We start from the raw sequence: 72,089 nt of genomic DNA, 5'->3' as shown, positions 1-72,089 counted from the left end.
AAATAAAATGCTTTATTGAACAAACTCAGGGCCCTTCCCACATGAAACCCAAAAACAGACAACACCCCCCAAAAAACAGTCACACACATGACTCACTCCCACAACCTGGGGAGGAATAACAAAACATTTAAACAAAAATGGCCTTCATCCTCGGCCTTAACAAAACAACCATCCCCAGAAACAAAACAACCATCCCAATATAAACAAACATTTGTCCACACCCTCTACTTTGTGGCCCGCGAGGGCAATTCCTTGTCCAGCCTTTGGCGGCCCCTGGCCGCCCTGCTGCTCCTCCTCAAACCGTGCCCAGTGGCTGCTGCAAGGCTGGGGGAAGGCTCCTGAGGGGCACATGTCATCACGGCAGATGCCCTTGGGGGTCGGCCTAGACGAGGTCTGGCCCTCGAGGGGCCGGCTGGTGAATGCTGCAGCTGTGGCTGGCCAGCATCAGTCGGACCAGCATCTCGTGGCAGCTCCACTGGGGGAGTGACAGTGGCAGCTGGAGGAATGGGGGCAAGCTGGCGTATGGCAGGCGGCCGCTGGTCAAGTGACACACTGGCACTCGCCCGGGCCCGCACTGCAGCATGCGCTGCAATGTGCCGAACAACAGACCGCTGTGCTGCTACAGCGCGGCGGGTGTCCTGGCGATGCCTGGCTGATGCAGCGAGTGTGGCAGCAGTGAGTGCCCGTGCTGCCCTGGTCTGTGACTGCATCAGACCAGCCAGTGACTGCACGGCACCACTGATCACCTGCCCACTCGCTGCGTGAGCTGTCCCGAATTCCACCCAACTCGCTGCCTGTGCTGCCACGAATTCGGCACGACTCGCGTCCTGTGCTGCCCCGAATAGCTCCAAACTCCTGGCCTGTGAGGCCCCGAACTCGGCCACACTATGAGCCAGGGACTCGATGGCCTCAGGCATCCGTGCCACAACCCCCATGAGTTCGGTGTGCCGGCGCTCTGAGTCCACGGACATTTGATCGAGGAGGTGCAGCTCCTCGGAGTTGACCGTCGCCGGACTGGAGGCCGGACTCTCCCTCTGGGGAGAAGGCCGCCGAGCTGGCCAACCCTTCCCGCGTTGCTGGATGCCACTGGGCCCAGCAACTACACCCCTCTGGGAAGAAGGCCGCTGAGCAACCGCACACCCCCTGCATTGCTGCACGCCACTGGTCCCAGGAGCGACACTCCCCTCTGACACTTCCCCCACGCTCTCCTCCAGGGAAGACGTGTCCCCTACATTGGCATCCCCTGGCGCAGGTGAGGGTTCCCCTGATGGGCCGCCTTCCTCTTCCTCTTCCTCCTCCTCCTCCTCCTCCTCTTCCGAGGGGCTATCACTGGCAGCTTCAGGGACCTCCTCCTCACCATCTGAAAGCAGGAAGGGACAAGAGTAGCTTTAGATTGAGGAGAGGGCGTCAGCGAGGGAGGCATGAGTGGTGGCATTCAGCGCATTGGTCGGACAGTGGCAAAGGATGTAGATCTGATGCGCAAGTGGGACGAGAGAGGTCCAAAAGGTGATGTCCTTACCATTGGTGCCCAGAACAGGGTCGGCATCTCCACTGGCAACGGGCCCAATCACCCGGGCTCCCATGAGGTGACCCACGCATTCTTCCAGGTCAGTGAGCTGCTGGATCTGGGGACCGCCTCCCCCGGTCTCAGTCCGGCTTTTCTGATTGTGGGCCAGCTTGGCCTGCAAGAGAAAGGACGGCCTCTAATAACAGTGTGTAGCCCTCATCTGGTGTGCACTGCCTCCCATGGTAGAATAGCTTGGCCAGTGTGGAGCCCTGATCTGGTGTGCACTGCCTCCCATGGTCGAATAGCTTGGCCAGCGTGGAAAGTGCAGAATGTGCAATTGATGTTCATGCCAGTCCCATAGCTGCTGGATGAGGGCTGGCCATTAGGGCTTTCAGGTCCCTTTGCCCATAATGTGAGGTGCACATGCAAGGATGAGGAGGACACTGGAAAGGGTACTCACCCTGACAATCCTGGTGAGGTCATTGAACTTTTTTCTGCATTGGACAGAGTTCCTGGGGACCTCGCTGTTGGCTGTCACCCTGATGGCGACCTTCCTCCAGGCTTTCCTGTAGACGCTGGTCGCAGTCTTCTTCCCACTGTCCGGGAACAGGTGTTTGCGTCTCCTCTCCAAAGCCCCAACCAGCAGCTTCAAATCATGGCCAGAGAAGTGCTGCGCTCGTTCATGGGCCTTCTGCATCTTTCCCGGCGCTATTTCTGTTCAGCAGCAGTGTTTAGGCCTAGCTGGAGGGCTGCAGTGTCCAGGGCGTGGCAGCAGACGAACTCGACCCTTCCCCCTTTAAGAGCTGGCCGGCACCAGGTTGTCTGCTGTCAATCAAGAAATGACCGCACCTGCGCTGCGCCCGGCCTCGGCGGCTTAGCTCAGCACCGCCGGCTTTGCGCCTAAAGATAGTTGTGGAACGCCAGTTTTAGCGCTCGAGCAAACTCTTAGGGCGAAGCTACTGAATATCGGCGACGTGGCCTCGACTTTGCACCGGGTGCAAACTTTAGCGGCCGCCCGACTTTTCCGCCCCAAAAGTGGCTATACTGAATTTCTAGGCCCCCATCCCATATTCACAGCCACCTCCTCGACTTTGTCATCTCACATGCTCTCGCTATACCTTATGGGTCAATCACTGATAAGGCCATCTCTGATCACTTCCTTGTATCCTCTTCACCCACGTCCCACTTCTCCCTTCCAACCCCACTTCCTTCTGTGTCCACCCCAGGAAAAAAATACTCTTTCCTTATTCACTTACAACTACACTTTCCAATTCCCAGCTGTCAAGCCTTCAGCCCTCCAATTAGAATGACATTCCTGCAGCAACTTATCTGCACAATCTCACACTCACCTCCACCTTTGATGCCCTCGTCCCTTTTAAAACTATCCCTCTCTCTGATCCTGCTAGTTCCCCCTGGTACTGCCATCATCTTGGCACCCTTAAGTCCAAGGGATGCAGACTTGAAAGTTTATGGTGGACAACTGTTTTAGCCTTTCATCGCTAGACCTGGTAGGACCAAATAAAGTATTATTGAGTCATGCTTTCCTCAACCAAAACTGGTCACTATCCCAGGATCATCCAGGAATGCAAAGATAACCTCTGACTTCTTTTCTCCGCTACAAATAATCTCTTAAACCCCTCTCCCTTGCCTCATCCATCATCAAGTACAACAAATGGAGGAGCTCATGGACTTGCTAGTCACTTAAATTGAGACCGTGTGCTAGAAATTGGCCTCCTTAGTGCTTCCTGTTATAGGCTCTGGTGGGAGCGATATGGGGTGCAAATGACTTAATGCCCGTGCACGGCAAGATGAACGACTCCAGCTAACTTGGGCGGGAGGTTTGTGGCAGCAGTAACGCTTTGCACCATGGACTCTTCCGCCCGGAGATCGTGATGTCATTGCCGTGCGCATCGCCCCGGTAGCAACCCGGATCTGAACTTCGGTTCTGCCTCATGCAGCATCGCTGAGCAAAAACACTGACTGCTGCAGGCGGCATTGTTCAGGAGGCCGGGCATTTCGGGGATGGAAGTTAAAGTAGAGGTTGCCGAGGTAAGTACAAAAATTTTTTAAAAATAAATTTTTCAATTTTTTCCATTTCTCCTGGGCTGCGATCGATCAGCCCAGCACACTGCTGGAGTGAGTGGGGCTGATTGGGCTGGATCACGGCTGCCATCGGGGGCCAACTAACTGGTCGCAATGCAGAGCGATGGCCCTTCCCAGCAAAAAAAATGTTTTTTGTCTGTTTTTTTGTTTTTCATACAGACCCCAGCATCTGCATGTTCTTTGATGTAATGTTTTCCTGACTGACCTTTTTGGACACCATTCACACCTTTGATTATCTCTCTGCCGAGGTGCGATAAATGGCAGTTGGAAAGATTACCTGTAAACATCTGACATTATTCTCTGACTATATAAGCTGTGTCTTTATGCATTTCTCCACTTCACCTGATGAAGGAGCAGCGCTCCGAAAGCTTGTGATTTCAAATAAAGCTGTTGGACTATAACCTGGTGTTGTGTGACTTCTTACATTTGTCGACCCCAGTCCCACTCTGGCATCTCCACACCATGGCTACTATCGACACCACAAACTGCCGGCTCAAAGTGGAGAGGATCTCCAAGAAGATCGCGCATATCGACACAGACATCAAGTTTCTACAGAGATGCAAGGAAGCAGACAAGATCCCGAAAGGACTACAGATCACGAACCCACTCAAGTCGACCTACAACACAGACGACGCTGAGAGACTCTGCCATCGTACCTCTTGCACACGCCTCAACCATCTCGTACACCAGCTCTACAGCAGACGCCGCAACCTCGAAACCGAGATGGAGTCCATGTTCTCAGCCTGTGCTCAGGACACAGCAGACCAGCTACGAGACACCGCCAAACAAACAAAGCAACGGAACTACGCTACCTACATGCACACCAAGAACAGGAAGCTTGAGAAACTCGGCATCACCAGCAGCAACAACCAAGCCTCCCCCGGTACCACGGTTGAAACCACAGGGAAATCCATCATCAACCTGTCCGACCACACCCTTCAACAAGACGAAATTGAAGTTCTCAGCCGAGGGCTCAATTTCTGCCCCACCACCAAAATGGACCCCATCGGTCTCGCGGCAGACACAGAGGAATTCATCAGGAGAATGAGGCTCCGGGAATTCTTCCACAAATCCCAAGATGTCAGCAGCGAACACAATGAGACAATCAATGATCTGGAACAGCAGACAGAGGGATCCGCAGTGCAGCAACCGAAGGAGAAAGAGTCAAATTGGACCCCTCCGGAGGGTCGCTGCCCTAAGCTTGACATGTATGCTCAAGCTGTCACGAGATGCATCAATGCCAGATTCATCAGCCGCACTCACAAGACAGTCCAGAATGTCACCCGAGCACAATGCAATGCAATCCACAATCTCAAGACCAACCGCAACATCGTCATCAAACCAGTAGACAAAGGAGGCGCCATCGTCATACAGAACAGAATGGACTACTGCAAAGAAGTATACCGACAACTGGACAACCAGGAACACTACAGACAGTTACCCGCAGATCCGACCAAAGAACACACCCGCCAACTCAACAGACTGATCAAGACCTTTGATCCAGACCTTCAAAGCATACTACATGCTTTCATCCCACGTACTCCCCGCGTGGGAGACTTCTACTGCCTCCCAAAGATACACAAAGCCAACACACCCGGACATCCTATCGTATCAGGCAACGGAACCCTGTGTGAGAACCTCTCTGGATATGTTGAGGGCATCCTGAAACCCATCGTACAGGGAACCCCCAGCTTCTGTTGCGACACTACAGACTTCTTACAGAAACTCAGCACCCACGGACCAGTTGAACCAGGAACACTCCTCGCCACGATGGACGTCTCGGCACTCTACACCAGTATCCCCCACGATGACGGCATCGCTGCGACAGCCTCAGTACTCAACACCAACAACAGCCAATCTCCAGACGCCATCCTACAACTCATCCGCTTCATCCTTGACCACAATGTCTTCATCTTCGACAACCAGTTCTTTACCCAAACACACGGAACAGCCATGGGGACAAAATTCGCACCCCAATACGCAAACATTTTCATGCACAAGTTCGAGCAAGACTTCTTCGCTGCACAGGATCTCCAACCAATGCTGTACACCAGATACATCGACGACATTTTCTTCCTATGGACCCACAGCGAGGAATCACTGAAAAGACTACACGATAACATCAACAAGTTCCATCCCACCATCAAACTCATCATGGACTACTCCTCAGAATCGGTTTCATTCTTGGACACACGAATCTCCATCAAAGACGGACGCCTCAGCACTTCACTCTACCGCAAGCCCACGGACAACCTCACGATGCTTCACTTCTCCAGCTTCCACCCTAACCATGTTAAAGAAGCCATCCCCTATGGACAAGCCCTGCGAATACACAGGATCTGCTCGGATGAGGAGGAATGCGATGAACACCTACAGACACTGAAAGACGCCCTTGTAAGAACGGGATATGACGCTCAACTCATCGATCGACAGTTCCGATGGGCCACAGCGAAAAATCGCATAGACCTCCTCAGAAGACAAACACGGGACACAACCAACAGAGTACCCTTCATCTTCCAGTACTTTCCCGGAGCAGAGAAACTACGCCATGTTCTTCACAGCCTTCAACATGTCATCGATGATGATGAACACCTCGCTAAGGCCATCCCCACACCTCCACTACTCGCTTTCAAACAGCTGCCTAACCTCAAACAGACCATCGTTCACAGCAAATTTCCCAGCTTTCTGGAGAACAGCGACCACGACACCACACAACCCTGCCACAGCAACCTCTACAAGACATGCCAGATCACCAACACAGATACCATCATCACACGTGAGGACACCACCCACCAGGTACATGGTACATACTCATGTGACTCGGCCAACGTTGTCTACCTCATACGTTGCAGGAAAGGATGCCCCGGAGCATGGTACATCGGCGAGACCATGCAGACACTGCGACAATGGATGAACAGACACCACACAACAATCACCAGGCAGGAGTGTTCCCTCCCAGTCGGGGAACACTTCAGCAGTCAAGCACATTCAGCCTCCGATCTTCGGGTAAGCATTCTCCAAGGCGGCCTTCGAGACACACGACAATGCAAAATCGTCGAGCAGAAACTGATAGCCAAGTTCCGCACCCATGAGGACGTCCTCAACCGAGATCTTGGGTTCATGTCACGCTACATGTAACCCCACCTGATGGAGGGTCATCCAGACTCGAGTCGACATTGGCTTGTTCTCTCTACACAGATGCGGCTGGACCTGCTGTGATTTCCAGCAAAAAAAATGTTTTTTGTCTGTTTTTTTTGTTTTTCATACAGACCCCAGCATCTGCATGTTCTTTGATGTAATGTTTTCCTGACTGACCTGTTTGGACACCATTCACACCTTTGATTGCTGTGATTATCTCTCTGCCGAGGTGCGATAAATGGCAGTTGGAAAGATTACCTGTAAACATCTGACATGATTCTCTGACTATATAAGCTGTGTCTTTATGCATTTCTCCACTTCACCTGATGAAGGAGCAGTGCTCCCAAGGCTTGTGATTTCAAATAAAGCTGTTGGACTATAACCTGGTGTTGTGTGACTTCTTACATTTGTCCTTCCCCTTAAGGGAGGGAAGGAGCCTTAAATCGCGGCAGCGCTGCACGAGACATTTTGCAGTGCTGCACATCTACCACCCCACCTGCCTCTCCTTTATTGCTCCAGGAATGTAGTGGAGCACTTGATTTAGTGCTCCAGTTACTTCCTGGAGCGAAAACACCGAATATACAAAAAGCTGGGAATCATTAGCACCTGGCTAATCATTTCCAGCTTTCAAACGTTCCCGCCCCCAAATGGGGCAATACCGAATTTATCCACCAATATGTTCAGCTACGTCTACCACTTCACTGCCTCCCCTTAGCCCACCAGGCCACACTTCCCCTAAGGTTCACCCATGCACTAGCCCTGAACTCGTATCTTTTTCCAGGTTCTCTCTGCTCTCGCCTCATGATGTCTCCGCGCTCATCTTCACCATGAGATTCACCTCCTGCTCCCTCGACACAATTCTCACCAAACTGCGGACCATCCAACTTTGCTTCCTGGCCCTCATGTTAACTGATATTGTTAAAGGTCCTCTGTCCTCAGGTACTGCACCCCTACCCTTACAATGTGTCTTCATCACCCGCTCCTTAAAAAAGCACCGTTCACCCCTCAGCCCTTTCAAACTACTGCCCCATCTCTAACCACCCTTTCCACTCCAACATCCTTGGACATGCTGTCGCTTCCCAAATCCTTGTCTATCTTTCCCCGAACTCCATATCTGATTCCATCCAATCAGGTTTCTGCCCCTGCCACTGTACTGAAACAGCCCTTATCAAAGTCACAAATGACTTGCTATGTGACTGTGATTTTGGGAAATATCTCTCCTCGTCCTTCTCGACATGGTGGACCACTTCATCCTGCTCCAACGCCTCTCCTTCGTCATCCAGGTTGTTGGGACTTCACTCACCTGGTTCCATTCTTATCTGTCCAGTCATTGCCAGATAATCAGCTGCAAAGTTGTCTCTTCCTGCTCCCGCATAATACATCTGGAGTCCCCCAAATATCTATCCTTGGCCCTCTTCTATTTAAGGGTTACGGGGAGCGGGCAGGCAATTGGACATGAGTCTAGGTTCGGAATGGTCGTGGCCCTGTGGGTAGTGGAGCGGGCCCAGGGGCCGTGTAGCCTGGTTCTGCTCCTACTTCTTGTGTTCTAATTCTGTTAGATTTCAGGAGATGGTTTTATTTCTGTTCCTGGCTGGGGTGGAGATTGCCTTTACAGAAGGTAAGTACTGTAGAAAATATAGGGACAGAGTGATCTCCTGGACGAGTTTCGATCGCCTAGATGGGTCGGAGAGGAATTTCCCAGATTTTTTTCTCCCAAATTGGCCATTGGGTTTTTTTTTAAGCTGGTTTTTCGCCTCTCCCGGGAGATCACATGGATTCGGGAGGGATGGAGAGTGATAGTATATTTGAGGCTAGGATCAGATGAGCCATGATCTTATTGAATGGTGGAGCAGGCTCGAGGGGCCGATTGGCCTACTCCTGCTCCTATTTCTTATGTTCTTATGTTATGTTCTCATCTACATGCTGCCCCTCAGCGACACCATCTGAAAACACATCAGGTTCCACACGTAAGCTGATGACACATCGCCCTACCTTACCACCACCTCGCACTGCACCTCCACAGTTTCAAAATTGTGAGACCGCTTGTCCAAAATCCACTATAGGATGAGCAGAAATTTCCTCCAACTAAGTATTGGGAACACCAAAGCCATTGTCTTCAGTCACAGCCATTAGCTCCATTGTCTAACTAATGACTCCATCACCTTCCACAGCAACTGTCTGAAGCTAAACCAGACTATTCGCAAAGTTGGTGTGGTACTTGACCCCGAGATGAGCTTCTGATCACATATCCATTCAATTACTAAGACCGCCTACATCGCCTGACTTTGCTCCTGCCTTAGCTCATCTGTTGCTGAGACGCTCATCCATGCCTTTGTTACCTCCAGACTTGACTATTCCAATGCACTCTGACCAGCCTCCCATCTTCCAACCTGCAGAAAGTTAAACACATCCAAAACTCTGCTTCCTGTATCCTAACTCGCACCAAGTCCCGTTCATCCATCAACCCTGTGCTCGCTAACATACATTGGCTCCTGGTAGCTCAATGCCTCAATTATCAAATTCTCATTCTTGTTTTCAAACCCCTCCATGGCCTTGTCCCTCCCTATCTTTGTAACATCCTCAAGCCATACAATCCTCCGATTTATCTGCACTTCATCAATTCTGGCACCTTGCTCATCCGCAAAATTGATTGCTCCATCATTGGTAGCCTTTGCCTTCAGCTAGCTAGACACTAAGCTCTGAAATTCAGTCTGTAAACTTCTTCACCTCTCTATCTCTCTTTCCTCCTTTAAGATGCTCCTTCAAACCTATCTCTTTGAGCAAGCTTTTGGCCATCTGAACTAGTATCTCCTTATGTGGCTTGCTGTCAAATTTGCTTTGACAACGCTCCTGTGTAGCGACTTGGGAAGTTTTACTGAATTAAAGGTGCTGAATAAATGCAAGTTGTTGTTTGTTGTTTGGTCAACGTATTCCCCATCATTTGAGATCCAGGGGTGGATGTGATTCGGCCCAGCAGCTCGATCAGGCTTGAGACCCTTTCTTCCTTCCTGGATTTTATCTGCATCCACTTGGATATACTCAACTTTACTCATGGAATTATACAGCACAAAAGGAGGCCATTTGGCCCATCGTGTAATTGAAACATAGCGGATGGTAGATGGTAGCGAACCGAAGAACAGATAGAATGTGAGGAACGTGAGCAATAGCAGTAGACCACTCCCACTCCACTGAAAAGGCCTGTATGCGGATATCGGAAATGGGCTGCATTGGACTAGCCTTTGTTGCTCCCCAAAGTTAGGAATGTAAGGAACAGGAGCAGGCCATTTAGACCCTTGAACATGTTCCAGCATTCAATTTGATCACGGCTGATCTGTACCTCAAATTCATTTATCCGCCTTTTTCTCCATAGCCCTTGATACCCTTACCTAACAAAAAACTATCGAACTTGGTGTTGAAAATTTCAATTGTCCTCTCATCCGCAGCCTTTTAGGGGACAGAATTACACATTTCCACTTCCCGGTATGCGCGTAATTCCTTCATGATTTCATTCGTGAATGGCCTAGATCTAGTTTAAAGATTGAGCCCTCTTGCTCAACATTGCCCCACAAAGAGTAATTAGTTTCTATGTATGGAACCGACTGAAACACTTTACCATATGAAGCATTTTGATTAGCCGTCGAAGCGCAAATGAATATAAACCAGGTTTATCTGTCTTCCTGACTTCATAATTTAACAATTTAAGCAGCGATATAATATTGGCCAATCTGCGCTCAACTCTTCCACTGGTATTAAATCCTTGCTGAAGAGCGGTGCCAAAAACTGAACACAGTTCTCCAGATGTGGTCTAACCAAGGCTCTGGACAAATGAAGCATAACTTCATTCACTTTTTGTATTTCAACCCCCTCGAGATAAAGGCCAACATTCCATTAGATTTTTTCATTGCTGTTTGCTTAGCTGTGCACAAGATTTTAGTGATTTGTGAGCCTCGACAACCAAATTAATTTTCTCCTCCAAAGTTTCTAGTCTCTCGCCATTAAGGAAACATTCTGATTTATCTTTCATGATATGAATAACTAGAACTGAAACGATTTAGAAAAGATTTGACAGATGTTTACAATGAAAAGAGGCAAATAGCGAAAGATAAAAGCATTGTCGATTGGTTGAAGTTTACTAGGGGACATAAAACTGCCATCAAAGAACAAGTGAGCGGCGACGATATTTTTTTTCATTTGAAAATTGTTGGACTTTTCTACCAAAAGCAGCAGTATACAAACAAACAATAGTAATTTTGAAAATTGAAGTGGATTAATAATTTAGAGACTAAAATAAACAAACAAACACAGAGAAGTGGAAGAGGAAAGAAACGATTAGATAGCTTCTCGAGGAAGCCAGGCAAAATAGGACAGGCCAGATAACCTCTTACTGTGCTGTAAAATCCTATGGTGCAGAAACGCAGTGTTCGTGCATGCTGGTATTTGGGTGGTTAGTGAAGAGTGCATTGCAGGAGTTAAATCTGGATTAGCGTGCAAAATTAAGGCACATGGGATTGGGGGCAAGGTGTTGACTTAGATAGAGAGCTGGTTGGCGGACAGAAAGCAAAGAGTTGGAATAAACGGGTCGTTTTTCGAGTGGCAGGCAGTGAGTAGTGGGGTACCGCAAGGATCGGTCCTAGGACTCCAGCTGTTCACAATATATATTAATGATCTGGACAAGGGAATTGGATGTAATATCTCCAAATTTGCAGACGGCACAAAGCTGGGTGGGAGGGTAAGCTGTGAGGAGGATGTCGTGAAACTCCAGTACGATTTGGACAGGTTGGGTGATTGGGCAGAAACATGGCAAATGCACTATAATGTGGATAAATGTGAGGTTATCCACTTTGGTGGCAAAAACAGGAAGGCAGATTATTATTTGAATGGCAATAGATTGGGAGAAGGGGAAGTGCAAAGAGGCCTGGGTGTTCTTGTGCACCAGTCGCTGAAGGTAAGCATGCAGGTGCAGCAGGCGGTTAAGAAGGCAAATGGTATGTTGGCCTTTGTAGCAAAAGGGTTCAAGTACAGGAACAAGGATGTCTTGCTACAGTTGTACAGGGCCTTGGTGAGACCGCACCTTGAGTATTGTGTGCAGTTTTGGTCGCCTTACCTGAGGAAGGACGTTCTTGCCATGGAAGGAGTGCAGCGAAGATTCACCAGGCAGATACCTGGGATGGCAGGAATGACGTATGAGGAGAGATTGTGTCGATTGGGCTTATACTCACAGGAGTTTAGAAGGTTGAGAGGGGATCTCATCGAAACCTATAAAATTCTGTCAGGCCTGGACAGACTAGGTGCAAGAAGGATGTTTATGATGGCTGGGGAGTCCAGAACCGGGGTCATAGTCTAAGGATAAGGGGTAAGCCATTTAGGACTGAAATGAGGAGGAATTTCTTCACCCAGAGAGTGGTGAACCTGTGGAATTCTCTGCCACTGAGGGCGGTGGAGGCCAGTTCATTAAATGTATTCAAGAAGGAGTTGGATATATTTCTTAAGGCTAAAGGGATCAAGGGATATGGGGAGAAGGCAAGGACAGGGTACTGAATTTGGATGATCAGCCATGATCTCATTGAATGGCGGATCAGGCTCAAAAGGCCAAATGGCCTACTCCTGCTCCTATCTTCTATGTTTCTATGTTTCTATGGAGATGGTGGGGGTATGGGTATGAGTTACAGCAGTGTTGGGAAGGGCAAGGATGGTTAAAGTGAAGCTGCCGAGATTGAATTCGCCGATCCTGATAGTGGACGCGACATGAGGTTTGAAGCTCCGCTCAGAGTCAAATAGGTGATCAAGTTTGTAAGATATTTGGTTCAGCCTGAATGAGCAGCCGGAGAGGAGGATGAGTTGGTGACTAAGGTGTCAAGTTTCCAGTGCAGGCCAAAATGAATGCTACGCTTGACCAAAAAAGGTGCAACTCATTCACAATCTGATTATGGACAGGCCGTCAATTACAACAGCAACAGTTGTAATTTTTGATGTGATGGACGATAATAAAGCCTGGTCCATACTTGGAGGGCTCTATGTTACAGCTCCCTGCTCTCATTTCCAATAGTTCAAGGGGATAATTTATATTTTCCTAAGTAGGTTAAACAAACATCGGTTTATTGATATATATCCGAAGTGCCGTACCTCTAATTAGGCAGCACTCGCTCCGTACTCCAATGACGTGTCAAGCCAGGATATGTGTCATGTCCTTAGTGGGGCTTAAACCCGAACTATTGAGATATAGAGGCCACAGAGCAGCTAGATAAGTAGAAGTAATTTTGTTTCAACATAGGCAGAAGGGTATTTGATTAATAACTTGTCAATGACAACTAGAAAGAAAGATAGACTTGCATTTCTAAAGCGTCTTTCACGACCTCCCGGCGTCTCAGTGCGTTACAGCTAATGAAGTATTTTTGAAGTGTAGTCACTGTTGTAATGTAGTAAACGCAGCAGCCAATTTGCGCACAGCAAGCTCCCGCCATCAGCAATGTGATACTGACCAGATAATCTGTTATAGTGATGTTGATTGCGGGAAAAATATTAGCCAGGTAACCTGGATAACACCCCTACTCTTCTTTGAAATAATGCCGTGGGATCTTTCACGTCTACCCGAGAGAGCAGATGGGGCCTTGATTTAACATTTCATCTGGAAGGTGCCCTTCTCTGACAGTGCAGCACTCCTCAGCACTGCACTGGAGTGTCAGCCTAGATTTGTATGCTCAAGAAAGTCTGTGGAGCAGGACTTTGAACCCACAACCATTCTGACTTAGAAGTGAAGGTGCAACCAACTGAGCCACAGCTGACACTATGAAGCTTGCCACCATATACTAACGAACTAAACTCTCCTTAATTTCCTTTACTTACATAAATGAATGAGGATCATGTTGTCTTTAAGCTTTCCCAAATTATAAACTAGCTGAGCAAGAGGAAAACAACTTTGTGTATTGAGCTAAACTGAGTTCAGTGCTAGCGGGAGAGGTGTATCACCAGGTTAGAGGTGCACCATTTGCACATTGGATACGTTATTCCTATACAGGCCACTATCGCATGTCACCTTCATCTGTGTACGTGATTTTGAGTGTCTACAAACGTGTTACACAATACAATAAAGAATCATACAAAATTGGACCCATTTACTTTCATCTCTTAGTTTTCAGATCGAATATAGTACAGCTAGATATACAAAGAATTTCAGAGTTACTCTAAAGGCCCTTTGCCCATCATATGTTTCTTCGTGTTAATCTGCGGTTTCAGTAAGATAATATAACATTTTGGAGCAAATATACAGACAAGCAAACCAAAGCTTGATGCCCAGATAGCAAACACTTCTACAGCCACAGTGTACTTTCTAGGAGAGCTTACATAAGCTGGAATAAAAGTTGTCCATACAGCACAGAAGATCAGTATACTGAAAGTTATATATTTCGCATCATTGAAATTATCTGGAAGTTTCCGAGCAAGGAAAGCAAGCAGAAAACAGACAGTGGATTGAAGACCAATATAGCTCGACACAAAATAAAAGGCTTTCAAAGGCCCCACGTCACATTCCAAAATAATGATGTCTCTATAATAGGTCGTGTTTTTCACTGGATAGGGGGGTGATACAGTTAGTGCATATTAAACCTTGAATAAATGTAAGGATGAACACGCCTGACCGTTGCTGCATTGGTTCAAACCAGTTCCATCACGCTGTTGTTGGGAAGAGTTGCTCTAAAGCCTGTCACAACAAGAATGGTTTTCCCCAAAATACAGGAAATAGAGAGTACAAAAACAACACCAAACACAGTGCGGCGCAACATGCAAGACCATCCGGATGGTTCCCCAATAAAGGTGAGTGAGCACAGGAAGCAAAGCATTAGTGCGAAGAGAAGCAGGAAGCTTTGCTCGGAATTGTTAGCTTTAACGATAGGAGTTTCTCGATAGCGGAAGAAAATAGCAGCTATACCCAGTGTAAAACATACTCCTACTAAAGCAAGTGTCACTAGCACAAATCCCAGAATTTCTCCAAAGGATAGAAATTCAACCTTCTTGGCAACACGTCCATTTTTCTGTTGATTAGACCAGTATTCCAAAGTATATGTCACACAATCTGTGGAATCTGAAAAGATATAAGTTTCCTGCTTTTAATACGAAAACCTTTTGACGACAGAATTGCAGAATACAGGATAAACTAGCAATAACATACTTGTAGTATTACTGATCTCCCCATCGGCACATTCTGCACAATCAGAACAACATACCGGCTGACCTTTGCTGCTTACTTTTCTTGTTCCAGGTGGACAAGGTTCTGTGCAAAGTGCACGTGGAATCTAAAGCAAAAGAAAATAAATATTTGTGCTTATATAGATTTATAGAAAGATAGTGCACCGAAGTGCCTGAGCCGCCTCATTGGGAGAACTATATAATTAGCCACACTCCACTATCTTTCCCCAAAGCTTCGTATCTTTTTCTTTTGAAGTATTTATCCAATTCTCTTTGAATGTTACTATTGAATTAGCTTCCACCACCCTTTCCGGCAGTACCGGAGAGATCATAACAACATGTTGTATAATTTATTTTCCTCATTTTGCATCTCATTTTTTGGCCAATCACATTAAACGTGTTTCCTCTGGCCTTTCTGCCACTGAAACCAGGTTCCACTTATTTACACTATCAAAACCATTCATAGAAACATAAAAACATAGAACATAGGAGCAGGAGTAGGCCATTCGGCCCCTCAAGCCTGTTCCACCATTTAACGTGATCATGGTTGATCATCCAAATTCAGTACCCTGTCCCTGCTTTCTCCCCATATCCCTTGATCCCTTTAGCCTTAGTAAATATATCTAACTCCTTCTTGATTATATTTAATGAATTGGCCTCAACTGCCTTCTGTGGTAAAGAATTCCATAGGTTCACCACACTCTGGGTGAAGAAATTCCTCATCATCTCAGTCCTAAATGGCTTACCCCTTATCTTTAGACTGTGACCCCTGGTCCTGGCCTCACCCACCATCGGGAACATCCTTCCTGCATCTAGTCTGTCTAGTCCTGTTAGAATTTTATAAGTTTCAATGAGATCCCCTCTCATTCTTCTAAACTCAACAAAAATAAGTCTAATCGACTCAATCTCTCTTCATACGTAATTCCTGCCATCCCAGGTATCAGTCTGGTGAATCTTCGCTGCACTCCCTCCATGGCAAGAACATCCTTCCTCTGATAAGGCGACCAAAACTGCACACAATACTCAAGGTGTGGCCTCACCAAGGCCCTGTACAACTGCAGCAAGACACCCTTGCTCCTGTACTCGAATCCTCACTATGAAGGCCAATATACCATTTGACCTATTAACTGCCTGCTGCACCTGCACGCTTACCTTCAGCGACTGGTGCATAAGGACACCCAGGTGTCATTGCACTTCCCCTTTTCCCAAACTATTGCCGTTCAGATAATAATCTGTCTTCCTGTTTTTGCCAGCAAAGTGGATAACCTCGCATTTATCCACATTATACTGCATCTGCCATGCAGCTGGCCAATCACCCAACCTGTCCAAATCATAGTGGAGTTTCCCTGCATCCAACTCACAGCACACACAGCTTTGTGTCATCTGCAAACTTGGAGATATTACATCTAGTTCCCTCGTCTAAATCATTAGTATATATTGTGAATTTCTGGGGTCCTAGCACCGATTCCTGCGGTACCCCACTAGTCACTGCCTGCCACTCGGAAAAAGACCCGTTTATTCCAACTCTTTGCTTCCTGTCTGCCAACCAGTTTTCTATCCAATCAGTACCTTACCCCCATCCCATGTGGTTTAACTTTGCATGGTAGTCTCTTATGCGGGGCCTTATCGAAAGCCTTCAGAAAGTTCAAATACACCACATCCACTGGTTCTCCCTTATCTATTCTACCAGTTACATCCTCAAAGAATTCCAGTAGATTAGTCAAGCCTGATTTACCTTTTGTAAATCCATGTTGACATTGTCCGATCCTGTCACTGTTTTCCAAGTGCTCTGCTATTACATCTTTTATAATAGACTCTAGCATTTTCCCCACTACCGATGTCAGGCTTACCGGCCTATAATTTCCCGTTTTCTCTCTACCACCTTTTTTGAATAGTGGGGTTATATTAGCTATCCTCCAATCCATGGGAACTGTTCCAGAGTCTATAGAATTTTGGAAGATGACCAGCAATGCCTCTACTATTTCTAGGGCCACTTCCTTAAGTACCCTAGGATGTAGATTATCAGGCCCTGGGGATTTATTGGCCTTCAATCCCATCAATTTCCCTAACTCCATTTCCCTACAAATACCGATTTCATTCAGTTCCGCCCTCTCATTAGACCCTATGATCCCCGACATCACTGGGAGTTTATTTGTGTCCTCCTTTGTGAAGATAGAACCAAAGTATGTATTTAATTGGTCTTCCATGTCTTTGTTTCCCGTTATAAATTTCCCTTATTCTAACTGCAAGGGACCTACGCTTGACTTTACCAATCTTTTTCTCTTCGCATACCTATAGAAGCTTTTACAGTCAGTTTTTATGCTTACTCTCATACTCCATTTTCCCCCTCTTAATTAATCTTTGTCCTCCTTTGCTGAATCCTAAACTGCTCTGAATCCTCAGGTTTGCTGCTTTTTCTGGCCAACTTATATGTCCTCTCCTTGGATCTTATGCTATCCCTAATTTCCCTTGTTAGCCAATGTTGAGTCACGTTTTTTGTTTTATTGTTATGCCAAACAAGGATGAACAAATTCTGTAGTTCAGCCATGTGATCTTTAAATGTTTGCCATTGCCTATTCACCGTCAACCCTTCAGGTAACATTCCCCAATCCATCCTAGCCAACTCGCACCTCATACCAGCATAGTTTCCTTTATTTAAATTCAATTCCCATGTCTCTGAATCAACTACTTCACTCTCCATCTTAATGAAGAATTCTATCATATTATGATCGCTCTTCCCCAAGGGGCCTCGCACATCAAGGGAAATACACATTAAATGGTAGGACACTGAGTAGTGTAGAGGAACAAAGGGACCTGGAGTGCATATCCACAGATCCCTGAAGGTAGCAGGTCAGCTATATAAGGCGGTTAAGAAGGCATATGGAATGCTTATCTTTATTAGCCATGGCTTAGAATACAAGAGCAAGGGGGTTATGCTTCATCTGTATAAAACACTAGTTAGGTGTCAGCTAGAGTACTGCGTGCAGTTCTTGTCACTGGATTACAGGAAAGATGTGATTGCACTAGAGAGGATACAGATGAGATTTACAAGGATGTTGCTGGGAGTAGAGTATCTTAGTTATGAGGAAAGGCTGGATAGGCTGGGTCTGTTTTCCTTGGAACAGAGGAGGCTGAAGGGAGCTCTTATTGAGGTGCATAAAATTATGAAGGGCCTAGATAAAGTGAATAGAAAGGACCTATTTCCCTTGGCAAAGCGGTCAAAAACCAGGGGGCGCAGATTTAAAGTAATTGCTGAAAGGTTTAGAGAGGATTTGAGGGGAAATTTCTTCACCCAGTGGGTTGTTGGGGTCTGGAACACACTGCATGAAAGGGTGGTAGAGGCAGGAACCCTAACCACATTTACAAAGTACTTGTATGTGCACTTGGGATGCTCTGACCTGCAGGGCTACTGACCAAAAGCTGGGAAGTGGGATAAGGCTGGATAGCTCTTTGTTGGCCGGTGTGGACACGATGGGCCAAAATCACCTCCTTCCATGCTGTAACTTTCTATGATTCTATGATTCTAGTTTTGACCTTTTTTATGTCTAACTGTAATAGCCCATTCTATTTTTATAAGAAAACAATACCTTTAGTGAAAAGATAAATGGAATAACATGCCAATACTGAAAGCAAGAATACCTGCTGCGTTTTAATGTCTCATCTGAAATATGTAACCTCCGACAGTGCAGGGCACTCTTAGTACTGCACTGAAGTGCCAGTTTAGATTTTGTCGTCGAGTGCCTGCTGGATTGTGCCTTGCAATCACAATCCTCTGACTCAGTGGCCAGAGTCGTGCCATTGACAATGTAATATTTATCTGTTGCCATGATCAAAAACACTTAAATTATAATGGCCCTGATTTTCTGGGACTAATGACGGCTTACTCACAGCATATGCAGTAATAAGTCTTGACAATAGCCCCGCAAGTTCTGGGTTTTCACGTGCACTGTGCGTACGCAAAAACCCGGGGATTGCACTCTGCCAAGTTTCTCACTTCACAGATAGTCTGCATGCGCCCCAAAAACACTTTTGCTGGTGCAGAGTTGGGCTATTTTTCCAACTACTGCCCAGCGAATGCCCAACAATCCGCTACGCCTGGGAAAAGCAGGCAGAGGCCTCTGAGTGCAAATTTCAGCCCAATGAATTGTCAGTCCCCAAATGTTATTTTTTCTTCTCCAGGTGCTGATTGGCTTGTCCTACATTTCCAGCATTTCACTTTTAAGTTATATAAATTAAGTTGAATGTATATATTGTCTATGTGCACCTAATCCATGTTTATAACTGAAGAGTTACATGCCTCGCATTATTCTTCTGTGGCTGCGCATTAGCTACACTCAGTAGATTTCGCAGCTGGGGCAGGCGAAACCTTGCATTTTGATGGAATTGGTGATCCAGTCCCAGCATCCGAATTAATAAATTTGCAAACGTATTTGAACAGCACAGTTCAACCTGTAAGCAGTGACTATTATGTTGGTCCAGCACCTTTAAGACAAGAACGTAACCCGAATTTCCGAGGCATCGTGTGGAGCAGCGTTGGAAGTACGGTATGTTCCTTACGATTTTTATTGGTAAAACATGGTCAATCTGTGAGCTTTCAAACTGCAAAATATAAAACAATTCGTGTGTGTTTGGACCGGAATTTGCAGTCGGAGATGTATCTCTGGAGTACTCCTCCGACCCGAAAAAAATATGATCCTACCTGCTGGCTCACGGGCTTCAAAGACTTTGGGTCCTGGGCCTGCAGGTGTATGCCTGCAATAAAGGCCCAGCGATCCCAGGGACGAAGGCGGTCTAGAAGCGTCCCTGGGATCACATGGTCCAGGTTCTCCTATCAGAAAGGAGGGTGCCTCAGATGCTTATGGGGTTCCATTATCGGAGCGAATCCTCATTAGCATATGAGGAACCAATTTTTTTATTCGTTCGGTGATGTGGGCACCATTCGCAAAGTCAGAATTTATTGCCCATCCATAATTGCCCTTCAGATTCCGGTGGTGGGCCGGCTTCTTGATTCGCTGCTGTCCTTGATTTTAAGATACTCCCACAGTGCTGTTAGTGAGGGAGTTCCCAGATTGTGACCCAGTGACGATGAAGGAACGGCGATATAGTTCCAAGTCAGGATGGTGCGTAACTGGGAGGGGAACCTGGAAGTGGTGTTGTTCCAATGCACCTGCTGCCCTTGTCTTTCTAGGTGGTAGATGTTATGGGTTTGGGAGGTGTTGCCAAAGAATCATTGGTGAGTTGCTGCAGTGCATCATGTATATGGCACAGAGTGCAGCCACACTGTGCTGGTGGTGGAGGGTGCAAATGTTTCAGGTGGTGGATGGGGTGTCAATCAAGCGGGTTTCTTTGTCTTGGATGATGTCGAGCTTCTTGAGTGTTATAGAAGCAGAGTTCTTCTGGATGCTTGCAAGTCTATGGCTGTTAAAGGAAGGCCTCTGTGAACAACACTTACTCACTCCTGGGGGCACCAGTTGCTGTCCCCCTTAGGCTGCAACAGCACATGGAGATGAAGCAGAGGCAAGAAAGCCGTCAATCTGCTCGCAAAGAGTAGAGAAAGAAGCAGAAGAGAAGAAAGCAGATGAGGAGGAAGCAGCAGAAGAGAAAACAGAATAGGACGAAGCAGAAGACGAATAAGTAGAAGAGGAAAAAGCAGAAGCAGAGGAAGCAGAAGGGAAGAGGCATCCCCTTTCTGGCTGGGATAGCCAGGAGTTAATAATCCGCCAGCAGTCCCAAGAACACAACCTCAAGTCCCTTTTCAACATTTGTCTCACACCTTACACTCCATTTGTCACTGACCATCACAGCGTCCTCTTAGCCACAATGCTAAAATATGAGCCACAACAAAGCAAACTTTCCAATCCAGCTTTATCCATATATGTATCGAACACTACATCAAAATCAACGAATCACACTTGTGCATTCCATTAGTGAGTGTATTGCTTCTGTGTTTGCCAATCCTAATGATGATATGCAGTGCTACCCCACTGGCTGCCCGTTGGCTTGTGGAAATCTGCTGACTTTCAGTGGAGCACACTGCAGATGGCTTTGCAGAAAGACGTTGAGGAGCTGGTGGCTGGGAGTGTGTAATCAACTGACAGTGCTTCTTCTTCATCATCTTCTCTTCTTCTCCGTCTTCTTATTTTCCTTCTTCTGCTTTCCTTCTCTGTCTTCTTCTTACACATCTTCATCACAAAGTGCCACGTAATAGGCTTGCCAACAAAGTTGAAGCCCATGGAATAAAAGGGACAGTGGCAGCATGGATATGGAATTGGCTAGGTGACAGGGAACAGAGAGTTGTGTTGAACGGTTGGGTTTTCCCGACAAGATGAAAATTTACAATGGTTTTCCACAGGGGTCTGTTCTAGGACCACTGCATTTGTTGAAATATATCAATGACTTGGATGTGGGTGTACAGGCTATCATCTCAAAATTTGTAGATGACACAAAACTTGGAAGTACAGTGAAAAGTGAGGAGGAGAGTGATAGCCTTCAGGAAGACATAGACAGGCTGGTGAAATTCTGTGAAGTGATACATTTTGGTAAAAAGAATGAGGAGAGGACATATAAACTAAGTGGTACAATCGCAAAGGGGTTGCACTAACAGAGGGATCTGCGGGTATGTGTGCACAAATCGTTGAAGGTGGCAGGGCAGCTTGAGAACACAGTTAAAATATCTTACGGGGTCCTGTGCTTCAGAAATAGAGGTATAGAGCACAGAAGTGTTGAAGTTAAGATGAATCTTTATGAAACATGATTCGGCCCAAACTGGAGAACTGTCTCCAATCCTGGGCACCGCACTTTAGGAATGATGTGAAGGACTTAGAGAGGGTTCAGAAAAGATTTACACTAATGATTCCAGGGATGAGGGACTTCGGTTACGTGAATAGACTGGAGAAGATGGGTTTGTGCTCCTTGAAGCAGAGAAGATTGAGAGGAGACTTGATAGAGGTGTTCAAAATCATCAGGGGTCTGGACAGAGTAAATAGAGGTAAACTGTTCCCATTGGCAGAAGGGTCAAGAACCAGAGGACACAGATTTAAGGTGATTTGCAAAAAAACCTAAGGTGATGTAAGAAACAACTGTTTTATGCAGCGATTGGTTAATTTCTGGAATGCACTGCCTAAAAGTGTGGTGGAGGCAGATTCAATCACGGCTTTGAAACGGGAGTTGGATAAATAGCTGAAGGAAAGCAATTTTTAGGGCTACGGGGAAAGGGCAGGGGAATGGGACTAGCTGAAGTGCTCTTGCAGATAGCTGGCATGGGCTCGACGGACCTAATGGATTTCTTCCGTGCTGTAATCATTCTATGATTCTATGATTCTACTTCTTCTTCTTCTTCACTCTCCTCTCCCTCTTCTTGGTCAACCAGTGTTTGGGCACGCTGGATTTCCTGTGTGTCTGAAATGGCAAAGGCACAAACGTTGAGTTGTGGTCAGGGGAGGGTGGGAAAGGAAGAGTTGCATGCTTACACCATGTGCAGCTTGTAAATAAGAAGAGATTGTGGGATGAGAGGGAACTGGGCTATGAGAAGAAGGATAATGTTTTAGGATACTGGCACGTAGCATTCTTTCAGCCCCGCCACTGGCTCAGCCATGCCCCTGCCAAGAATGGTACCATCTTCCCCAAGGGGGAGACGTCTAGCTAGGAATGTGAGGAGTGTCTCATGTTTAGTAAAGATTATTGTTGGTGAGTGATGATGAGGGTTGAACTTTGAGCAGTGTGTGAGGCTGGTGGTGCAGTTTGTAGGAGAGGGCTTTTGTAGGTGCATTCACTGATCCTGACTACTCATTTGAAGTCATTACACTTGTTTGGGCACTGGCGTCAGATCCTGTGGGTGACTCTGCTGGCAGTGAATGCCTTGGCAATCTGGTCCCACGTCCTGCTTTTTGCAGGCCCCTGACCCCTGTGCATAGAGGACCTCTCTTCCAGTGTTGACCCTTACACAAAGCTTGAGTTCATTGTCAAAGAACCTGGATGCCCGTTCCCTGGCCTGTCACAGAAGGCAGTTCAACTTTCAGTGCTGCAGACTGCCTAGTTCTGAATGATTTTTAAATTTTATTCAGAAGGCAGTTAAGCTTTCAGGGCTAGAGACTGCCTTGAAAACTAACAGCCTAGCTTTAAGGAAAGGCTGTCTCCAGTGACGTTAACTTGGGCATCCTGCTGAGCACATAGCCTGTTAGCAGTGCGATAGTCGCTAGGCTGTGAGCTCCTATCATAAAAAGAGCTGCCTGTGCTTTCCCAATGGGTATGAGCATATATTGCATCACGTTGTTCACGCCCATTTTCAGGCCATATCGAATTTCAAGCCCCAGTGAGGCTAAACCAGGAAGTGTAAGTTAGAGTATTGTAAAGAAAGTGGACCAAAGAGAGGCAAAGAAAGAGCGGATTAAAAGAAACAGATAAAAGAGAGAGAAAGAAAAAGTGAAGAAAACTCTTTTAATTGTATTCCTTTTATTTTCTTTTAATTACACATAATAATTAAAATCTGGTGGAATGAGAATACAAGCTTTTAGATATAAATTTTAGTGCCAGAGAGGGTGATTTACCGAAATTAAGAATTATCACATCATTCCACCATTTACAAGGCACAAGTAAGGAGAGTGAAGGAATACGCTGCACTTGCCTGCATGAGTGTAGCTCCAGCAACACTCCAGAAGTTAGACACCATCCAGGACAAAGCAACCCTCTTGATTAACACCACATCCAACACCTGAAACATTCATTCCCTCTGGCATCGGCGCACTGTGGCTGCAGTGTGTACCATCTACAAGATGTACTGCAGCAAGTCACCAAGGCTTCTTCGGCAGCACCTCCCAAACCCGTGACCTCGACAGCCTAGGGCAGCAGGCGCATGGGTGCACCATTACCTCCAAGTTCCCCTCCGAGTCACACACCATCCTGACTTGGAAGTATATCGCCGTTCCTTCAGCGTCACTGGGTCAACATCCTGGAACTCCCTCCCTAACAGCACTGTGGGAGCACCTTCACCACATGGACTGCAGCGGTTCAAGAAGGCGGGCTCACCACCACCTTCTCAAGGGCAACAAGGGATGGGCAACAAATGCCGGCCTTGTCAGTGACGCCCACATCCCATGATTGAATTTTTAAAAAAAATTCACTTACGTTTGAAAGGATAAGCATTAAAATTTTCTGGCGTGTTTATTGGGTATCACGTCCTTCATGTATTTGAATGCCGAGTGTCTCGGTGAGATACAGTTAGGGAGCAGCTTCTGGAGGAGATGGGCAATTCATAACAGCAACTTTCTGATTTCTGTGTTTTACTGCGCATGTGTGCATGCCAGAAGTTGCAATCCAATTTAATTCTTTATAACGGCAAGTGCTAACAGCTTTATCATAATTCTTACCGCAAAATCCGGACCAACGTTTATCACTTTCCAAATTAAACAAGAGGGAATAAGTAATGAGAGCTCAACACTTGTATCAAGTAGTTGCGTTCACCAGATTATAGGAGAGATTACCAACCCCATTTGCCTTGCACCGTCATCCCTTTTATCATTTAATCTGTCATGGTTTCCACCATATCAGAGACCATCCATTTCTTTCTTTCATCCCACCCCACCCCACCCCTCCTCCCCCACCCTGCCACTGAGCTTGCTTAAAAACCGTTACGTCTCTAACTTTTTGCAATTCTGACGAAAGATCATTGACCTGAAACGTTAACACTGTTTATCTCTCTCCACAGATTCTGCCTGGCCTGCTGCGTATTTCCAGCATTATCGGTGTTTATTTCAGATTTCCAGCATCCACAGTATTAACCTTTTTTATAAATAAGTTTAGAACTGATGCCTCTGGCGGGGGAAAACCAAAGAACCATATGCAATGGTCAAATGTTAATAGATTTAGAACTGCATTTTCATAATGTACCATTGCATTATACAGTATTTTCAGTTAAAACAAATTGTCTATGATAATTTAAAAATCCATTCAGTATTTATTCAAAGTGGATGGCAGTCTGTTTTGTATTAAAAAGTGGGTTTGGAGGGGTAGCAGCAGAGTATCATCACGTTGATACGGGGTTGAAAGGGTTAAATTATGAGAACAGGTTACATAGTGTAGTCTTGTATTATCTTCAGTATAGAAGATTAAGGAGAGATCTACTTGCAATGTTTAAAACTATCAAAGGTGTTGATAGAATACATTTCATACAAATTGTCCACGATTTATTTTTTAATCCATTCATCATTTATTCAAGGTGATTGAAATTCTGTTTTGAATTACAAAGTACTGGAATGAAATTTAAAGATTCTTAGAAGCCATTTTACCCATCATATGCTGCTTTGTATTTTGTTCTTTCTTCAGGAGGATAATATAACATTTAGGAGCAAAGATACAGATTAAAAGGCCAAAGCTAGAGGACAAAATTGCAAATATTTCTACAGCTACCGTATATTTGCCTGGGGAGCTTATATAAGCTGGAATGAAAGTTATCCAAACAGCACAAAAGATAAGCATGCTAAAAGTTATGTGCTTAGCTTCATTAAAATTATCTGGAAGTTGACGAACCAGGAAAGCAACCACAAAGCACACACAAGACAGAAATCCAATGTAGCCGAGTACACAGTAAAAGGCTATTGCAGACCCGACATTGCATTCAAAAACTATTCTCTCTTTAAAGTAATCACCATTTTTAAAAGGATACGGTGGTGAGGTAATTAGCCAGATTGCGCATGTTAAGCATTGTATCAGTGTGAGGATCAAAACTGTTAGGCGTTGTTGTGTAGGCCCAAACCACTTGGTCATGCTGTTATTGGGACGGGTTGCATTAAATGCCATCACCACAACAAATGTTTTACCCAGAACGCAAGATAAGCAAAGAACAAAAGTAATTCCAAATGATGTGTGTCGTAATATACAAGACCAGACGGAAGGTTCTCCAATAAATGTAATTGAACACAGAAAACAAAGTGCCAATGCACACAGGAGAAGGAAACTTAACTCTGAGTTGTTAGCTCTAACAATCGGCGTGTCTTTGTAAAAATAAAAGGTAGCAAACACACTCATCGTGGTGCACGCTCCGAGCAATGCCACAGTGACCAGAACAATCCCCATTATCTCTCCAAAGGAAAGGAATTCAATTTCTTTTAGTATGCATTCAATTCGTTCTTTATCAGACCGGTAAGCCATTGGACATTTCATGCAATTCATTGAATCTGAAAGCAGAAAATAAGAAAAAAATGACACCAAATAACGCATCAATAGAAATATACCCGAAACTCAATCATTGCTAATCTTAAAATGAAGTCACATAACTTCCTACCAGTGGTATTACTGATTTCGCCATCAGCGCATTGGATGCAATCAAAACAACAAATGGGTTGTCCCTTTCGTGATGCTTTCCTTGTTCCACGCTGACAGCTTTCAGAGCAAACTGCTCTTGGAACCTTTTTATAGATCAGAGAAATCAAATTTCATTTACAAATAGATTCAGCTGAATGAATATTTCTACTTTTGGAATACGCGGTGAGATCTTACCGTATTCTGACCACCACTCCATACAATATCACTCCCCCTTATCAAAAGCTCTCGCCCTGGAGGAGCAGATCCATCATAATGCCCAACAGCTACAATATCAGCACCACCAAACGGGTTTGGTTGCCAGTTTACAATGTCATATGTTGCAACGGGATCTCCGTTATCGTCAAAATACACGTTTTCATTGATCTTCGTCGTGAAATTTACTGCATTTACATAATGTAGAAGCTTCACAAGGAGAAATAAGAATTAAAAAAGGAACAATTATTACTTTGGTGAAGAAATATGAACATTTAGTCAAAGAGAATATTCAATCTCTGTAACGTCTTCCAGCCCTACAACCCTACGGAATCTGTGCTGGCCAATTCTGTCTTCTTTCGCAACCCGGTTTCCTTCTGCCATGCCTGCCGATGCCTAGCCACTAAACTCTGGAATTCCCTCCCTAAATATGTGCGCATCTACACCTCTCCCCTCCTTTAAGACGTTCCTTAAAATCTGTCACTTCGACCAAGCTTTTGGCCATCTGTCCAATATCACCTTATGTGCCTCGGTCTCAACTGTCATTTGATAACGCGCCTGTGAAGTTACTTGGAACCTTTTACTACATTAAATGCGCTATATAAATCCAAGCTGTTGCTGTTGAACACTATACCACAATTTCATTTTTAGAGCTAATGTTTTAATGCTTTATTAAATACAATGAAATGTGAAGCACACTTTACCTGCCAAGGTTGAAAATTGGAAAGATTTCCACAGCTGTTATTGACAAAAGGCCCTTTGCCACTTTGACAGGATAACATATTGTGAAGGGAATGAGCAAAGGCATATGTCGCTTTATATACATTGTAAGTGACTCTATACTGAGACACATCTGTAAATTCATTATGTATTGTCTCTAGCTGCTCTCTTCCCGTGCATTCTTTATGCTGCAAATTAAGATTAATATCATCAGTTTTGTTTCCTGTATTTTTTAATGTGCAGTCGAACGTCCTTTCCCAAAACTCCTTTACTAAAGGGCTGCCTGGGTAAGCAGAAGGGCGGATACGCATCAGGAATTCTTTTAATCCCGGTATGTCCACTTTTCGAATTGCAACTTCAATTGCGCCGGTAAGAAACCGGTGGCTGTCTTCTGGCGGGAGAAATGAGGTGGAAACCCAGGCTTCACTTCCTATCCATTGTATACCAGTGACGTTTTGTCGAACGATTTCCTGCATTAGAAACTTCATGTCTGAATGTGAGAGAAAGGCCACAACTACTTTGGTGGTGGACATCTTTACAGTGTTTATAGTTTTAAGTAACTTGTCTCTCGGGTATGTTTTACGTAAAGACTCCGAGAAAGCGACACAGACACCCAACTGTTCTACAGCTTCTGTGAAAGCTTGCATTCCAAAGTTACCATAGTGATTGTCACTTTTAATCGTTCCGATCCAGGTCCATCCAAAATGTTTGATAAGCTGGGCTAAAGCTCTGGCCTGAAAGTAATCACTCGGTATTGTTCTGAAAAATTACGGATATTCCTTTCTGTTACTCAGACACGCACATGTGGCAAAATAGCTGATCTGTGAAAGATAATATAGGAAGCTATTTTACATCACAAATCAAACCGTTATGGAATATTAAAAAAGAAAGAAGGACTTGCATTTCTATAGCGGTTGGGGGATAAATATTGGTCAGGACACCTGTGAGAACTCCCCTGCTCTGGTCCACCTGAGAAGGAGAGCATGAAGACGGTTTAACTTCTCATTAGGTCGACTTTTCAATAATGGCCATTCCTGTGAGGCACTTGAGTTGAAATGCTATCCCAGTAATGGTACCCCAGCAAGAACTCATTATTAATATTCAGGACCGGAAGGGAGAACATCAGAGAGCTACTGGTCATAGAAAAAAAATCGTTTCAAAGATATTTCTCATTTCACAAAGAAGTTTTAACGTTGATTCTTAAGTTACAAGACAACTTTGGCAACTGATAAGAATATTTCAACTTTAATTAGTACTCCTTTTATTACTTTTACAATTTCATGATGTGAAAGGTACTCTTGCATCATATTTTAGGGACGCACAAACATTATCCCCGTGAATGAAATATTGAATAAACCAACAAAGTAGAAAAAAGCTATTATAATACCGAGCAGAACGAATGAGTTATAAATGTTTCGCATATTCTCGATATTATGGAAATATTTTCGATATTAGATCTCATTCAAGTCATTTTATATAACGGTAGCGTGCCACAGTCTAAAGTGAGTAACGGATAAGGGGCAATACTGTCGTGGAGCTAAATAGAAATGAGGAATTCCATTGATTTAGACAGCACTTTTCTATTCCCCTGTTCTCGGTGCGCTAATGATCCGACGCATATCACACAGTCCTTTAGGAATCCATTTGGCCAACCCTGCCTGTGCCGCCTCGTTGGAAGAATTAGCTAATTAGTCCCATTCCCCCTGCTCTTTCCCCTTAACCCTGCAAAATGTTCCCTTCCAAGTATTTCCCCAATTCTATTTCGAAAGTTTCTGTTGAATCTGATTCCACCACCCTTCCAGGCAGTGCATTCCAGATCATAGCAACCTGCTGTGTAAAAACGTTAAGCCAGAATTTGCGATGGTTAGGAAGGTGTACTCTCAGAGTACAGTGTCACAGCACATTTGAAATGGACCGCAAGTTCATGATTTCTGTTTGCGCATGTGTATGCGCTAAGTCTCGAACTTGCGATCTGTCAAGTTATGACTTGATAGATCATCTGGTCTGCTTTGGAAATCACGATTGCTGTCAGAGTTGGGCTAATTGCCCACCAACTGCCCAGCAATTAAGCAAGAAAATGTTATGGCTGATACAAATGACGCAGGAACTGTTTGCATCAGCGGAAGGGGATAACTCAAAAAATACAGTGCATCCTGCGCCATGTTCATTTAGCTCACATAAAAGTGAAAATGGTATTTTAATTTGTCTGCACATTTTCTTGAAATCCTGATGTTGAAGCTTGCTTCTCTCATTATGACAGCTTTTTTTTCTGTGGGCAATCTGAATTTTGTCGATTCTAACTCCCAAATAAAGAGCGAACTTCTAAACCTAAATATGTATTTGTATCTTACTTAGTGATATTAAAGCATTAAAAGTCATAGTACGGGGCTGTTGTCATAGTCCATGCCCATTCTGTGAGTGGATTCATTGGGTCAGGTGCCAACTGCACCCTGCTATCTCCAATGTCCCCGTATTCTTCCTTGTATTAGTTATCATGTCCAACTTAACCTTATAACTTTATTCCCCTGTGTACCAGTTATCATATCCCATCGAACAATACATGTAAAAGCTTCATGCTGGTTCCCACATATCTGCCAAGAGGAAACTTGACACTTCTACTGATTGGAGCAACAGGCCCACATAATCCCTGGTACGCTTCCACACATGCTGCACCACTCGGATCCATGGGCCTTAGGGTGACCTCGAGGGTTCAACTTCAAAGAGCAAGTTCATGAAGGAGGGTCTCTATTAGGTAAGTTTGAATTTTATTCGGATGCCAGCTGTTGGTATGCCACCGACCGCAAAATCTGCCCCAATGTTCTGCATATCACCTCTCGATCTTTTGACAATCACCTTAATTTGTGTCCTATGGTTACAGATCCTTCTGTGACTGGATACGGTTTCTCCTTATTTACTCTATCAAAACTGTTCATGATTCTGAACACTTCTATTAAAACTGTTTTTAAGTTCCTGTACTCCAAGAAGAATTACCCCAGCTTCTCCAGTCTCTCCACATAACCGAAGTCCCGCAACCCTGATGCCATTCTAGTAATTTTTTCTGCACCCTCTCCAAGGCCTTCCTACTCTTCCTAAAGTGTGGCGCCAGAATTTAGTACATAACTTACCATGGGAATCCTGAATGGACCAATTAAGGTAGCAATAGCTATAGACTGTGAGGATGCAGAATCAGCAACAATAGCAGAAACTGCAGAAGGTCTTTTGCAGGTGTCACTTAAAGAGGACCCTTCAGGTCTGTTTAAAAATTCAAAGGTGGCTTTCATCGATAAACTAGCCGTGCCACAAGAATCATAAATCCGGTACCCCAGGGTGATATCGGGAAGCAGTTTGGGGTCCTTGTTTATTTCCTCTATTGCAAATATCATCGCCAGTACGAAGCGAAAAAGTCTGAAACTAAAACTGTGGAAACACATTTGTAGGTTGTGAAAGAAAATATTGACATTTTTTGATTATCTTTATCGCATATATGAAAGTTGTTAAAATATTTTGACCAAGACAAAAAAATACTGAAGGGTGCTTCAAATAATATACGTAATGGAAAAGCATGAAGACAGTTTTTTACACAGCGAGTTGTTGTGATCTGGAATGTACTGGCTGAAAAGTGGTGGAAGCAGATTCAATAGTAACGTTGGAAAGAGAATTGCATAAATACCTGAAGGAAAAAAATGCAGGGCTGTGGGGAAAGAACAGGGAAGTGGGATTTATTAGATATCCCTATCAAAGAGCTGGCACTGGCATGATGGGCCACATGGCCTCCTTCTCTGCTGTATCATTCTATGATTCTATGAATAGAGTCAGGCTGATGGGAAGAAACATATGTTTGTGAACACGATAGCATGCTACTTTGGAAATATTGTACCAACACATTATTTATTCACAACAACAACAGAAAATGCTGGAAAAACTCAGCAGGCCAGGCAACATCCGTGGAGAGAAAATAGAGTCAACCTTTCTGGTGAAAACCCTTTGTCAAGACTAGAAAACCCAGTCTTGACCAAGGGTTTTCATCCGAAACATTGACTATTTTCTCTCCACGGATGTTGCCTGGCCTGCTGAGTTTTTCCAGCATTTTCTGTTGTTATTTCGGATTTCCAGCATCAGCAGTATTTTGCTATCATATTATTAATTCACAATATGATTCAATCAAAAGATTAAAAATAATCATATTTCAGCAATGGACACCTTATTTACAATGAATTGCCTATTTATCAGACTTTCTGATTTCACATTACTTCTAATACAATTATATTTGAACCATCACAAAGCAACAACCTGTCCATATGTGTGGGCATTGAATCATAGAAAGTTACAGCATGGAAGGAGGCCATTTCGGCCCATCGTTTCCACGCCAGCCAACAAGGGCCTATCCAGCCTAATCCCACTTCACAGCTCTTGGTCCATACCCCTGCAGGTTAGAGCATCCCAAGTGCACATCTGAGTGGGTAAGGTTCCTGCCTCTACCACCCTTTCAGGCAGTGAGTTCCAGACCACCACAACCCTCTGGGTGAAGAAATTTCCCCTCAAATCCCCCTCTAAATCTTCCACCAATTACTTTAAATCTGTGCCCCTTGGATTTGGACCCCTCTGCTATGGGAAATAGGTCCTTTCTATGCACTTTATCTAGGCCCCTCATCATTTTATACACCTCAATAAGGTCTCCCCTCAGCCTCCTCTGTTCCAAGGAAAACAGACCCAGCCTATCCAGTCTTTCCTCATAGCTAAGATTCTCTACTCCTGGCAACATCCTTGTAAATCTTGTCTGTCCCCTCTCTAGTGCTATCACATCCTTCCTGTAATGTGGTGACCAGAATTGCACGCAGTACTCTAGCTGAGGACTAACTAGTGTTTTATAAAGTTGAAGCAGCACCCCCTGCACTTGTATTCTGTGCCATGGCTAATAATAAGGCATGCATTCTGTATGCCTTCCTAACCACCTTTTCTACATGGTCTGCTACCTTCTGGGATCTGTGAACATGCACTCCAATGTCCCTTTGTTCCTCTGCACTACTCAGTGTGCTACCATTCAATGTGTACCGTGAAAGGCCCCATAAAAGATTAGCATGGAAAATTGAGGCTCATGGGATAAAGGGGAAAGTTTTGGCGTGGATAGGGAACTGGCTGTCAGATAGAAAACAGAGAGTTGGAATAAACGGCTCATTTTCTGAATGGCAGGCAGTAACAAGTGGGGTACCACAGGGATCTGTCCTGGGCCCCCAGCTGTTCACAATTTACATTAATGACCTGGATCAGGGAGTCGGATGCAGCATTTCCAAATTTGCAGACGACACTAAACTAGGAGGGGGGGTGGGCTCAGAGGAAGAGACCAGGAAGCTCCAGAGCGATTTGGACAGACTGGGCGATTGGGCGGATAAATGGCAGATGCACTATAATGTGGACAAGTGCGAAGTTATCCACCTTGGGTGCAGGAACGGGAGGGCAAATTATTATTTAAATGGCAATAGATTGGGAGAGGGGGAAGTACAGAGAGACCTGGGTGTTCTTGTACACCAGTCACTGAAGGCGAGCATGCAGGTGCAACAGGCGGTCAAGAAGGCAAACGGTATGCTGGCCTTCATAGCAAAAGGGTTAGAATACAGGAACAGGGATACCTTGCTGCAGCTGTACAGGGCACTGGTGAGACCACACCTCGAGTACTGTGTACAGTTTTGGTCGCCTCATCTGAGGAAGGATGTTCTTGCCATGGAGGGGGTGCAGCGGCGATTCACCAGGCTGATACCAGGAATGGCGGGAATGACCTATGAGGAGAGACTATGTAGTTTAGGGATGTACACACTGGAGTTTAGAAGATTGAGAGGGGACCTCATAGAAGTGTATAAAATTCTGACAGGTCTAGACAGACTGGATGCAGAAGGAATGTTTCCCTTGGCGGGTGAGAACAGAACTAGAGGACATAATTTAAGGATAAGGGCTAAACCATTTAGGACAGAGATGAGGGGGAATTTCTTCACTCAGAGAGTGGTGAACCTGTGGAACTCATTGCCACAGAGGGCAGTGTACGCCAGCTCATTAAATATATTTAAGAGGGAATTAGATATATTTCTACGGGCAAAAGGGGTTAAGGGTTACGGAGAGAAGGCGGGGACGGGATACTGAATTAAAGGATCAGCCATGATCTCATCGAATGGCGGAGCAGGCACGAAGGGCCGAATGGCCTACTCCTGCTCCTATCTTCTATGTATCTATGTATCTATGTAAGCGATTGCTGTTTAGAAATTAAACTTCTAGTCCTGAATGGATAGTACACCTGAAGGATGATTTATGAAGGAAGGAAAAGTGCAAGAAGAGCAATTCTCCTTAAAGTAGCAGCATTGCAAATGAGGATTCCGAGCGGTGATGTCGGCAGTGGCATATTAAACGTTGTCCATGTAGAGGAGATCTTCATAACCTACCTTACAATGTCGCTACACATACCGGCCACAGCAATTCATTCAATGAGCTGTTGTACATTTATATTTCTTTTTTTTTGTAAATTGTTTAGTTTTTCGACTACTTTGGGAAATTAATGAAAGATTATCTATATATTTATTGCCTTCAGATCACAGAAATAATACTGTTTATAATATGTTTTAAAATCATTGCAGTATGATGAGTTTAACATGCTGAAAATCTGTTTTGGAGTTCATTCTCAGTAATACTTTGTCTGGAGAATTGACAATATATAATATATATGTGCATGTTTTAGATTCGGAAAGGCGATTTTCATCCATATCTTCAACATTTAATTTAAACAACTATAGTTTAAAATGTTGATATCCAAATTACCTTACGGTTGCCAAGCGAATTAGGCACATATTACACTGAGTACAAATATCAGCCTGGAACTTTCTCCCTAGAGGTAGCATGATAGTGCGGTAATTCCGATGAACTCGGACTATTTAAATCTGCTGCGGCCAATTGTGTAAGAGACATCTTTCAGCTCATTGAAGATCATTGCTGCATAACGTTTATAAATGCTGCTGAAATAACAATACAATCAGGTACCTTGTTGCAAGACCTCCGTAGATTTAAATGAATCACGTTTATAATACATCGTTTTACTACAGTATTGAAATATATTTACAATTAATGGAATAAAACATGACCCAGTAATATCATTTGCTAATCGGTATGCACTGAGCTCAGTTATCTTGCAGCAACAACAGTAAAACTCATTATAAGCTTAGAAACAATTCAGGCAGTTGCAAACTTCACTAACATTGTGCATTTTACCGCTCTTGGTTTGCTTCTGAAGAAAAGATCCTGATGCAGAACTTTGGGGTGGACGCTGAAAATTCCGCCAATAACGATGTCCCCGTCCTTAGTTGTGCCGAGTAAGTCATCCGTCCCCCAGCTGGTGCACTTGGGTTCGTCCGTTAAATTCACGGGAACAAGAACAGATATTAATGACACAAATAACAAATGGCCAAAAATTGTGAACATTGAAAGCAATTGACTTTAATCAAAGCTTTGCCAACCGTTTTTATAGGCGGTTTCATATGATTGGCAGCTGCGCAAATTTGCCATAAATAGAACCGATTGCCAAGGCACCTTCAACCAATTAGTGGCAACTCCCAAATCTCATTTAATCCGTCTTTCAATAAAAATTAATTAATCTGAATGGAACAACTTTATAATGACACAATCAACAGTACATATATTGTCAAATGAATATTACCTCATCCGTCTTCAGTGATAATGAGCCGTATTTTCCGATCGTAGGCTTCCTGTCTGCGGACGCCTCCAATCTGGAAATAATCTATGAACTTAGCTGAGGGCTACCGAGGTCCGGACACTTCATAGAAACATAGAAGATAGGTGCAGAAGTAGGCCATTCGGCCCCTCGAGTCTGTTCCACCATTTATTAAGATTATGGCTGATCATCCAAATTCAGTACCCTGTCCCTGCTTTCTCCCCATATCCCTTAATCCCTTTAGCCTTAAGAAATATATCTAACTCCTTCTTGAATATATTTAATAAGTTGTCCTCAACTGCCTTCTGTGGTAGAGAATTCCACAGGTTCACCACTTGCTGGGTGAAGAAATTCCTCCTCATCTCAGTCCTAAATGGCTTACCCCTTATCCTTGGACTGTGACACATAGTTCCAGACTCCCCGCCATCGGGAACATCCTTCCTGCATCTAGTCTGTCTAGTCCTGTTAGAATTTTATAAGTTTCAATGAGATCCCCTCTCATTCTTCTAAACTCTAGCGAATATAAGCCTAATCGACTCAATCTCTTTCCATATGTCATTCCTGCCATCCCAGGTGTCAGTCTGGTGAATCATCGCTGCACTCCCTCCATGGCAAGAACATCCTTCCTCAGATAAGGCGACCAAAACTGCACACAATACTCAAGGTGTGGTCTCACCAAGGCCCTGTACAACTGTAGCAAGACATCCTTGCTCCTGTACTCGAATACTCTTGCTATGAAGGCCAACATACCATTTGCCTTCTTAACCATCTGCTGCACATGCATGCTTACCTTCAGTGACTGATGCACAAGGACACCCAGGTCTCGTTGCACTTCCCCTTTTTCCAATCTATTGGCATTCAAATAATAATCTGTCTTCCTGTTTTTGCCACCAAAGTGGATAACCTCGCATTTATCCACATTATACTGCATCTGCCATGCATCTGCCCAATCACCCAACCTGTCCAAATCATATTGGACTTTCTCTGCATCCTCCTCACAGCACACACGCCCACCCAGCTTTGTGTCATCTGCAAACTTGGAGATATTACATCTAGTTTCCTCGTCTAGATCATTAATATATATTGTGAATAGCTGGATAGCTGGGGTCCTAGCACCAATCCCTGCGGTACCCCACTAGTCACTCCATGCCACTCAGAAAAACACCCGCTTATTCCAACTCTTTGCTTCCTGTCTGCCAACGAGTTCTCTACCCAAGTCAGTACCTTACCGCCAATTCCATGTGCTTTAACTTTGCACGCAAATCTTTTGTGCGGGACCTTATCGACAGCCTTCTGAAAGTCCAAATACACCACATCCACTGGTTCTCCCTTATCTATTCCACCAGTTATATCCTCAAAAAATTCCAGTAGATTAGTCAAGCATGATTTACGTTTTGTAAATCCATGTTGACTTTGTCCGATCCTGCCACTGTTTTCCAAGTGCTCTGCTATTACATCTTTTATAATGGACTCTAGCATTTTCCCCACTACCAATGTCAGGCTTACTGGTCTATAATTCCCCATATTCTCTCTACCACCTTTTTATTAAATAGTGGGGTTACATTAGCTACCCTCCAATCTTTGGGAACTATCCCAGAGTCTATAGAATTTTTGATACCGATCCTGGGCCTCTCCAACTCGAAATGCACAGGGCCCAGGTATCCCAGAAGCGCACGCGGTTCACAAACATCTCTGGGATCACGTGGGCCATGAGGAACCAATAGGAGAAGGGAATCTCCCTTCATACACGTGGCAGATTAAGCTGTCAAATATATGAATGGAGATCACCCCCAAAACACTGTAAAACATTAAATACATTTTTAAAAAGCATAATTTTTTTTAAATTAGTTGAAATTACAATAAATTAAATATTTAAAACAAAAATTTAATTTTTTGAAAAAATAATTAAAGTTTTTTGCGGAGCTAAAAATAAATTTACCATGCAGAGGCAGCGTTGTTGGTACCTCTCCAGTGCTTTTAGGTGCCTGCTGTGCAAGGTCCATGTCTCTGAAGCATACAGGAGGGCGGGTATCACTACTGCTCTGTAGACCTTGAGTTTGGTGCTGGATTTGAGGTCCTGACCTTCAAACACTATCTTCATCGGGTGACCGAAGGCTGCACTGGCACACTGAAGGCAGTGTTGGACTTTGTCATCGACGCCTGCCCTTGTTGACAGTAGGCTCCCGAGATATGGAAAGAGGTCCACGTTGTCCAAGGCCTCGTCATGGATTTTGATAATCGGGGAGCAGTACCATGTGGTGGCGGCAGGTTGGTAGAGAACCATTTAATTACGGATGTTTAGTGCAAGGCCCATGCTCTCATATGCATTGGTGAAGCAGTTGACCATGGTTTGGAGTGCGACCTCAGAGTGTGCACAGACGCAAGCATCGTCTGCATACTGTAATTCGATGAAAGAGGATGGTATGTGTGGTGTATGTGCCTTTAAGAGCCCCTATGTACTGTAATGCCGGTAATGGCCACTCGGGCTATATAAGCCTGTATAGTGTCTTGTATCTTTTAGTTAACCTCCAGACTTTGTTCAGTAAACACCTGTTAAACCAACTCCTGCATTCCGTGTCTCCATTAGCACACGGATACAATAGTGGTGACAAATTGGAAACGGACTTACCTGCAATTCGGCAGCATCTCAAAGAGATCGATTCCTCAGGTCGAAGAAAAAAAAAAAGGAGAAACTTTGGTTTCACCAGCTAGCCGGGCTGGTGGCAGGTACTGCAATAATCCTTCCTGGGCAGCAGGCTGGGGCTCGATCGGCTGGCTCTGCAGCGAGGCCGAGCAGCGAAGGCGGAGGCAAATAGAGACGGCGGGTGGAGCACTCGGGAGATGGCCAGCTCTGCAGGGCAGGTCAGCGTTCGGACCAAGCAGAGGGAGGGAAAAGTCCCAGAGTGTCCGGCGGGAACGAGTCTCCAACTATTAAAAAAAATATATCTGTATAAATAAAAATCATGGAGAACAGTGTTGTCAGCAATGACAGCGGCGGGAAAGCGCGGGAGGCGACATTTTTTTCTGCAAGGAAGAAAGAAAAGCGTGGGAGGTGCCATTTTTTTTTCAGGATGCCTAAGACTGGCAACATTATTGCTTTCGATAGTGATGTAGAGGATTGGGCCATGTATGTGGAAAGAGTGGAAGTATATTGCACAGCGAATGAAATAAAGGATGATAAAAAGGCATCGGTACTTCTAAATCTAATGGGCGCAAGGACATACAGGCTGTTACAAAACTTAATCACTCCAGCCAAACCAATGGACAAGAATTTTAAGGAGGTTGTTGCTACCCTACACTGCCAATTCGGGGCAGGACTGGCAGATTCTCTATGAGACAAATTCGTCTGCAGTCACCTAAGTGAAGGAACACAAAAAAGGCTACTTTCTGAGAAAGATTTGACACTGGACAAGGCTTTCAGTGTAGCTGTATCATACGAAGCAGCAGCAAGAGGAGCTGCAGAGATACAGCAAAAGCCACAGGACTTCGGCACCCATGAAATGACATGGGGTTTCGAGAGATGTTATCGCTGCGGCAGATCCACCCATGACCAGAGGGACTGCTGGTTCAAGGACAAAGCATGCAGGCAATGCAGAAAGATGGGACACATTACACGTGTATGCCGATCTGGAAACAAAGAATCCACTGACAGAAAAAAAATCAATAAGGAAAAGTACAGAAAGGTACAAATGATGACGGACAGTAGCTCCGAAGACCAGAAGAGCGATAGCGACTCCGGAAACAAGAGACTAAGCTCTCTCAAATTACATAATGTAATTGCCAAGGAAGATTAACAGACCATTTGGGTTACCCTCATGATAGCGGGGTCCCCAGTTAAAATGGAGCTAGATACAGGATCAGCTCAGACCGTCATAAGTAGACGGGATTACGAGCGGCTATTTCCGCATATACCTTTGAAAGACACATCCATTATCTTGAAAACATATATGGGGCAGAAAGTATACCCCAAAGGGAAAATAAAGGTGCCTGTTGTATACAACGGCAAGGAAATACAGAAGTTGTATTTATACGTTCTGCAAGATGGTGGTCCACCGCTGTTGGGACGTGAATGGATCAGGAAGATACGTTTGGACTGGCATTCCATTCATGCACTGACGGTGACCAGTAAGAAAAAAAATGACGATGACATCATACCTGAACGATTAAAAGACATCTTGGCCAACGCCAAAGAAGTGTTCCAACAGGAACTAAGAACCTTGAAAGGCATCACCGCCTCAATAAAGGTGGAAGATGTGGCAATTCCCAAGTTTTTTAAGGCAAGGCCAGTGCCATACGCAATTCGTCCAGCAGTCGAGGCAGAGCTGGAGAATTTGGAAAAGACAGGCGTGTTATCCAAGATAGATTGGAGCGAGTGGGCAACACCCATCGTCCCGGTCATGAAGAAAACGTTGAATAATGATAAATCTGAAGAACAGAGAAAAATTCGCATCTGTGGGGACTTCAAGGTGACTGTAAACCCAGTCCTTCACACGGTACAGTATCCTCTTCCGAGGATAGAAGATATTTTCGCCTCACTATCCAGAGGGAAACGTTTCACAAAAATTGACTTGGCACAGGCATATCTACAGATGGAAGTTGAGGAGGCCTCTAAAAAGTATCTCACAATAAACACACACAAAGGCCTGTACCAGTACAATCGACTGGTTTTCAGAGTAGCATCAGCTCCAGCTATCTGGCAAAGAGCTATGGAACAAGTCCTGCAAGGGATTCCTGGGACTCAATGCTACATAGATGACATCCTTATAACAGGAGAAAATGACAACGAACACCTTGCCAATTTGGAGAAGGTGCTCACTAGGCTGAGAGAACGGGGCCTACGATCAAACCGCCCCAAGTTCAAATTTTTCCAGAAACAAATATCATATTGTGGCCACATAATTAATGAAGAAGGGTTGCATAAGTCCCCTGAGAAAATTGAAGTGCTCATAAAAGCACCAGCACCTGAAAATGTCTCACAATTAAGGTCGTTCCTGGGATTGATAAATTACTATCATAAATTTTTACCGAACTTGTCAACTGTTCTGCACCCTCTTAACGAACTGCTACAAATGGGAGTAATTTGGGAATGGAGCGAGGACTGTAAACATGCCTTCCATAAATGTAAAGGCTTGATCACGTCCAAAGAAGTTTTGGCTCATTACAACCCATCACTGCCAATCAGACTGGTGTGTGATGCATCCCCTTATGGCGTAGGAGCGGTATTATCACATAGATTCGCTGATGGCTCAGAACGGCTGATAGCTTTTGCGTCACACTCATTGAACTCAGCTGAGCGTAATTATGTCCAGATCGACAGGGAAGCACTCAGCCTGGGATGGGGAGTGAAGAAATTCAACCATTACCTACATGGACAAAAATTTACCTTGTTGACTGACCATCAACCCCTCATCTCCATATTCAACCCTAAAAAGGGCGTTCCCATTATGACAGCACAAATGCTACAGAGGTGGTCCCTTTTCCTAGGGGCACACCGATATGACATAGAATACAAAGGATCAAAACAGCATGGAAATGCTGATGGTTTATCGCGTCTACCGTTGCCAATGGTAGAAGAGGCACCTACAATGGACCCAGTGGAAATGTTCCACTCTACCATAGTAGAATGTCTACCAGTAACAAATTCTGCCATTGAAAAGGAAATGAGAAATGACCCGACTCTCTCACGAGTCTACGATTTAACGGTGAAGGGATGGCCAGCACATGGCGAACCACTGTTGCCAGCATTCTCGCAAAGAAGGGAACAGCTGTCAGTGTGCCGAGGAACCTTGATGTGTGGATCCAGAGTGGTGATTCCACCCAAACTCCAGGATAAAGTGCTAAAGGAGCTTCACGAGGGGCATCTGGGTGGAGTGAAAATGAAGAACCTAGCCAGAGCGTTTGTGTGGTGGCCAGGTATCGATGGAGACATCGAAGAAATGACCAAGGGCTATCTAGGATGCCAGAAGGTCCAAAACGCCCCACCACAAGCCCCTCTACATCCATGGGAGTGGCCCTCATCTCCATGGCAAAGGGTACACATTGACTTTGCTGGTCCATTTATGGATTCAATGTTCTTAATCGCGGTTGATGCACACTCCAAGTGGCTGGAGGTAATAACGATGTCCTCCACCACCACGGAAAAAACCATCACAGTATTAAGGACCATATTTGCCAGGAATGGGCTGCCTGAACAGATCTGTTCTGATAATGGACCACAATTTGTGTCCGAAGAATTCAGGAAGTTCTTAAAAAACAATGGGGTTAAGCACTACACGTCCGCCCCATACCAACCCGCCACCAATGGATTGGCTGAAAGGTTTGTCCAGACCTTCAAGAAGGCCATAAAGGCCATGGGTAATGAAGACATAAATCTACAGCATAAGGTAGATAACTTCTTGTTTGCATACAGGAATTCAACACATATGGTTACAAACCAGACTCCCGCCATGATGTTTTTCAATAGAAGACTAAGATGCCGGATGGATGTGATCAAGCCAAACATCAGAAGGGACGTAGAGAACCGGCAATTTCAAGGCATGAATGAAAGGCCAACTAGAACCTTTCAGATAGGTCAACAAGTTTTGGCCCGGGACTACCATACCGAGAAATGGCAGCCTGGAACTATTTGCACATGACTAGGACCGCTGATGTATACCGTGGACATTGGAGAAAGCATAATAAGGTGCCATGCTGACCAGATCATAGAGTTATCCGAAAAGGGACAACCTACACCACAACTCTATACACCTGATGATGAAGCAAAGATACCCATAGTATCTACCTCCGATCCGGTGATGCTAGAACCAGATGAACCCAACACTGGCATTCCAGCCAAATCGACCTTGCCAAAAGAACCTACTACACCACCAAAAACTACTACACCACCGAGGCGTTATCCGGACCAAGTCAGGAAGCCTCCAGAGAGACTGACTTATAATTGATTAACTGCAGCAATATGTAGATTATTGTTCTTGTAAACATGTTAATAACAATTACTTAAAATGTTATGTACTGGTTGTCTAAAAGGGGAAGAATTGTGGTGTATGTGCCTTTAAGAGCCCCTGTGTTCTCTAATGCCGGTAATGGCCACTCGGGCTATATAAGCCTGTATAGTGTCTTGTATCTTTTAGTTCACCTCCAGACTTTGTTCAGTAAACACCTGTTAAACCAACTCCTGCATTCCGTGTCTCCATTAACACACGGATACAACAGTATGACCTTGGATCTGGACTGGAGGTGATGGAGGTTGAACAGTTTCCCGTTTGTTCTGTAGATTCACTCTGCTCCATCAATTAAGGGATATAGCAGCAAGGCGGCTAAATTGAGTTAAGATACATATCATCCAGAATCTAATTGAATGGCCAAAGAGGCTTGAGAAACTGAATAGCCTACTCCTGTTCCTATGTTTTAATTTAGAAGGTGGAATCTGCTCTGAGTGTACTTCGGCAGGGAGGCATGCAACGTTTTGCTGTAACCTTGAGTATGACCCACAGATGTAGTCAACTCTGGGACAGCCCTGTTAGTTACCGATAAAATCAACTACCTATTGTTGTTGGTCACTAATAAATTTTATTCAAATACATCAGTCCTCAGCACGTAACTTGCAGCTCGCTGCGATCTTCTTTGCCAGTTGACCGGGATTTTGTGGTCAGCTGTGTTTGACCACAAACTTTTTGTGGGCAGTTGAACTACAGCTTGCGGTAATTCGAAATCCAAAACAGTGTGGTGACCTGTAAAAGGGATTTGGGACCTGTCTGATCAAGGGAAGCAATAGTGTTTCTCCTTAACCAATCAGAATGAAGAATCCTTACTGAGACACGCTGGCCACAAAATCTGGCATTCTCGCACCAACCGTTGTATCTGGTTATGCTGAAAAAATGGAGGCAGCCTCGCTTCCGGTGTGGAACACGGCAGCCAACAGTTTGAGCAGCTAGGGAGTGCTGCCATTGTCTGCACTCGCCACCTACATTTAAATACGCAGATGGCGACGTCAATCGGTGTGTAACGCCTGAATTGAGGCAAGCCTTTGATTTTGGACATCGCTGCTCTGGATATCACCTTCCCCAAACCACACACGAGAACGTGCGTGCAGCAGTACCGCAGAAACATGGCCAGCGCTTTCAGGTAAGTTTAGATTTTAGCTGTTGGATTTTTTTTTATTACTTTTTTGGAGTAGTGGCTTGGTGCATTACATTTTTAAAATGTTACATTTGAACTGCGAGAGCAGGGTGTTCTTCTGGACGCTCTCAGGGCGTTGGATGTTAAAGGAAGGCCTCTGAGAACAACACTTACTCACACCTGGGGGCACCAGTTACTGTCCCTCTTAGGTTGCAACTTCACCTGGATATGAAGCAGAGGCAACAAAGCAGTCAATCTGCTCACAAAGAGAAGAGAAAAAAGCAGAAGAGAAGAAAACAGATGAGGAGGAAGCAGCAGAGGAGGAAACAGAATAGGACGAAGCAGAAGATGGCCAAGTAGAAAAGGAAAAAGCAGAAGCAGAGGAAGCAGAAGGAAAGAGGCATCGCCTTTCTGGCCGGGATAGCCAGGAGTAAATAATCCGCCAGCAGTACCGTGAACACAACCTCAATTCCCCTTTGAACATTTGTCCTATACCTTACCTATCATCTGTCACTGACCACCACAGCGTGCTCTTGGCCACAATGCTAAAATAAAAGCCACAACAAAGCAAACTTTCCAATCCAGCTTTAACCATATATGTATCGAATATTACATCAAAATCAACTAATCACACTTGTGCATTCCCCTAGTGAGTGTATTGCATCTGTGCTTGCTTATCCTAATATGTTAAGCAGTGCTACCCCAGTGGTTACCCCAGGGCTTTGGAAATCTGCTGACTTTCAGTGGAGCACACTCCAGATGGCCTTGCAGAAAGACGTTGAGGGGATGGTGGCTGGGAGTGTGCAATCAACCGACAGTGCTGCTTCTTCATCATCTTCTATTCTTCTCCATCTTCTTCTTTTCCTTCTTCTCCTTTCCTTCTCTGTCTTCTTCTTACTCACCTTCTTCACAAAGCGCCACGTAATAGGCATGACAGCAAAGTTGGACCCCATGGAATAAAAGAGACAGTGGCAGCATGGATATGGAATCGGCTAAGTGACAGGAAACAGAGAGTTGAGTTGAACGGTTGGGTTTTTCCGACGAGAGGAAAGTATACAATGGCTTTCCCCAGGGGTCGGTTCTAAGACCACTGCATTTGTTTATATATATCAATGACTTGGATGTGGATGTACAGGCCATAATTTCAAAACCTGTAGATGACATATAATTTGGAAGTACAGTGAACAGTGAGGAGAAGAGTGATAGTCTTCAGAAAGACATACAGAGGCTGGTGAAATTGTGTGAAGCGATACATGTTGGTAAAAAGAATGAGGAGAGGACATATAAACTAAATGGTATAATCGTGAAGTGGCTGCACTAACAGAGAGATGTGCGGGTATGTGTGCACAAATCCTTGAAGATGGAAGGGCAGGATGAGAAAAGAGTTAAAAAGCCTTATGGGATCCTGGGCTTCATAAATAGAGGTAAAGATCACAGAAGTGTGGAAGTTACGAGGAAACTGTACAAAACATGGTTCGGTCCCAACTGGAGTACTGTGTCCAATTCTGGGCACCACACTTTAGGAATGATGTGAAGGACTTGGAGAGGGTTCAGAAAAGATTTACGAGAATTATTCCAGGGATGTGAGACTTCAGTTATGTGGATAGACTGGAGAAGCTGGGATTGTGCGCCTTGAAGCAGGGAAGTTTGAGAGGAGATTTAATAGAGGTGTTCAAAATTATGAGGGTTCTGGACAGAGTAGATAGAGGTAGACTGTTCCCATTGGCAGAATGGTCAAGAACCAGAGGACACAGATTTAAGGTGATTGGCAAAAGAACCAAAGGTGACATAAGAAAAAACTATTTTATGCAGCGAGTGGTTAACTTCTGACATGCATTACCTGAAAGTGTGGTGGAGGCAGAATCTAGCACGGCTTTCAAACGGGAGTTGGATAAATGTCTGAAGGAAAGAAATGTGCAGAGCTACAGGGAAAGGGCATGGGAGTGGAACTAGCTGAAGTGCTCTAGCCGAGAGCTGGCATGGGCTCAACTGGCCGAATGGACTTCTCTTGTGCTGTAATCATTTTCTGATGCTATGATTCATCTTCATCTTCTTCACTTTCCTCTCCCTCTTCTTGGTCAACCATTGCTTGGGCAGGCTGGTTTACGTGTGTGTCTGAAATGAGGAAGGCACAAGAGTAGATTTGTGGTCAGGGGAGGTTGGGAAAGCAAGAACTACATGCTTACACCATGTGTAGCTTGGAAATCACAAGAGATTGTGGGATGAGAGAGAAGTGGGATATGAGAAGGAGGATAATGTATGAGGATACCAGCACCTTGCATTCTTTCAGCCCCACCACTGGCTTAGCCATGCCCCTGTCAAGAATGGCCAGCACCGTCTCCTCCAAGGGGGTGATGTGAAGCTAGGAATGTGAGGAGCACCTCGTGTTTGGTAGAGATTGTTGTTGGTGAGTGATGAGGGGGGTCGTGCATTGAGCAGTGTATGAGACTAGTGGTGCAGTTGGTAGGAGATGGCTTTTGTAGGTGCATTCACTGATCTTGACTACTCATCTTAGGTCATTATACATGTTTGGGTACTGGTGACAGATCCTGGGGGAGTCACTGCTGGCAATGGCTGCCACAGCGATCTTGTCCCACATCCTTCTGTCTGGAGTCCTCCTGACCCCTGTGGTTGGAGGACTACTCTTACAGTGTTGACCCTTGCACAAAGCTTGAGTTCATTGTCCAAGACCCTGCGTGCCATTTCCCCAGACTGTTGAGGCATTTGTGTTAGCGCTGAACCACTCTGAGCATATTTGATGTGCAGAAGGCAGTTCAGCTTTCAGTGCTGCAGACTGCCTAGTTCTGAATGATTTTTATTTTTTATTCAGAAGGCAGTTAAGCTTCAAGAGCTAGAGACTGCTTTGAAAACTAACAGCCTAGCTTTAAGGAAAGGCAGCTTCGCTCCAGCAATGCTAACTTGGGACTCCTGCTGAGCACGTAGCATCAGTTCAGAACTGATACCTCTGGCGGGGGTAAACAAAAGAATCATATGCAATGGTCAAATGTTAATAGATTTTGAACTGCATTCTCCTAATGTACCATTGCATTATATTAATTCAGTGGGCTTTGCGCCCAGTTACCGCCCAAAGAGGGCTTCTGCGCAAGTGTAAGAGGGTGCGCTGATATTCAGCGCTGCGGTAATGGCGGCGGTAGCCAGTAGCGCTGCGCCGACACCGATGACGTCATCGGTGTGCGCAGTGCCCCGGTTCCGCCCCGCTTCCGGCCCAAACCCCATATTTAGTTGCGGCCGCCTCTTCTGCAGCGGCCGCAAACAGCGATTGAAAAACGGGGCCTTACTGCTGCGCTACTGGGGCGCTTTAAGGTGGAGGTGCGGCCGGCCGCTTTTTCGGCGGCCGCCTGCCCGCACCTCCTTCCCCGGCCTCCTCCACTCCCCCCCCCGCGGCATTGCCGGCTGCTTTCCGTGAGCCCGGCACTTCTGCTTGGTGCCGGGCTCATTTGCCGGCACAATCCAGCGGCGATCTCGCTGTTGCAGGCACCTCCACCTTAAGAGAAGGAGGAGGCCTGCAGTACCGCAGCCTGCCGCACCGCATCGGGTGGCGCAGCGGCACTTAGAGCGCAGAAATTCAGCTTCAGCGCCCCAAGCGGGGGCGGGCACACGCTGGAATAGCGGCCGCTTCCGACTTGGGGCGCAAAAGCCGGATATCTGACGGGCGCACCTGGCTCCGCGCGCAGCGCTAACTTTTGGGCGTTAGCCTGCTGGCAGGCATTAACTGAATTTCTAGGCCAAATATGATTATTTAAAAAATCCATTCAGTAGTTATTCAAGGTGGATGGCAGTCTGTTTTGTATTACAAAGTGGGTTTGGAGGGGTAGCAGCAGAGAATCATCACGTTGATACGGGGTTGAAAGGGTTAAATTATGAGAACAGGTTGCATAGTGTAGTCTTGTATTATCTTCAGTATAGAAGATTAAGGAGAGATCTACTTGCAATGTTTAAAACTATTAAAGGTATTGATAGAGCACTTTTAACACAATTTGTCCACGATTTATTTTTTAATCCATTCATCATTTATTCAAGATGGTTGAAAGTCTGTTTTGAATTACAAAGTACTGGAATGAAACTTAAAGATTCTTAGAAGCCATTTTACCCATCATATGTTGCTTTGTATTTTGTTCTTTCTTCAGGAGGATGATATAACATTTAGGAGCAAAGATACAGATTAACAGGCCAAAGCTAGAGGAAAAATTGCAAATATTTCTACAGCTACCGTATATTTGCCAGGGGAGCTTATATAAGCTGGAATGAAAGTTATCCAAACAGCACAAAAGATAAGCATGCTAAAAGTTATGTGTTTAGCTTCACTAAAATTATCTGGAAGTTGACGAACCAGAAAAGCAACCACAAAGCACACACAAGACAGAAATCCAATGTAGCCGAGTACACAGTAAAAGGCTATTGCAGACCCGACATTGCATTCAAAAACTATTCTCTCTTTAAAGTAATCACCATTTTTCAAAGGATATGGTGGTGAGGTAATTAGCCAGATTGCGCATGTTAAGCATTGTATCAGTGTGAGGATCAAAACCGTCAGGCGTTGTTGTGTAGGCCCAAACCACTTGGTCATGCTGTTATTGGGACGGGTTGCATTAAATGCCATCACCACAACAAATGTTTTACCCAGAACGCAAGATAAGCAAAGAACAAAAATAATTCCAAATGATATGTGTCGTAATATACAAGACCAGACGGAAGGTTCTCCAATAAATGTAATTGAACACAGAAAACAAAGTGCCAATGCAAAAAGTAGAAGGAAACTTAACTCTGAGTTGTTAGCTCTAACAATCGGCGTGTCTTTGTAAAAATAGAATGTAGCAAACACACTCATCGTGGTGCTAGCTCCGAGCAATGCCACAGTGACCAGAATAATCCCCATTATCTCTCCAAAGGAAAGGAATTCAATTTCTTTTAGTATGCATTCAAATTGTTCTTGATCAGACCGGTAATCCATTGGACATTTCATGCAATTCAATGAATCTGAAAGCAGACAATAAGAAAAAAATGACACCAAATAACGCATCAATAGAAATGTACCGGAAACAGAATCATTGCTAATCTTAAAACTAATCACATAACTTCCTACCAGTGGTGTTACTGATTTCACCATCAGCGCATTGGATGCAATCAAAACAACAAATGGGTTGTCCCTTTCGTGATGCTTTCCTTGTTCCACGCTGACAGCTTTCAGAGCAAACTGCTCTTGGAACCTGTTATAGATCAGAGAAATCAAATTTCATTTACAAATAGATTCAGCTGAATGAATATTTCTACTTTTGGAATACGCGGTGAGATCCTACCGTATTCTGACCACCACAATATCACTCCCCCTTATCAAAAGCTCTCGCCCTGGAGGAGCAGATCCATCATAATGCCCAACAGCTACAATATCAGCACCACCAAACGGGTTTGGTTGCCAGTTTACAATGTCATATGTTGCAACGGGATCTCCGTTATCGTCAAAATACATGTTTTCATCGATCTTCGTCCTGAAATTTACTGCATTTACATAATGTAGAAGCTTCACAAGGAGAAATAAGAATAAAAAAAGAAACAATTATTACTTTGGTGGAGAAATATGAACATTTAGTCAATGAGAATATTCAATCTCTGTAACCTCCTCCAGCCCTACAACCCTATGAAATCTGTGCTGGCCAATTCTGTCTTCTTTCGCAACCCGGTTTCCTTCTGCCATGCCTGCTGTTGCCTAGCCACTAAACTCTGGAATTCCCTCCCTAAATATGTGCGCATCTACACCTCTCTCTCTTCCTTTAAGATGTTCCTTAAAAACTGTCTTTTCGACCAAGCTTTTGGTCATTTGTCCAATATCACCTTATGTGTCTCGGTCTCAACTGTCATTTGATAACGCACCTGTGATGTACCTTGGGACGTTTAACTACGTTAAAGGAGCTATATAAATACAAGCTGTTGTTGTTGAACACTATACTACTATTTGATTTTTAGAGCTACTGGCCCAGAAATTCGGGTCGGATGCTTCCCACGGGTGCAAGCCCCCGACCTGCACTTACCTAGCGCGCGGCCGTTGTGCTGTGGTCCCGCGTGGGATTCCGATCCTGGGACTCCTCCAACTGCCGGCGCGCAGTGCTTGCATATCCCAGGGGTGCAGTTAGTTCGATGCGTCCCCTGGGATCACGTGGGCCATGGAGAGCCAATGCTAGCAGGGAATGCCCATTCATAAATTTGACAGGAAGAGCTGTCAAAACTATAAATACAAATCAGCCCCAAAACATAACTAAAACTTCAAATAAATTTTAGAAAAACATCACATTTTTAAAATAACTATAAAATACATAAAATAACTATTTTAAACAATTTAAATTTTTGAAAAAACTAATTACACTTTCTAACGGGTCTAAAAATAAACTTACCCTTCTTTAAAGTATTTAAAAATAATAAACCTGTGGAAAAATGTTTTTAATTTTATTTAATTCACCACTTACCTTGTTAAAAGCAGGCCTTGCGACTTACCGTCCAGGAGAAAGCTGCAAAAAAATGTAAGTTCCAGGTGTACGCGCTGCCTCTCAGGCGCAGGCGTTCGACCTGTGAACCCCTTCCTTTAAGGGAACAGAAGTTCCGGTTTCCCGAAACCGGCACATTCGTTGGGCCTACACTTGAGTACCCAGCGCTTACTCACCCACGGGGTCCCGAAGTTCTGGGCCAGAGTTTTAATGCTTTATTAGTTACAATGAAATGTGAAACACACTTTACCTGCCAAGGTTGAAAATTGGAAAGATTTCCACAGCTGTTTTTGGCAAAAGGCACTTTGCCACTTTGACAGGATAACATATTGTGAAGGGAATGAGCAAACGCATATGTCGCTTTATATACATTGTAAGTGACTCTATACTGAGACACATCTGTAAATTCATTATGTATTGTCTCTAGCTGTTCTCTTCCTGTGCATTCTCTATGCTGCAAATTAAGTTTAATATCATCAGTTTTGTTTCCTGTATTTTTTAACGTGCAGTCGAATGTCCTTTCCCAAAACTCCTTTACTAAAAGGTTGCCTGGGTAAGCAGAAGGGCGGATGCGCATCAGGAATTCTTTTAATCCCGGTATGTCCACTTTTTGAATTGCAACTCCAATTGTGCCGGTAAGAAACCGTTGGCTTTCTTCTGGCGGTAGAAATAAGGTGGAAACCCAGGCTTCACTTCTTATCCATTGTAAGCCAGTGACGTTTTGTCGAACGATTTCGTTCATTAGAATCTTCATGTCTAAATGAGAGAGAAAGGCCACAACTACTTTGGTGGTGGACTTCTTTACAGTGTTTATAGTTTTAAGTAATTTGTCTCTCGGGTATGTTTTATGAAAAGACTCCGAGAAAGCGACACACGCACCCAACTGTTCTACAGCTTCTGTGAAAGCTTGCATTCCAAAGTTACCATAGTGATCGTCACTTTTAATCATTCCGATCCAGGTCCATCCAAAATGTTTGATAAGCTGGGCTAAAGCTCTGGCCTGAAAGTAATCACTCGGTATTGTTCTGAAAAATGACGGATATTCCTTTCTGTTACTCAGACACGCACATGTGGCAAAATAGCTGATCTGTGAAAGATAACATAGGAAGCTATTTTACATCACAAATCAAACCATTATGGAATATTAAACAAGAATGAAGGACTTGCATTTCTATAGCGCCTTTCGCAATCTCATGATTTCCCAAAGCAGTTTACAGACAATTATGTGCTTTTAAAGTGTAGTCAATATTGTAATGTAGGAAACGCAGCAGCCATTTTGCGCACAGCAATATCTAACAAACAGAATGTGAAAATGACCATAAATTTGGTTTCTTGATATTGGTTGGGGGATAAATATTGGTCAGCACACCTGTGAGAACTCCCCTGCTCTGGTCCGCCTGAGAAGGAGAACAAGGAGGCGGTTTAACCTCTCATCAGATAAACGTTTCAGTAATGGCCATTTCTGTGAGGCGCTTGAGTTGAAATGCTACCCCAGTAATGGTACCCCAGCAAGAACTCATTATTAATCTTCAGGACCGGAGGGGAGAACATCAGAGAGCTACTGGTCATTAAAAAAAAATTCAAAGATATTTCTCATTTCACATACAAGTTTTAAAGTTGATTCTTAAGTTACAAGACAACTCTGGCAACTGGCATGAATATTTCAACTTTAATTATTACTCCTTTTATTACTTTTACAATTTCATGATGTGAAAGGTACTCTTGCATCATAGGGTAGGGAAACACAAACATTATCCCCGTGAATGAAATATTGAATAAATCAACAAAATAGAAAAAAGCTCTTATAATACCGAGCAGAACGAATGAGTTATAATTGTTTCGCATATTCTCGATATTATGAAAATATTTCCGATATTAGATCTCATTCAAGTTGGTTTATATAACGGTAACGTGCCACATTCTAAAGTGAGGAATGAATAAGGGGGCAATACTGTCGTGGAGCTAAATGGAAACGAGGAATTCCATTGATTTACACTGTACTTTTTTATTCCCCTGTTCTAGGTGCGCTAATGTTCCGATGCATATCACACAGTCCATTAGGAATCCACTCGGCCAACCCTGCCTGTGCCGCCTCTTTGGAAGAATTAGCTAATTAGTCCCATTCCACCTGCTCTTTCCCCTTAACCCTGCAACATTTTCCCCTCCATGTATTTACCCAATTCTATTTCGAAAGTTACTGTTGAATCTGATTCCACCAACCTTCCAGGCAGTGCATTCCAGATCATAGCAATCTGCTATGCAAAAACTTTAAGCCAGAATTTGCGTTGGGTAGGAAGGTGTACAGAGTATAGTGTCAGACCGCGTTTGAAATGGATTTCTGTTTGCGCTTGAACTTGCGATCAGTCAAGCTACGACTTGACAGATCATCCCGTCTGCCTTGGAAATCACAGTTGCTGGCACAGAGTTGGGCTAATTGCCCACCAACTGCCCAGCAATTACGCAGGAAAATGTTATGGCTGATACAAATGACACAGGGACTGTTTGCCTCAACGGAAGGGAATAACTCAAAAGATACAGTGCATCCTTCGCCATGTATTTAGCTCATTTAGTTCATATAAAAGTGAAAATTTTGTTTTGTCTGCACATTTTATTGAAATCCTGATGTTGAAGCCTGCTTCTCTCATTACAACAGCTTTTTTGTGTGAGGCAATCTGAATTTAGTCGATTCTAAATCCCAAATAAAGAACGAAATGCTAAACCTTAATACGTATTTTTATCTTACTTACTGACATTAAAGCATTTAAAGTCATAGTACGGTGCTGGTTTCATAGTGCGTGCCCATTCTGTGAGTGGGAAAATTGGGGCAGGTGCTAATCTGCACCCTCCTACCTCCGATGTCCCTGTATTCCTCCTTGTATTAGTTATCATGTCCAACTAAACCTTATAACTTTATTCCCCTGTGTACCAGTTATCACATCCCATCGAACAATTAAGTGTAAAAGCTTCATGCAGGTTCCCACATATCTGCCCAGAGGAAACTTGACGCTTCTACTGATTGGAGCAACAGGGCCACGTAATCCCTGGTACGCTTCCACACATGCTGGGCAACTGGGATCCATGTGCCTTAGTGGGCCAAAACATTCAGCTTCAAAGAGCAAGTTCGTGAAGGAGGGTCTCTATTAGGTAAGTTTGTATTTTATTCGGATGCCAGCAGCGATCTCTTGTTATGCCACCAACCGCAAAATCTGCCCCAATTTTCCGCATATCACCTCTCCATCTTTTGGCAATCACATTAATCTGTCTCCTCTGGTTATAGACCTTTTTGTGACTGGATAAGCTTTCCCTTTATTTACTCTATCAAAACTGTTCATGATTTTGAACACCGCTATTAAAACTTCTCTTAAGCTCCTGTACTCCAAGAAGAAAAACCCCAGCTTCTCCGGTCTCTCCACATAACTGAAGTCCCGCAACCCTGGTGCCGTTTTACTAATTTTTTCTGCACCCTCTCCAAGGCCTTCGCACTCTTCCTAAAGTGTGGCACCCAGAATTTAGTATATAACTTACCATGGGAATCCTAAACGGACCAATTAATGTAGCAATAGCTAAAGACTGTGAGGATGTAGAATCAGCAACAATAGCAGAAACTGCAGAGGGTCTTTTGCAGCGGTCACTTAAATAGGACCCTTCAGGTCTGTTTAAAAATTCAAAGGTGGCTTTCATCGATAAACTAGTCATGCTACAAGAATCATAAATCCGGTACCCCAGGGTGACATCGGGAAGCAGTTTGGGGTCCTTGTTTATTTCCTCTATTGCAAATATCATCTCCAGTACAAAACGAAAAAGTCTGAAACGAAAACTGTGGAAACACATTTGTAGGTTGTGAAAGACAATATTGGCATTTTTTTATTATCTTTATCGCATATATGAAAGTTGTTAAAATATTTTGACCAAGACAACAAAATTAATGCAGAGTGCTTCATATATCATACATAATGGAAAAGCATGAAGACAGTTTTTGACACAGCGAGTTGTTGTGATCTGGATTGTACTGTCTGAAAAAGTGGTGGAAGCAGATTCAATAGTAACGTTGGAAAGAAAATTGCAAAATACTTGAAGCAAAAAATGCAGGGCTGTGGGGAAAGAACAGGGAAGTGGGATGTATTAGATATCTCTATCAAAGAGCTGGCACTGGCATGATGGGCCACATGGCCTCCTTCTCTGCTGTTTCATTCTATGATTCTATGAATAGAGTCAGGCTGATGGGGAGAAAGAATATTTGTGAACACGATAGCATGCTACTTTGGAAATATTGTACCAAAACATTATTTATTCACAATATGATTCAAAGGTTAAAAATAATTCTATTTCAGCATTGAACACGTTATGTACAAGGAATTGCATATTTATCAGACTTTCTGATTTCACATTACTTCTAATACCAAATATATTTGAACCATCAAAAAGCAACAACCTGTCTGTATGTGTGGGCATTGAATCATAGAATCATAGAAAGTTACAGCACGGAAAGAGGCCATTTCGGCCCATCGTGGCTGCGCCGGCCAACAAAGAGCTATCCAGCCTCATCCCACTTCCCAGCTCTTGGTCCGTAGCCCTGCAGGTTAGAGCATCCCAAGTGCACATCTGAGTGGTTAAGGTTCCTGCCTCTACCACCCTTTCAGGCAGTGAGTTCCTGACCACCACAATCCACATTGCCCCTCAAATCCCCTCTAAACCTTCTACCAATTACTTCAAATCTGTGCCCCCTGGTTTTTGAACCATTTGCTAAGGGAAATAGGTCCTTTCTATCCACTTTATCTATGCCCCTTGCCCGTCATAATTTTATACACCTCAATAAGGTCTCCCCTCAGCCTCCTATCTTTCAAGGTAAACAGACCCAGCCTATCCAGTCTTTCCTCATAGCTAAGATTCTCTACTCCCAGCAACATCCTTGTAAATCTCTTCTGTACCCTCTATAGTGCAAGCACATCTTTCCTGTAATGTGGTGGCCAGAACTGCACACAGTACTCTCTCTGAGGCCTAACTAGTGTTTTATACAGTTGAAGCATAACCCCCTGCTCTTATATTCTGTGCCACGGTTAATAAAGGCAAGCATTCCATATGCCTTCTTAGCCACCTTTTCTACCTGGCCTGCTACCTTCAGGGATCTGTGGACATGCACTCCAAGGTCCCTTTGTTCCTCTGCACTACTCAGTGTGCTACCATTCAATGTGTACCGTGAAATGCCCCATAAGCGATTGCAGTTTAAAAATGAAACTTCTAGTCCTAAATGAATAGTACACCTGAAGGATTTTTATGAAGGAAGGAAAAGGGCAAGAAGAGCAATTCTCCTTAAAGTAGCAGCATTGCAAATGAAGATTCCTAGCTGTGATATCTGCAGTGAAATATTAAACGTTGTCCATGCAAAGGAGCTCTTCATAACTGCCCTTACAATGTCGCTACACATAGCGGCCAGAGCAATTCATTCAATGAGCTGTTGTACATTTATATCTTTGTTTTTTTGTAAATTGTTTAGTTTATCGACTATTTTGGAAAATTAATGAAGGATTATCTATATATTTATTGCCTTCAGATCACAGAAATAATACGGTTTATAAACGTTTTAAAATCATTGCAGTATAATGAGTTTAACATGGTGAAAATCTGTTTTGGAGTTCATTCTCAGTAATACTTTGTCTGGAGAATTGATAATATATAATATATGTGCATGTTTTAAATTCGGAAATGCGATTTTCATCCATATCTTCAATATTTCATTGAAAGAACTATAGTTTAAAATGTTGATATCCAAATTACCTTACGGTTGCCAAGCGAATTAGACAAATATTACACTGAATACAAATATCAGCCTGGAACTTTCTCCCTAGACGTATCATGATAGTGCCGTAATTCCGATGAACTCGGACTATTTAAATCTGCGGCCAATTGTGTAAAAGACACCTTTCAGCTCATTGAAGATCATTGCTGCATAACGTTTATAAATGCTGCTGAAATAGCAATACAATCAGGTACCTTGTTGCACGAGCTCTGTAGATTTAAATGAATCACGTTTATAATAAATCTTTTTACTATAATATTGAAATATATTTACAATTAATGGAATAAAACATGACCCAGTAATATCATTTGCTAATCGGTATGCACTGAGCTCAGTTATCTTGCAGCAACAACAGTAAAACTCATTATAAGCTTAGAAACAATTCAGGCAGTTGCAAACTTCACTAACATTGTGCATTTTACTGCTTTTGGTTGGCTTCTAAAGGAAAGATCCTGACGCTCAACTTTGGCGTGTACGCTGAAAATTCCGCCAATAACAATGTCCCCGTCCTTAGTTGTGCCGAGTAAGTCATCCGTCCCCCAGCTGGCGCACTTGGGTTCGTCCGTTAAATTCACGGGAACAAGAACAGATATTAATGACACAAATAACAAATGGCCAAACATTGTGAACATTAAACACAACTGTATTTAATCAAAGCTTTGCCAACCGTTTTTATAGGTGGTTTCATACGATTGACAGCTGCTCAAATTTGCCATAAATAGAACCGATTGCCAAGACACCTTCAAGCAATTAGTGGCAACTCCCAAATCTCATTTAATCTGTCTTTCAATAAAAATTAATTAATCTGAATGGAACAACTTTATAATTACATAATCAACAGTACATGAATTGTCAAATTAATGTTACCTCATCCGTCTTCAGTGATAATTGGGCCGTATTTTCGGATCGGAGGCTTTCTGCGTGCAGAGGCCTCCGATCTGGAAAAAATCTACGAACTTACCTGAGGGCTCCCGACGTCCGGACACTTCCGATCCTGGGCCTCTCCAACTCCAAATGTGCAGGGCCCAGGTATCCCAGAGGCGCAGGCGGTTCACAAGCGTCCCTGGGATCGCGTGGGCCATGGGGGAGCCAACAGATAGACCTGTCAGATATATGAATGGAGATCACCCCAAAAACACTGCAAAACATTAAATGAGTTAAAGAAAAACCATACAATTTTTTAATTAGTTGAAATTACAATCAATTAAATATTTTAAACAAAAATTTAATTTTTTGGAAAAAATAATTTAATTTTTTACGGGGCTAAAAATAAATTTACCTTTTTTAAAGTATTTTTAAATGATAAATGAGTGAAAAAAAAATTTTTACTTTTTTACCAGGCGTAACATTTCTAAGTGTTTTCTGCGGGTGGAGGTTCACCAGGAATCTGAACTGTCAGCCCGCAGAGGCCCTTCTCTGGGGCAGGCAGCAGATCCGTCAAGAGTAGTCTGGACAGATTGGAAATGCTAGTTTTCACCGCATGCTCTTCGCATGCCTGAAACTGGCATTTCCAAAGTCGCTACAGGTGTGCACACAGTGAATACACACCCGCAGTGATCATACTATCCGGCTGAATATTTGAAAGGTTTGTCTTTGAAATTGGGCCCTGCGATTATTTGTATGTTGATGCGGTAGTCATTGATAATCTTAACAATATTGGCAGATCATCATTTCCAAGAACAAGGGGTAATTTTAATGGTTATGGCTAGGCACTAAACCAGTGATAGCGAACCCATTAACTGCTAGGCAATTGATTTGAATGTCTCTGATTAACCTTAAAGGAAAAGCATTTTTACAATCATATGAATATATGAAGTTACACAGGGGCACATTTCCAACTTGCAACCCAGGCATCAGGCTGCGCATTGGCCGCCAGTTACACAGATCGTCCAATTTTGATTTTGTTTGAAATATCTGGAATTTTCGTCTTCAGTGGGGGATTAAAATATATGATATAACATTCGCCACACCGCCCGATTTTCATTTCCTTTGACGGCGGTATGTCCCAGGTGGCTTATCCATTATCGTTCATTTCACTCCCATACCAAAGTTGAAAATTATACCCATTCGGATAGATTTACACACCTATTACATAGAAGATAGGAGCAGGAGTAGGCCATTCGGCCCCTCGAGCCTGCTCCGCCATTCAATGCGATCATGGCTGATCATCCTAAATATTGAACTTTAGGTTGCCACCTGTTAGTCCTGGCGATAGATCCGGTCAAATTTAGAGGGCTTGCTCTCAACAGAAATTGGCCTGAGGGCTGCCGTTGGTAAACAAGTTCTCAGGGACACCCACTGGCTCCGCGCCCAGCCGGCCTCCAGGCTGAAAGCAGTTAAGCTCCTGAGTTGTGGGGGTTCCGATCACAAGCTTGGAGAGACGTGGAGCAACACTGGCTAGGCTGGCTTTGTGAAGCTGGTGGGAGAAATCCTGCTCCACCAAGCCCCAAGAACTTACCTGTCAGCGCCTCTTTGGCTGAACTTTGAAACTGATACTAGCTGGAACATCCGCAGTGCATTCTTTGCTCAGTCAAAGCTTAAAATGCCAAACGGCAGCCTATGTACTTCATCGGATCATTGGCTGCATGACCCAAGCATGCTCTAGCCGCCCATCAGCAGGCCTGGTGAAGATTAAGGAGCCACAGCGATTGTGGGAATAGGGTGATACTTCATTCCCAACCATTTTTTGCTTTGAACCACCCAGCTGTCACTGGACGAGAGGCCATGAAATCTATCACACAGAATTTGGTTAGACATCTCAAACCATTTTACCCAATAAATTTGGAGTGACTGCTGTGTAGGCAAACAGGTAGTCATTTTGAAGCAATTACATCCTTCAGGAAAAGCAAAGGATTTGTTAGCGTTGGTTAAGGAAGGAATGTTGACCAGTACTGGATAAATTTGGTGCTTTCTCCAAATAGAGGCATAGGATCGGAAGCATTAACTAATTAGCATTGCACCTTTAAAAATCGGTTCAGTACCGCACAGGAATTTCAGCCTTGCATGTGCGTTCAAATCTTCATGAAGGACCAGATTCCTCAATCTTCTGATCCAGTGGATGAAATCTTACCAAATCAGCCAAACAAAAAAGGGACGAATAGCACAGGACTATTTCTATTTACATAGTGGTTGTCTCATCCTCGTGACGTCTCAGCGTGCTTTACGGACAATTAATTAAGTTTGACGTGTAATATTTTTATTGCGTAGGCAAACGAGGATGTAAATTTATGTACAGTGGCCCACAAACAGCATTGGTATGATTAGCCAGTTAATCTGTTTCTGGTAATGTATGTTGAGGGATAAATGCTGAACCAGTTAAATCCCCTGCCTTCTTTCCAAATAGTGCCATGGGCTGGCTATATTTTGTCCAGCTGAGAGGGCCACTTTTTATGTCTTATCCAAAAGACAGTACATACATTAATGTAGTGCTCCCTCACTACTGCACTTAAATGTCAAGCTAGAATAACTGCTAATGTCAATAAAATATATTTTTAAATTTTCATTTAAATATTTTACAATTTCCCAAGGTGCTTCACAAAAAAACTTTCAACAGTAGTTAGGAGAATGCTTTGGGGAGATAAATGTATGTCTTATCGGAGCTATAAAGTTTGGAAATATTCAAAGTTGCAATAGTTTTTTTGGTTTTGATTGTTGATGAATGTGCAATCAAGAGTGGACTGGATAGAGAAGGAAAACATTCATCCAAAGTGAGGAGGGAGGAGGGCAGGGGCAATATTGGATATTTCAGCAGTGTGGAAGGATAAGGCCCTTTAGATTTGTAAATGAGAATAATTACTTCATAATCAATGCATTAGGAAATGGGAAGAGACTGGAGGTCATGAAAAACAGGGGTGATATATGAGAACATTTATTGCAGTGTACAGATAAACATTTAATATTTAGTTTATTTTTTGTCTGTATCATCTTTGCTTTTACCATGGAATCCCAATCTTTAAGGTAATTCCTTAATTTGAGTCATTTTATTTATTTGATTAGTATTATTGAATCTCAAACATAGCATAACATTTCCACAGAATTTTTTTTACACGTTTATGAATTTAAATCGATTTCCAATTATTTTAGTTCAATAAATATTCCATAGTATTACTCCTAACATTGCAGACTGAGTTCCAACTTTGATATCGTGCACACATGAAAGCAACATCTGACTCAGTTGCATAAAGAGCCCCAGTAAATAATCCTGTGAAGAATTCTCAAAGATTGATAAGGGCTATGGGGAAAGAGTAAGGGAGTTGGACAAAATCGATAGCTCTTTCAAGGACAGGGTGCAGGCACGGTGGTCCAAATGGCCCCCTTCTGTGGTGTATGATTCTATAAGTCGTTGATTGATAGGATCCATTTAAACCATGATATGTTTCTTTGTATTTATTTCTTGTCTCAGAAGGATGATATAACATTTAGGTGCAAATATGCAGACCAGTAAACCAATGCTGGAGGCCAGAATAGCAAATATTTCTACAGCGACCGTGTATTTCCCAGGAGAACTTACATAAGCTGGAATGAAAATTATCGAAACGGCACAAAATATAAGCATGCTAAAAGTTATGTGTTTAGCTTCGTTGAAATTATCAGGAAGTTTGAGCTAGAAAAGCAGCCACGAAACACACACAAGACAGAAATCCAATGTAACCCAGTACACAGTAAAAGGCTATTGCAGACCCTACATTGCATTCAAAAACTATTCTCTCATTATAACAGTCATTCAGAGGATACGGCGGTGATGTAGTTAGCCAGGCAACACATATTAAACCGTGTGCTAGTGTAAGAATAAAAACAGTTATACGTTGTTGTGTGGGTCCAAACCATTTCATGAGGTTGTTGTTGGGAAGGGCTGCATTAAATGCCATCACCACAACAATTGTTTTACCCAGAACGCAAGAAATACAAAGAACAAAAGTAATTCCAAATGCTATATTGCGTAATGTACAAGACCAGGCTGAAGGTTCTCCAATGAAGGTAATTGAGCACAGAAAACAAAGTGCTAACTCCAAAAGAAGCAGAAAGCTTAACTGTGGGTTGTTCCCTTTAACAATAAGCGTGACTCTGTAAAGGTAGAACGTAACAAAGACACTCATAGTAATGCAGGCTCCAAGCAATGCGAGTGTCACTGGAACAATCCCCATGACTTCCTCAAAGGAAAGAAATTGGATTTCCTTCAGAATGCATTGGTCTCGTTGAGGATTAGACCAGTATTCCAATGGACACGAAATGCATTCTGTTGAATCTAAAAAGAAATACAAGTAGTGTGGTACAAAACAATGCATATTTGTAAATGAATTCATTGATTAATTATTTGTGAAAGACGTATTTCTACATGTTCTTACCAGTCATGTTACTGATTTCACCATCGGCACATTGTATGCAATCAAAACAGCAAATGGGTTGTCATTTTCTTGCTGCCTTCCTTGTTCCATTGGGGTAGGCATCGGAGCAAACTGCTTTAGGAAACTTGTGATAAAGAAGAAAAATGCAACATTAGCGTGATCCCATACAGCAATTGTTGGCAGCCTATTCCACTTCAAGGTCAAACTACCACGCCGGGACAATGGACGTGAGTCACTGAAAGAGGATCAACTGCTCGAGCCTTGCTTAACTTTGCTCCTCAACGCTCCAATCCATTGTTTACTGGGTTATTGATATAATAGAATCAAAGAATCCTGCAGCACAGAGGGTAGGAAAATGAAGAGAGGCAATATAAACTAAATGTTGCAGTGATAAAATGGGCGCAGGAAGAGACCTCGGTTGTACGTACACAAGTCTTTGAATGTGGCAGGACAAGTTGAGAAGGCTGTTAACAAAGCATACGGGATATTGGCTTTATAAACAGAGGCGTAGAGTAGAAAAGCAAGAAAATTAGGCTGAATCTTTATAAATCAATGGCTAGGTCCCAGATGGTGTATTGCGTCCTAATCTGGGAACCACATATTAGGAAGGATATCAAGCCCTTAGAGTGGTTGCAGAGGAACTTTACTAGATTGTTACCAGGGATGCGAGACTTCAGTTATGTGGAGAGACTACAGAAGCTGGGGTTGTTTTCCTTAGTAAAGAGTTAGTTAACCAGAGATTTAATAGAGGTGTTCAAAATCATGAAGGGGATTGATAGAGTAAATGAAGAGAAACTGTTTCCAGTGGCAGAATGGTTGGTAACCAGATGACGCAGATTTAAGGTGATCAGCAAAAGAACTAGAGGCGAAATGAGAACAATTTATTTCACGCAACGAGTTGTTATGATCTGCAATTCACTGCCTGAAATGGTGACGGAAGCACATTCAATAATAACTTTCAAAAGGGAATTCGAGAACTACTTGAAGGGGAAAGTTGGAGGGCTATGGGGAAACAGCAGGGGGATGGCAATAATTGGATAGTTCTTTCAAAGCGATGGCACAGGCACGGTGGGCCAAATGGACTCCTTCTGTGCTGTGTCATTCTATAATTTGAAAAAGGCGGCCATTGGGCCCATCGTATATGTGCCAGCTCTTTGAAAGAGCTATCCAATTGATCCCAAGTCCCCGTTCTTTCCCATAGCCCAGCAAATGTTTCCTCTACAAATATTTATTCAATTCCCTTTTGAAAGTTGCTATTGACTTTGCTCCCGACCTCCTTTCACGCAGTGAATTCCAAATCATAACTCACTTCGTTAATATGCTATCCTCATCTCTGCCCTGGTTTTTTATCAATTAACTTCAATCTGTCTCCTCTAGTTGCCATCCTTCCTGCCGTTGGAAACATTGCCCCCCTATCTACTCTAGCAAACCCTTCTAACATCATCAGAGCTGGCTCCATTGGATTGTTACAATACATGGAAAAAGCAATATCATCCGTTTAATGTTGAAAATGGATTTTGTGTCCTATGCACTATTCTATTAGCTGATATTTATTTTTGAAATTAAGATCAATCTTGCTGGCTTGAGGCGATAATTAATTTTAGCAGTGTTTTCTGTGAATATATGGGATGGCGGAGAAGTTAAAACTGGACGTATATTTCAATATATGCCAACTTTGTTTTCTGGGCAAACTATTAACTACATGTGAAACTTTAATCCGTTTACTAGTTTTGGGAACTTTATAATTTCGACTTCTTATCTAAAATATGAGACCCGGCTGAGCGAACGTGTCATCATTCCACATACTACTGTGGATGGAAAATCCTTACCGTCACCTGTAAACGTAAACGTACTCACCCATGGGGACCCGAATTCTCTGTTACTGTGCATTCCTGGATCACCGAGTGAGGTTTAATTCCAGCTGTTTTGTTTTCCATGTTCTCTTGCTTACAGCAGGTTGTTCTTTCCCAAAACCCCTTCACTATAAGGTTTCCTGGAAATACAGAGGAGTGGACTTGCATTAGGAATTATTTTAGTCCTGGTAAGTTTACTTTACGAATTGCAATACCAATTGCCCCAGAAATAAATCGTCTGCTTTCTTCTGGCGGGAGAGGTGACGTAGTGATCCAGGCTTCGCTTCCTATTAACTACACGCCGGTGACATTTTGCCCTGTTATTTCTCTGAGCAAAATGGCCATATCCGATTGTGACTGAAAGGCCACAACAACTCTTGTGGAAGATGACTTTATGGTGTTTATAGTTTTAAGTAACTTTGCCTTGGAATATGTTTTATGAAAAGACTCGGAGAAGGCGATGCAAATGCCTAAACATCGTACGGTTTCCGTGAAAGCTTGCATTCCAAAATTACCATACTCATCGTAGCTTTTAATCGTCCCGATCCAAGTCCACCCAAAATAACTTACAAGTTGAGCTAACGCTCTCACTTGAAAGTGATCAGTCGATATTGTTCTGAAAAATGACGGATATTCGTTTCTGTTACTGAGGCACACGCAGGTAGACACGTAGCTAACCTGCAGAAAAATAAAACGTGAAAACCATATTATTTTTCACCAAAAATAGAAAGAAGGACTAGAATTCATACAGCGCTTTTCAGGAATCCGGGAAGTCCCACTTTACGGCCAATTAAGTATTTTTTAGAAGTGCAGTCACTGTTGTAGTACAGGAAACGCCACAGTCAAATTGCGCACTGCAAGCTCCCACTTGCAGCAATGAAATAAATGACCAGCTCTTCTGTTTAAACTGTTGCTTGAATATTGGCGAGGAACACCTGGAGACCTCCCATGCTCTTCTTGGTAATATTGCTGTGAAATATTTCATTTCCACTTGAGAGGGCAGACGGGGCCTCGGTTAAACGTCTCATTCGAAGGACAGTGCAACCATAAGCTTCTGACCTAGAGGCGTGAGCCAGAGCTGGCACACTATAACTAGGACATTAGTAACTGATGCTGTATTGAACCTTTGATTCTTTATCTTTTTTATTTACGAGTCAAAATGTCATAGTACTATAAGGCGATTGTAGTAATAGTTTAATGTACATTGTGGTTCACCTCCAAATTCTCAAAATCCTAACAATTTATTCTACAGTTGTTTGTTTTTATGCCATTTACTGACATTCTTTCATAAAGGCCATTAATGCTTCTTGTAGGTTCTCCGCCTCCCGTCTGCTTCAGGGGAAATTAATAGTTTTCTGTTTACTTTAAGGGGAAAACATAATGAACAGTAATAAATATTACCATATTCGCCATATGTTAGCTTAATATTTTGACTCGCTAATAAGAACAATAAAAGTGTTACTAATGTGACTGTCCTCTCAAGGCAAGTAAGCAAATTATCGTATTTAAGCAATAAAATACCTTTCCAGGGAAACAGACCATTACACTCACTGATGAGTTTAAATGAAATTGATAGATAACTGGCATAGATCCCAAGGCGAATCAGACAGGTGAAAGGGTCTTAGTACGATAGCAAAATACTGCAGAAGTTGGAAATCCGAAATAACAACAGAAAATGCTGGAAAAACTCAGCAGGTCAGGCAACATCCGTGGAGAGAAATTTGAGTTGACGTTTCAGGTCGAACCCTTCTTCAAAACTGGAAAGAAAAGAAAATAGATCGAAGGCAGGGCTGCGATCGGACAAAAGAATAAAAGAAACAAAAGAAGTAAAAGAGACAAAAAAAGGTATTAGAAGCTAGACGAGATGGTAATAAGCTGAGATTACGTGTAAAGTGTACTGGCAGGGCAAGAGATAGCTGCCAGGTGTGAGAGAGAAACAAAAGGAAAGGGGAGGGGGGAAAGGAGTGGAAAAATTACCAAAAAAAATGAAATAGGGGCCGAGGTTATGATCTGAAATTGTTGAACTCGATATTGAGTCCGGAAGGCTGCAGAGTGCCTAATCGGAAGATGAGGTGCTGTTCCTCGAGTTTACGTTGAGCTTCCATGGAACAATACAAGAGGCCAAGGACGGTGAGGTACGAGTGGGAATGGAGCGGTGAATTAAAATGACAGGCGACCGGAAGCTCGGGGTCACCCTTACGGACTGAACGGAGGTGTTCCGCAAAGCGGTCACCCAATCTGCGTTTGGTCTCCCCAATGTAGAGGAGACCACATTGTGAGCAGCGAATACAGTATACTAGATTGCAAGAAGTACAAGTAAATCGCTGTTTCACTGGGAAGGAGTGTTTGGGGCCCTGGACAGTGGGAAGAGGGGAGGTATAGGGGCAGGTGTTACATCTCCTCCGCTTGCACGGGAAGGTGCCAGGCGAAGGGGAAGGGCTGTTTGGGGTGATAGAGGAGTGGACTAGGGTGTCTCGGAGGGAGCGGTCCCTGCGGAATGCTGAAAGGGGAGGGGAGGGGAAGATCCGTTTGGTGGTGGGATCACTTTGGAGGTGGCAGAAATGCTGGAGGATGATCCATTGAATGTGGAGGCTGGTGGGGTGAAAGGTGAGGACAAGGGGAACCCTATACTGCCCTCACCCCTGCCCCTCCCTCCTGGAACCACGATAGGGTTCCCCTTGTCCTCACCTTTCACCCCACCAGCCTCCACATTCAACGGATCATTCTCCGGCATTTCCGCCACCTCCAAAGTGATCCGACCACCAAACGGATCTTCCCCTCCCCTTTCAGCATTCCACAGGGACCGCTCCCTCCGAGACACCCTAGTCCATTCCTCTATCACCCCAAACAGCCCTTCCCCTTCGCCTGGCACCTTCCCGTGCAAGCGGAGGAGATGTAACACCTGCCCCTATACCTCCCCCCTTCCCACTGTCCAGGTGAAACAGCGATTTACTTGTACTTCTCACAATCTAGTATACTGTATTCGCTGCTCACAATGCGGTCTCCTCTACATTGGGGAGACCAAACACAGATTGGGTGACCGCTTTGTGGAACACCTCCGTTCAGTCCGTAAGGGTGACCCCGAGCTTCCGGTCACCTGTCATTTTAATTCACCGCTCCATTCCCACTCGGACCTCACCGTCCTTGGCCTCTTGTATTGTTCCACAGAAACTCAATGTAAACTCGAGGAACAGCACCTCATCTTCCGATTAGGCACTCTGCAGCCTTCCGGATGCAATATCGAGTTCAACAATTTCAGATCATAACCTCGGCCCCTATTTCATTTTTTCTTGTAATTTTTCCACTCCTTTCCCCCCCCCCCTTTCCTTTTGTTTCTCTCTCACACCTGGCAGCTATCTCTTGCCCTGCCAGTACACTTTACACCTAATCTCAGCCTATTACCATCTCGTCTAGCTTCTAATACCTTTTTTTGTCTCTTTTACTACTTTCGTTTCTTTTATTCTTTTGTCCGATCGCAGCCCTGCCTTCGATCTATTTTCTTTTCTTTCCAGTTTTGAAGAAGGGTTCGACCTGAAACGTCAACTCAAATTTCTCTCCACGGATGTTGCCTGACCTGCTGAGTTTTTCCAGCATTTTCTGTTGTTATAAAGGATCTTAGTAGTCGGTACATATCAGGAAATTAATATTGGACTGTTTAACATCGTTTAAATGAATTCTGAAATATATATCATAGAGTTACACCTGCCAAATCTTAGCTTTGATATTGCAATTAACAGAAAATATGTGATAAATCGGTCGTCCGAAATAGATATTAAAATTGATTTGAATATTTTAAATTCCAGAACTGTAAAAGAATGAAGAAAGTTCAGCAGCTACAGTAACAATTCAGCACGCAACAATTTTATAATATGACATTATATATTAAACTACAAACATTTTTATCGAAAATAAACAACGATGAAGAATATTTTATATTCTTGATAATAATCACAGAATCACAGAAACCCCACAGTGCAGATAGAGGCCATTTCGGCCCATCGAGCCTGCACCGACACATATCCCACCCGATCCCCGTAACCCCTACACCAACACATATCCCACCCTATCCCCGTAACCCCACGTATTTAATCCCCCTAACACTAAGTGTCAATTTATCATAGCCAATCAACCTAACCCGCACAGCTTTGGACTGTGGGAGGAAACCGGAGCACCCGGAGGAAACCCACGCAAACACGGGGAGAATGTGCAAACTCCACACAGACAGTCGCCCGAGGCCGGATTCGAACCCGGGTCCCTGGTGCTGTGAGGCAACAGTGCTAACCACTATGCCACCGTGCTGCCCTATCTAATAATCATGGTTATTAGATTCATTTGATTCATTAGATTCATCTGAAAGAGTTTCACCTTATGTCAAATTGTATAAAATAATGGTGTTTCCTTGTTTTACACCTTAAGTTTCTATTGCTAATCTTTGGCTATGACGATATTTTCCATTATATATTTTACCATTGGAATTCTGAAAGTACTGATTAAGTTCGTGATGGCCAGAGATTGTGAGGATCCTGAGTCTCCAATAATAGCGGAAACGTCTGGGGCTCTTTTGCAGGTATAATTGAATGCTTTTTTTCCGAGCCTGTTTAAAAAGCCAAAGGCTGCTTTTAATGATATTGGAGGCACGCCACAAGAACCTATATTCGGTATCCCAGTGTCACGTTCGGAAGCAGTTGCGGATCTTTGTTTATTTCCTCTATAGCAAAGATCATCGCCATTACAAAACGGAAGAGCCTGTTACGAAAGCTGTGAAGAGCACGCTGTAGTTTGAGTTTAGTGAAACAAGCACTGTAATAATTATAAAATATATGCTCGTAAAGGCAATACTAATACCTGTACTATATTATGACTGAAATGTATTCGGTATGTAAGTTTTCAAAATTAGACTTCAGAACATGCAGACTAGAGAAAGGTGAAAGATGCGATATGTGCTCAGCGACTGTATTTTAGGAAACATTGCCAAAGCATCCTTCATACAACCAGTTTGCTATTTGCGAACTGAAGGTGAAATTAGCTGAATTGCTCCCACAGTTTTGCTGAATTTGAATAGCAACACATGAAAGCGATACCAAAATCAATACCACCTAAACTCTGAGTGGAAAAAGATAAGGTGAGAACAACAATGCTACTTTTATAAGTAAGCGAGATCATTGCTAATAAATATGATTAGAACAGGAAAGACGGTCTACAGTTATATCAAGTAGGGACAAAGAAACGTTGAGGAACATTGAAATGGTTACAGAAAATAATTAAAATAATAATTTGGACGAGAGTGGGAAGGCATTGACACAGACAGTAGGGTAAATTCCCATATCCAGTCCTAACGCTCCCCCACCTCTCCACACATCCACTGCTTCGCTGTTCTCAGACTGCTCGTCCGGCATCCAGTCTTCAATGAGACGCATTTTCTTCCACTTTTGCACTGGGAAGAGAGAAGCCATTGTCTTCTGTCCCCACCACAAAGTCTGTAAAATTGCCACTGATTCCATGCCCGCCCAACATATCACCTCCCTAACCGAGAACCAGTCTGTTGACCATCTCAGCATCCTATTGACTCCCAGCTCAGCTTCTTACCTCTGCATCACAAAGGCCGCCGACTTCCACCTCCATAGCATTGCCTGTCTCCAATCATGTCTCATTCCATCTGCAGTTGAAATCCTGCTCCATGCCTTTGTTGCCTCCATAAATGCCGGCTCATCCAAAGTTCTGTTACCCATAACCTAGACCCAACCAAATCCCACTCATCCATCATCCCTGTTCCAACTGACCCATATTAGCTCCCGGCCCACCAACACCACACATTTAAAATGTTTATCCTCGTGTTCAAATCCTTTCTGGCCTCCGCCCTCGCTATTTCTGTAACCTATACCTGCGCTACAACTCTCCGAGAACTGGGGTCCTCCGTCTCTGGCCTTTTATGCGCCTGAAAACCATTCAGCCCTCCGAGGTGGTTGTGCTTTCACCATCCTTGTTCTAAGCTCTGCAAATCCCTCGCTAAACCCCTCCGACTCTTCACCCCCATCTCTTCGTTTCGTACACTCTTTAAAAAACACTTCGTTAAGTAAGCTTTTAGTTACCACTCCTAATATCTCCTTCTTTGGTTCCCTATCTCAATAAGCTTCTGTGAAGAGCCTTGCGATATTTTTCTCTATATAAAGGCGCTATATAAATGCAAGTTCTAGATGTTGCTATTGAATTGATTATCAGGAATATATTTCAGGACCATCTGTACAGCAATAACCTAGTTAATCGCAGGCACTGTAGATTCAGAAGGGGAATATTTTGTCTGACCATTTGCCTCAAAATCTTTGAAGAAGTAACGAAATTCTAAGTGAACTGTGGTGGGAACCCAAAGATGCGATGTATTTCAAATCCCGGAAAGGCTTTTAAACAGTTAAACACAGTGGCTATTAATTAAATTCAAAGCTGTGGGGATTCAATATAATCGTTAGCTATGGATAAGAAACTGGATAAAGGGTAAGAAACAACAAGAAGACATCAATCAGTGTGGGGGAAGTACTGAGAGGTGTAGTTGATGTTTCAGCGCTGGGACAACTACTGTTTCTAATATACAGAAAAGACATGAGCCCAGAAGCTCGGGTCCCAACGCGTGAGTACGCATGGGGTACTCGTGCATAGGCCCAACGAAAGTGCCGGTTTCGTGCATGCACTGCGCATACGTGGGAAACCGGAACTTCCATTCCCCTGAAAGAAGGGGTTCAGAGGTGGAACGCATGCGCCGGAGAGGCAGCGCGTGTGCATCGAACTTACGTTTTTTTTGCAGGTTTTCCCGAGAGGGTAAGTCTCCAGAAGTTAGACATGTAAAAAGCAGGCGCAAGGCTTGCTTTTAACAAGGTAAGTGGTGAATTAATTAAAATTAAAACATTTTTTCCACAGGTTTATTTTTTTTTAATACTTTAAAGAAAGGTAAGTTTATTTTTAGCCCCGTTAGAAAATGTAATTAATTTTTTCAAAAATTTAAATTATTGTTTAATATAGTTATTTCATGTAATTTATAGTTATTTTAAAAATGTGATTTTTAAAAAAATTATTTGAAGTATGAGTGATGTTTTCAGCTTATAATATTTATAGGTTTGACAGCTCTTCCTGTCAAACTTATGAATGAAGCATTCCCTGCTACCATTGGCTCTCCATGGCCCACGTGATCCCAGGGGACGTATCAAACTAACTGCGCCCCTGGGATATGCAAGCACTGCGTGCCGGCAGTTGGAGGAGGCCCAGGATCGCAATTCTATGGGGGCCCACAGCACAACGGCCAGCGCGCAAGGTAAGTGCAGTTTGGAGGCTTGCACCCGCGGGAAGCCTCCGACCCAAATTTCTGGGCCATAAAGACAGAAGTTGAACGTAATGTTGTTAAATTTGCAGATGGTACCACGCTAAGAGAGGAAGTAGAATCGGAAGCCGCAGTTCAGAAATTATAGAATAAATTGGACACAAATGTAAGTGGGAAGAACAATGGCAGATGGGATTTAATGGGGACATAGCAAAAATAGATGGCATTGCTACTGCTGGTGTTCAAATGGCTAAGGGATAAACTGAGAGCGACCCAGGAGTCTAAGTGGAGTCAACACCAAACTTTTTCAGCTAATGCAGAGCAGCAATCAACAAAGCCAACACACTGTTCAACTACATAGTCAAAGCATGACATTACGTCAGAGGACTTGTGATCAAACTGCCCCAGCACCAAACCATTAAGCGGCACTTACTCACCAATAACCTGCTCACTGATGCCCAGTTTGGGTTCCGCCAAGACCACTCGGCTCCTGACCTCATTACAGCCCTGGTCTAAACATGGACAAAGGAGCTGAATTCCAGAGGAGAGGTGAGAGTTACTACCCTTGACATCAAGGCTGCATTTGACCAAGTGTGGCATCAAGGAGCCCTCATAAAATTGAAGTCAATCGGAAGTGGGGGAAAACTCTCGACTGGCTGGAGTCATACCGAGCACAAAAAAGATGGTCGTGTTTGTTGAAGGTCAATCATCACAGCCCCAGGACATCGCTGCAGGAGTTCCTCAGGGGAGTGTCCTAGGCCCAACCATTTTCAGCTGCTTCATCAATGACCTTCCCTCCAACATAATTCAGAAATGGGGATGTTTTCTGATGACTGCACAGTTCAGCACCATTCACAACTCCTCAGATAAAGAAGTAGTCCATGCCCGCATGCAACAAGACCTGGAAGACATTCAGGCTTGGGCTGTTAAGTGGCAGGTAACATTCACGCCACAGAAGTGCCAGGTAATGACTATCTCCAACAATCGAGAGTCTAACCACCTCCCCTTGACATTCAACGGTATTACCATTGCCGAATCAACAAACATCAACATCCTGGGGGCCATCATTGACCAGATGCTTAACTGGACCAGCCACATAAATAATGTGGCAACAACAGCTGGTCAGAGGCTATGTGCTCTGTGGTGAGTGTCTCACGGCCTAACTCCCCAAATCCTTCCCACCATCTACAAGGCACAATTACGGAGTGTGATGGAATACTCTCCACTTGCCTGGATGAGTGCAGCTCCAACAACACTCAAGAAGCTTGACACCATCCAGGACAAAGCAGCCCGCTTGATTGGCACCCCATCCATCACCTTAAACATTCAATCCCTCCACCACCGGCGTGCCGTGGCAAGATACACTGCAGCAACCTGCCATGGCTCCTTCAGCAGCACCTTCCAAACCTGCGACCTCTTCCACCTAGAAGGACAAGGGCAGCAGGCACTTGGGAACACCACCACCTCCATGTTCCCCTCCAAGTCACACACCATCCTCAATTAGAAGTATTTTGCGGATCCTTCATCATCACTGGGTTAAAATCCTGGAACTCCCTTCCTAACAGCACTGTGGGAGTACCTTCACCGCACGGACTGCAGTGGATCAAGAAGGTGGCTCACCACCACCTTCTCAAGGGCAATTAGTGATGGGCAATAAATGCTGGCCTTGCCAGCGACACCCAGAACCCATAAAGGAATATATTATTATCGTACTCTTGCCAGATTACACTTGAATACTGTGTCCTGTTCTGGTCACCAAGAATAAGAGAAATGTTCAAGCAGTCCATTGCCTTCAATAGAACTGAATATCAGGTGGCGCATATAACAGGCGCCCAATGCACTGTCGCCCATTTTGAACTTACGGCCAAGAAGCTTGTCTAACCGCAATGTGTCTAAACTCTGACAAGTTGTGTGCACAATGTTCTAAAAGATTAAATTAACATTCCAATTGTTCCAAATGATGATTTTCAAAAATGTGTTTTTATATAGACTTTACAAGTAAAGATCCAAGAAGGTCTACCAGAATTTAAGAGAAATCTATCAGAGTTTCCGGAGATCAAGGGAAATGCAGCAGATTTACCGAAAGGAAGATGACAGCCCTGCTGAAAAAAAAGTTTTACTCAATTTGTCCGAGGGGACGATGGTGTCACTTACAAAATTCCATTTCCAGTATTTATGATTTTGTTTTAGAAATCAGTTTGAAGCCAGTATTTAACTGCAAGTGTGGAACTATGGTTTGGGATTGTGCAAGTGTGCATCAGTTTGCGCTTCTCAATTCTGAAGGCTCAAAAGCAGTCAACTGGTT

The 72,089-nt window shown here is 43.8% G+C and overlaps 3 pseudogenes; all 3 read right to left on the bottom strand.

Moving 5' to 3' along the window:
* Positions 1–25,186: 25,186 nt before the first annotated feature.
* Positions 25,187–30,543, bottom strand: LOC147115469 (extracellular calcium-sensing receptor-like; annotated as a pseudogene).
* Positions 30,544–47,071: 16,528 nt separating this feature from the next.
* LOC147115468 (extracellular calcium-sensing receptor-like) lies at positions 47,072–53,287 on the bottom strand (annotated as a pseudogene).
* Positions 53,288–59,640: 6,353 nt separating this feature from the next.
* LOC147115467 (extracellular calcium-sensing receptor-like) lies at positions 59,641–68,207 on the bottom strand (annotated as a pseudogene).
* Between the last annotated feature and the right edge of the window lie 3,882 nt (positions 68,208–72,089).

Source organism: Somniosus microcephalus, chromosome 6, assembly GCF_052327205.1.
Source record: "Somniosus microcephalus isolate GS21.2 chromosome 6, FLI_Smic_1.0, whole genome shotgun sequence".
NCBI classification, from domain to species: domain Eukaryota; kingdom Metazoa; phylum Chordata; class Chondrichthyes; order Squaliformes; family Somniosidae; genus Somniosus; species Somniosus microcephalus.
Note: the sequence above shows the minus strand (reverse complement) of the source record. Positions and strands in the feature narration are given on the sequence as shown.